The sequence below is a fragment of the Tachyglossus aculeatus genome, chromosome 1 (genome assembly GCF_015852505.1).
Source record: "Tachyglossus aculeatus isolate mTacAcu1 chromosome 1, mTacAcu1.pri, whole genome shotgun sequence".
NCBI classification, from domain to species: domain Eukaryota; kingdom Metazoa; phylum Chordata; class Mammalia; order Monotremata; family Tachyglossidae; genus Tachyglossus; species Tachyglossus aculeatus.
In genome coordinates, this window is record NC_052066.1 from 139712805 (window position 1) to 139766723 (window position 53919).

Consider the following 53919-nt stretch of genomic DNA (forward strand, 5'->3'; position numbering starts at 1 on the left):
TGGCACAGACACACCCCCCCTCGTCAGGCCCAGCCTGAGCGTCCAGTACAGTGCCCCCCCTCCCCTCCCCTCCCCCACTGGGCAGGAGGCCTCCCCTCATTGCCCACTTCCGGTGGGCCCCAGAAGCCCCCGCGAGCTCGGCTCCCTCACCAGCCGTGGGGCCTCCGGGCCGCGCGCGCGCGCCTCAGCTCCCCTCAGGGCCTCGGGCCTCGCGGACGCTGCTCGGCCCCTGATTGGCCCAGCCGCTCCCGGCGACCCCCGGGTTCTACTTCCGGGTGAGGGCGAGGCGCCGTTACCCCGGCAACCGGGCGGGCGGCGCCAGGCCTGCTTGGCCTCACGGGCTCCCAGAAGCCTCCGCGGCCTCGACGGCCCCTTGGGTTGCCCAATGGCCGGTGAGGAGATTAATAATAATAATAATAATAATAATAATAATAATAATAATAATAATAATAATCGGTGAGATAATAATAATGGTATTCGGTGAGATCATAATAATAATAACAATAATGGTATTTGCTCATGATAATAATGTTGGTAATAATAATAATAATGGTATTCGGTGAGGAGATCATCATCATAATAATAATGGTATTCCGTGAGGAGATCATAATAATAATAATAATAGTATTCGGTGAGATCATAATAATAACAATAATGGTATTTGTTCATGATAATAATATTGGTAATGATAATAATAATAGTATTCGGTGAGGAGATCATAATAATAATAATAATAATGGTATTCGGTGAGGAGATCATAATAATAATGATAATGGTATTCGGTGAGGAGATCATAATAATAACAATAATGGTATTTGTTCATGACAATAATGTTGGTAATGATAATAATAATAGTATTCGGTGAGGAGATCATAATAATAATAATAATAATGGTATTCGGTGAGGAGATCATAATAATAATAATAGTATTCGGTGAGGAGATCATAATAATAATAATAACAATAACGGTATTTGTTCATGATAATAATGTTGGTAATAATAATAATAGTATTCGGTGAGGAGATAATAATAATAATAATAATAATGGTATTCGGTGAGATCATAATAATAATAATAACAATAATGGTATTTGTTCATGATAATAATGTTGGTAATAATAATAATAATGATAGTATTCGGTGAGATAATAATAATAATAATAATGGTATTCGGTGAGGAGATCATAATAATAATAATAATGGTATTCGGTGAGGAGATCATCATCATAATAACAACAATGGTATTTGTTCATGATAATAATGTTGGTAATAATAATAATAATAATAGTATTCGGTGAGGAGATCATAATAATAAAAATAATAATGGTATTCGGTGAGGAGATCATAATAATAATAATAATGGTATTCGGTGAGGAGATCATCATCATAATAATAACAATAATGGTATTTGTTCATGATAATAATGTTGGTAATAATAATAATAATAGTATTCGGTGAGGAGATCATCATCATAATAATAATGGTATTCGGTGAGATCATAATAATAATAACAATAATGGTATTTGTTCATGATAATTATGTGGGTAATAATAATAATAGTATTCGGTGAGGAGATCATAATATTAATAATAATGGTATTCGGTGAGGAGATCATAATAATAATAATGATGGTATTCAGTGAGGAGATCATCATCATAATAATAATAACAATAATGGTATTTGTTCATGACAATAATGTTGGTAATAATAATGATAATAATAGTATTCGGTGAGGAGATCATCATCATAATAATAATGGTATTCGGTGAGATCATAATAATAATAACAATAATGGTATTTGTTCATGATAATGATGTGGGTAATAATAATAATAGTATTCGGTGAGGAGATCATAATATTAATAATAATGGTATTCGGTGAGGAGATCATAATTATAATAATGATGGTATTCAGTGAGGAGATCATCATAATAATAATAATAACAATAATGGTATTTGTTCATGACAATAATGTTGGTAATAATAATAATGATAATAATAATAGTATTCGGTGAGGAGATCATCATCATCATCATAATAATAATGGTATTCGGTGAGGAGATCATAATAATAATAATAATGGTATTCGGTGAGGAGACCATAATAATAATAATAACAATAATGGTATTTGTTCATGATAATAATGTTGGTAATAATAATAATAATAATAATGGTATTCGGTGAGGAGATCATAATAATAATAATAATAATAATGGTATTCGGTGAGGAGATCATAATAATAATGGTATTCGGTGAGGAGATCATCATCATAATAATAACAATAGTGGTATTTGTTCATGACAATAATGTTGGTAATAATAATAATAATGATAATATTCGGTGAGGAAATAATAATAATAATAATAATAGTATTCGGTGAGGAGATCATAATAATAATAATAATGTATTCGGTGAGGAGATCATAATAATAATGATAACAATGATGGTATTTGTTCATGATAATAATGTTGGTAATAATAATAATAATAGTAGTATTCGGTGAGGAGATCATAATAATAAGAAGAATAATAATGGTATTCGGTGAGCAGATAATAATAATAATAATAATGGTATTCGGTGAGGAGATCATAATAATAATACCAATAATGGTATTTGTTCATGATAATAATGTTGGTAATAATAATAATAATAGTATTCCGTGAGGATATAATAATAATAATAATAATAATGGTATTCGGTGAGGAGATAATAATAATAATGGTATTCGGTGAGGAGATCATAATAATAATAATAACAATAATGGTATTTGTTCATGATAATAATGTTGATGATAACAATAATAATAATAATACTATTCGGTGAGGAGATCATAATAATAATAATAACAATAATGGTATTTGTTCATGATAATAATGTTGATGATAATAATAATAATAATAATAATAGTATTCGGTGAGGAGATAACAATAATAATAATAATGGTATTCGGTGAGGAGATCATAATAACAATAATAATGGTATTCGGTAAGGAGATCATGATAATAATAATAACAATAATGGTATTTGTTCATGATAATAATGTTAGTAATAATAATGATAATAGTATTCGGTGAGGATATCATAATAATAATAATAATAATAATGGTATTCGGTGAGGAGATAATAATAATAATGATGGTATTTGGTGAAGAGAGCATAATAATAATAATAACAATAATGGTATTTGTTCATGATAATGTTGGTAATAATAATAATAGTAGTATTCGGTGAGGAGATCATAATAATAATAAGAATAATAATGGTATTCAGTGAGGAGATAATAATAATAATTATAATAATGGTATTCGGTGAGGAGATCATAATAATAATAATAATGGTATTTGTTCATGATAATAATGTTGGTAATAATAATAATAATAGTATTCGGCGAGGAGATAATAATAATAATAATGGTATTCGGTGAGGAGATCATCATCATAATAATAATGGTATTCGGTGAGGGGATCATAATAATAATAACAATAATGGTATTTGTTCATGATAATAATGTTGGTAATAATAATAATAATAATAATAGTATTCGGTGAGGAAACAACAATAATAATAATAATAATAATAATGGTATTCGGTGAGGAGATAATAATAATAATGGTATTCGGTGAGGAGATCATAATAATAATAATAACAATAATGGTATTTGTTCATGATAATAATGTTGGTAATAATAATAATAATAGTATTCGGTGAGGATATAATAATAATAATAATAATGGTATTCGGTGAGGAGATAATACTAATAATAATAATGGTATTTGGTGAGGAGATCATAATAATAATAATAACAATAATGGTATTTGTTCATGATAATAATGTTGGTAATAATGATAATAATAATAGTATTCGGCCAGGAGATCATAATAATAATAATAATAATGGTATTCGGTGAGGAGATAATAATAATAATAATAATGATAATAATAATAATAATGGTATTTGTTAATGATAATAATGTTGGTATTTGTTGTCTTTTAGTCTTTTATTTTTTTAAATATGTTTGTTAATTTATTTTATTTTGTTATTTTGTTTTCTTTTGTTCTCTGTCTCCCCCTTCTAGACTGTGAGCCCGCTGTTGGGTAGGGACCGTCTCTATATGTTGCCAACTTGGACTTCCCCAGCGCTTAGTCCAGTGCTCTGCACACAGTAAGCACTCAATAAATATGATTGATTGATTAAGCGCTTACTATGTGCAAAGCACTGCTCTAAGTGCTGGGGAGGTTACAAGGTGATGAGGTTGTCCCACGGGGGGCTCACAGTTTTCACCCCCACTTGACAGATGAGGGAACTGAGGCACAGAGAATAATGATAATAATGTTGGTATTTGTTAATCGCTTCCTACGTGCAAAGCACTGCTCTAAGCGCTGGGGAGGATACAAGGTGATCAGGTTGTCCCACGGGGGGCTCACAGTCTTCATCCCCATTTTACAGATGAGGGAACTGAGGCACAGAGAATAATAATAATAATGTTGGTATTTGTTAATTGCTTCCTATGTGCAAAGCACTGTTCTAAGCACTGGGGAGGATACAAGGTGATCAGGTTGTCCCACGTGGGGCTTACAGTCTTCATCCCCGCTTGACAGATGAGGGAACTGAGGCACAGACAATAATAATAATAATGTTGGTATTAAACGCTTACTATGTGCCAGGCACTGTTTTAAGCGCTGGGTGGATACAAGGTGATCAGGTTGTCCCACGGGGGGCTCACAGTCTTCATCCCCACTTGACAGATGAGGGAACTGAGGCACAGAGAATAATAATACTAATGTTGGTATTTGTTAAGCGCTTACTACGTGCCAGGCACTGTTCTAAGCGCTGGGGGGATACAAGGTGATCAGGTTGTCCCACGGGGGGCTCACAGTCTTCATCCCCATTTTACAGATGAGGGAACTGAGATCCCTCCAGTCAGTCAGTCGAAGAGTGCCTATAATGATGAGGAGGATTGTAGCGTTTATTAAGCGCTTACTATGTGCCAAGCACTGCTCTAAGCGCTGGGGGGATACAAGGTGATCAGGTTGTCCCACGGGGGGCTCACAGTCTTCATCCCCACTTTACAGATGAGGGAACTGAGATCCCTCCAGTCAGTCGAAGAGCACCTATAATGATGATGAGGAGGATCATAGCATTTATTAATCAATCGTATTTATTGAGCGCTCAATAAATAGGATTGAATGAATGAATGAATGAATGAATGACTGGGGAGGTTACAAGGTGATCAGGTTGTCCCACGGGGGACTCACAGTCTTCATCCCCATTTGACAGACGAGGGAACTGAGGCCCAGAGAAGTGAAGTGACTTGCCCAAAGTCACACAGCTGACAATTGGTAGAGGTGGGATTTGAACCCATGACCTCTGACTCTAAAGCCTGGGCTCTTTCCACAGAGCCATGCTGCTTCTCTAATAATGATAATAAAATAATAATGATGATGATGATAATAATAATGATATGTGTTAAGCGCTTACTATAGATGCTGCTTCTCTAATAATAATAATGATAATAATAATAATGGTATTTGTTAAACGCTTACTATAGAGAAGCAGTGTGGCTCAGTGGAAAGAGCCTGGGCTTGGGAGTCAGAGGTCGTGGGTTCAAATCCCAGCTCCGCCGCTTGTTAGCTGTGTGACTTGGGGCAAGTCACTTCACTTCTTTGGGTCTCAGTTGCCTCATCTGTAAAATGGGGATGAAGACTGTGAGCCCGACATGGGACAATCTGATCACCTTGTAACCTCCCCAGTGCTTAGAACGGTGATTGGCACATAGTAAGCGCTTAACAAATACCATCATCATTGTTATTATAATGTGCCAAGCACTGTTCTAAGCGCTGAGGTAGATACAATCTAATCAGGTTGTCCCATGTGGGGCTCACAGTCTTAATTCCCATTTTACAGATGAGGGAACTGAGGCACAGAGAAGTTAAGCGACTTGCCCAAAGTTACACAGCTGACAAGTGGAGGAGTGGGATTTGAACCCATGACCTCTGACTCCCAAGCCCGTGCTCTTTCCACTGAGCCACACTACTTCTCTATAAAATAATGATGGCATTTGTTAAGCGTTTACTATGTGCCAAGCACTGTTCTAAGCGCTGGGGGGGTTGCAAGGTAATCAGGTTGTCCCACGGGGGGCTCACAGTCTTCATCCCCATTTTCCAGATGAGGGAACTGAGGCCCAGAGAAGTGAAGTGACTTGCCCAAAGCCACACAGCTGACAAGCAGGGGAGCTGGAATTAGAACCCAAGACCTCTGACTCCCAAGCCTAGGATGGTATTGGTTAAGCGCTTACTATGTGCCAAGCACTGTTCTAAGCACTGAGATAGTAATAATAATGATGGTATTTGTTAAGCTCTTACTATATGCCAAGCACTGTTCTAAGTGCTGAGGTAATAATATTCATTCATTCATTCAATCATATTTACTGAGCGCTTACTGTGTGCAGAGCACTGTACTAAGCGTTTGGGAAGTACAAGTCGGCAACATATAGAGACGGTCCCTACCCAACAGTGGGTTCACAGGCTAGAAGGGGGAGACAGAGAACAAAACCAAACATATTAACCAAATAAAATAAATAGAATAAATATGTACAAATCAAATAAATAAATAGAGTAATCAATATGTACAAACATATATCCATATATACAGGTGCTGTGGGGAGGGGAAGGAGGTAAGGTGGGGGGGATGGAGAGGGGGAGGAGGGGGCTCAGTCCTCCTCCTACCATTAATGATGGTATTTGTTAATCAATCAATCATTCAATCGTATTTATTGAGCGCTTACTGTGTGCAGAGCACTGTACTAAGCACTTGGGAAGTCCAAGTTGGCAACATATAGAGACGGTCCCTACCCAACAATGGGCTCACAGTCTAGAAGGGGGAGACAGAGAACAAAGCCAAACATATTAACAAAATAAAATAAATAGAATAGATATGTACAAATAAAATAAATAAATAAATAAATAGAGTAATAAATACATACAAACATATATACATATATACAGGTGCTGTGGGGAAGGGAAGGAGGTAAGGCGGGGGGGATGGAGGGAGAGGGAGGGGGCTCAGTCCTCCTACCATTAATGATGGTATTTGTTAAGCACTTACTATGTGCCAAGCACTGTTCTAAGCGCTGGGGGAGAGACAAGGTGATCAGGTTGTCCCACGTGGGGCTCACAGTCTTTACTCCCCATTTTACAGATGAGGTAACTGAGGCGCAGGGAACAATAATGGGCTCTTTCCATTGGGAGGGTCCACTAGAAGGATGAACAGGTTGGGTACCTCTCTCTATCCCAGAGTCTTCGGGGCCGCGTGGAGGGAGAATCTTAACAGCTCAAATCCAACTGTTTCTTCTTCATTAAACAGATTCCGAAGTGTATAAAATATCCTTCATTTTCCCAAATGGGGATAAGTATGGTAAGGAACCTTTTAAGCTGTAATTTTACCCAGAGTGATAATGATAATAATGATGGTACTTGTTATGCACTTACTATAAGCCAAGCACTATTCTAAGCAGATAATAATAATGATGCCATCATTACTTGTTATGCGCTTACTATAAGCCGAGCACTATTCTAAGCAGATAATAATGATAATGATGGTACTTGTTATGCGCTTACTATAAGCCAAGCACTATTCTAAGCAGATAATAATAATGATGATGGTACTTGTTATGCGCTTACTATAAGCTAAGCACTACTCTAAGCAGATAATAATAATAATGATGGTACTTGTTATACACTTACTAAAAGCCAAGCACTACTCTAAGCAGATAACAATAATAATGATGGTGGTACTTATGTGCTTACTATAAGCCAAGCACTATTGTAAGCAGATAATAATAATGGTGATGGTACTTGTTATGCGCTTACTATAAGCCAAGCACTATTCTAAGCAGATAATAATGATAATGATGGTACTTGTTATGCGCTTACTATAAGCCAAGCACTATTCTAAGCAGATAATAATAATGATGATGGTACTTGTTATGCGCTTACTATAAGCTAAGCACTACTCTAAGCAGATAATAATAATTATGATGGTACTTGTTATGCACTTACTAAAAGCCAAGCACTACTCTAAGCAGATAACAATAATAATGATGGTGGTACTTGTTATGCTCTTACTATAAGCCAAGCACTATTCTAAGCAGATAATAATAATGATGATGGTACTTGTTATGCGCTTACTGAAAGCCAAGCACTATTCTAAGCAGATAACAACAATAATGATGGTACTTGTTATGCACTTACTATAAGCCAAGCACTATTCTAAGCAGATAACAATGATAATGATGGTACTTGTTATGTGCTTACTAAAAGCCAAGCACTACTCTAAGCAGATAACAATAATAATGATGGTACTTGTTATGTGCTTACTATAAGCCAAGCACTATTCTAAGCAGATAACAATAATAATGATGGTACTTGTTATGCACTTACTATAAGCCAAGCACTATTCTAACCAGATAATAATAATAATGATGGTACTTGTTATGCACTTACTAAAAGCCAAGCACTACTCTAAGCACGTAATAATAATAATGATGGTACTTGTTATGCGCTTACCATAAGCCAAGCACTATTCTAAGCAGATAATAATGATAACGATGGTACTTGTTATGCGCTTACTATAAGCCAAGCACTATTCTAAGCAGATAATAATAATGATGATGGTACTTGTTACGTGCTTACTAAAAGCCAAGCACTATTCTAAGCAGATAATAGTAATAATAATGATGGTACTTGTTATGCGCTTACTATAAGCCAAGCACTATTCTAAGCAGATAATAATGCTAATGACGGTACTTGTTATGCGCTTACTATAAGCCAAGCACTATTCTAAGCAGATAATAATAATGGTGATGGTACTTGTTATGTGCTTACTATAAGCCAAGCACTATTCTAAGCAGATAATAATAATAATGATGGTACTTGTTATCCGCTTACTAAAAGCCAAGCACCATTCTAAGCAGATAATAATAATAATGATGGTACTTGTTAAGCGCTTACTATAAACCAAACACTATTCTAAGCAGATAATAATAATGATGATGGTAGCCAACTAGTACTAAAAATGCCAACTTGTACTTCCGAAATGCTTAGTACAGTGCTCTGCACACAGTAAGTGCTCAATAAATACGATTGAATGAATGAATGAATGAATTTGTTAAGCGTTTACTACTACTACTAATAATAATGGCATTTGTTAAGCACTTACTATGTGCAGAGCACTGTTCTAAGTGCCAGGGGGGATACAAGGTGATCAAGTTGTCCCACATGAGGCTCACAGTCTTAATCCCCATTTTACAGATGAGGTAACTGAGGCTCAGAGATGTTAAGTGACTTGCCCAAGGTCACACAGCAGACATGTGGCGGAGTTGGAATTCGAACCCATGACCTCTGACTCCAAAGCCCGTGCTCTTTCCACTGAGCCACGCTGCTTCTCTAATGTGCCGGCACTGTTTCTAAGCACGGGAGAAATGACGAGTGAATCAGGTTGGACACTGTCCCTGTCCCACGCGGGGCTCACACTCTTAATCCCCATTTTACAGATGAGGTAACTGAGGTCCAGAGAAATTAAGCGACTTGGCCAGTGTCGCCCAGCGGACGTGGTGGAGGCAGGATTAGAACCCAGGTCTTTCTGAGTCCCGGGCCCATACTCATCCACTCCGCCATGCAGCTTTTTGGGTGTAGAAACCACTTTGGTGTTTTGATTTTGCATTGAAAACGTTAGCGTCCTGATGCATCGGTGCGGTAACACTGGTGGATTAATCTGTCGGTCCATCTCATATTTGTAGAGTGTGAGCCCACTGTTGGGTAGGGACCGTCTCTCTATGTTGCCAACTTGTACTTCCCAAGCGCTTAGTACAGTGCTCTGCACACAGTAAGTGCTCAATAAATACGATTGATTGATTGATTGATTGTAGAGTGGCTAATGGATGCACAGCACCATACAAAGTTCTTGGAAAGTAGAGAGGAAGTTAAAGATGGTCTCTGCCTTCAAGGAGCTCATAATCTCATAATTTCTAGACTGTGAGCCCATTGTTGGGTAGGGACCGTCTCTATATGTTGCCAACTTGTACTTCCCAAGCGCTTAGTACAGTGCTCTGCACACAGCAAGCGCTCAATAAATACGATTAAATGAATGAATGAATAATCTAATTGGGAAGATAGGCAGATTCTATAGATAGACTCTATAGGGAATACTTTTCCTGTCTCTGTTGTGCTATAGTGGATTCTATAGATGATAGACTCTATAAAGAATACTTTTCCTGTCTCTGTTGTGCTATAATGATTGCGTCTGCTTTGCCGGGCTGTGAATTAAATCATATTTATTGAGTGCTTACTGTGAGCAGAGCTTGGGAAAGTACAGTGTAACAATAAATAGACACATTCCCCTTCCACCATGAACTTACAGTCTAGACGGAGGCTGTGAATCAAAGCTTGTGTTCATTCATTCGATCGTATTTATTGAGCGCTTACTGTGGGCAGAGCAATATATTAAACACTTGGGAGAGTACGACACAATATACTGACATGCTGTGGTCCCGAGACCTATGTGTTTACAAATGGGAGAGTCAGAATTAATGAATGTATAATTGGGTTTTTTTTGTTTTGTGTTTTGTATTAAGGCACTGTTTTAATAATGTTGGACACAGTCCATGCCCAGAGCCCGTTGTTGGGTAGGGACCATCTCTATATGTTGTGCGCTCTGCACACAGTAAGTGCTCAATAAATACGATTGAATGAATATGTTGCCAACTTGTCCTTCCCAAGCGCTTAGTCCAGTGCTCTGCACACTGTAAGCGCTCAATAAATACGATTGAATATAATAATAATGGCATTTATTAAGCGCTTACTGTGTGCAAAGCACTGTTCTAAGCGCCGGGGAGGTTACAAGGTGATCAGGTTGTCCCACGGGGGGCTCCCAGTCTTCATCCCCATTTTACAGATGAGGGAACTGAGGCCCAGAGAAGTGAAGTGGGCTCACGGTCTCAATAGGAGGGAAAATGGGCATTGAAATCCCCATTTTGCAAATGAGGGAACTGAGGCTCAGGGAAGTTCAGTGACTTGCCCAAGGTCACACGGCAGACACATGGCAGAGCCAGTACTAGCTGCTTCTCCCGTCTCCATCTCCGGATGCAAATGTATGTTGTGGGCAAGGAACGCCACTGTTTGTTGTTGTATTGTATTTTTCCAAGCACTTAATACAGTTTCACCTGTTTACTTGTTTTGTTTTGTTGTCTGCCTCCCCCTTCTAATAATAATAATAATGATGATGGCATTTATTAAGCACTTACTATGTGCAATGCACCGTTCTAAGCGCTGGGGAGGTTACAAAGTGATCAGGTTGTCCCACGGGGGGCTCCCAGTCTTCAGCCCCATTTTACAGATGAGGGAACTGAGGCCCAGAGAAGTGAAGTGACTTGCCCAAAGTCACACAGCTGACAATTGGCGGAGCCGGGATTTGAACCCATGACCTCTAACTCCAAGGCCCGGGATCTTTCCACAGAGCCACGCTGCTTCTAGACTGTGAACCCGTTGTTGGGTAGGGACCGTCTCTATATGTTGCCGACTTGTACGTCCCAAGCGCTTAGTCCAGTGCTCTGCACACAGTAAGCGCTCAATAAATACGATTGAATGAATGGATGAAGTGACTTGCCCCAAATCACACAGCCGACAATTGGCAGAGCCGGGATTTGAACCCGGGACCTCTGACTCCAAAGCCCGGGCTCTTTCCACTGAGCCACGCCGCTTCTCTAAATGAATGAATCCAGGAGTGTTCAGCCAGAGATATTCAAGTCGATCCTGGAGTGCTCTGGCTAGAGCGAGGGCCAAACAATAGTAATAATAAGAATTGCGATCGTTATTAAGCACTTACTACAATCCAATCAATGGGATTAGGCCTGGGGTAGATACAAGATAATTAGATCAAGCATAGTCCCTGCCATATAGGCATTCAGTCCAAGGTGGAGGGAGATCGGACGTTTAATGCCCATTTTACAGGCGAGGCAACTGAGGGCCCCCCAAAATTAAGCGAGCTGTCCGAGGTGCAGCAAGTGGCAGAGATGGAATTATAATCCAGTTGGGATTATTAGTTCCCATTAGTTATTTTTTAGGAGTAGGGCCCTCATTTCCCTTTCTCCCACTCCTTTCTGCGGGTCACCCAGATTTGCTCCCCTTATTCACCCCCACCCAAACCCCTATCACGCTTAGGTACATAACCAAAATCTGTTTAATTATATTTATGTCTGCCTCCCCCTCTGTGAGCTCATGGTGGGCAGGGAATGTACCTGTTATCCCAAGCACTTAATACAGTGCTCTACACCCAGGTAAGTGCTCAATAAGTACGGCTGACTGACCAGAAATCCGTAATTTGGCAGGCCACAATTTTTTTTTTAACTAGTAACATTGGGGAAGTATAGCTTAGCCATTCACATATATATGGATTTTTTAGTATTAATACAAAAGCTTTAAAATAGTTTAATCACGTCTATTAATAATAATAATGGCATTTGTTAAGCGTTTACTATGTGCAAAGCACTGTCCTAAGCTCTGGGGAGGATACAAGGTGATAATAATGATGGCATTTATTTGTGCAAAGCACCGTTCTAAGCTCTGGGGAGGATACAAAGTGATCAGGTTGTCCCACTTGGGGCTCACAGTCTTCATCCCCATTTTACAGATGAGGTAACTGAGGCCCAATCAATCAATCAATCAATCAATCGTATTTATTGAGCGCTTACTGTGTGCGGAGCACTGTACTAAGCGTTTGGGAAGTCCAAGTTGGCAACATATGGAGACAGTCCCTACCCAACAGTGGGCTCACAGTCTAAAAGGGGGAGACAGAGAACAAAACCAAGCATACTAACAAAATAAAATAAATAGAATAGATATGTACAAGTAAAATAAATAGAGTAATAAATATGTACAAACATATATACATGTGTTGTGGGGAAGGGAAGGAGGTAAGATGGGGGGATGGAGAGGCCCAGAGAAGTGAAGTGACTTGCCCAAAGTCATACAGCTGACGATTGGCGGAGCTGGGATTCGAACCCGTGACCTCTGACTCCCAAGCCCGGGCTCGTTCCACTGAGCCATGCTGCTGCTCTAAAAGTAGACAGATTTTAAGCTCCTTGTGGGCAGGGAATGTGTCTACCAACTTGGTTATATCGTTCTCTCCCAAGTGCTTAGTACAGTGCTCTGCATGCACAGTAAGTGCTCAAATACAGATGGATTGATTAATTACCAGTCGGGGCCTAGCCACTGATTAATTTTGAGAGGACCACGATGTAACTGACTTAGAACAGTCAGCTTAGCGCTTAGAACAGTGCTTTGCACATAGTAGGCGCTTAATAAATGCCATTTAAAAAAAACTGAATTGTTCTCTACAACTCTACGGCGTATTAGGGCAGGCTTTACCTCAATTCCAATCAGGACATACTGGCGTAGTTGTTAAAAAAAAAAAAATATATATATATATATATATATATATATATATGTATATATGTTTGTACATATTTATTACTCTATTTATTTTACTTGTACGTATCTATTCTATTTATTTTATTTTGTTAATATGTTTGGTTTTGTTCTCTGTCTCCCCCTTCTAGACTGTGAGCCCACTGTTGGGTAGGGACTGTCTCTATATGCTGCCAACTTGTACTTCCCAAGTGCTTAGTACAGTGCTCTGCACACAGTAAGCGCTCAATAAATACGATTGATTGATTGATTGATTGATTGATTACAATGTACTGGCTAATAAGGAAAAAAATTGCTCAAAATCATCATAGGGTCACACTCCACAGTCGTTAAAATGTACTGGCTAATAAGGACAAAAATTGCTCAAAGTCATCATAGGGTCACACGCCACAGTCGTTAAAATGTACTGGCCAATAAGGAAAAAAATTGCTCAAAATCATCATAGGGTCACTCCGCAGTCGTTAAAATGCACTGGCTAATAAGGACAAAAATTGCTCAAAATCATCATAGGGTCACACTCCACAATCATTAAAATGTACTGGCCAATAAGGAAAAAAATTGCTCAAAATCATCATAGGGTCACTCCACAGTCGTTAAAATGCACTGGCTAATAAGGACAAAAATTGCTCAAAATCATCATAGGGTCACACTCCACAGTCGTTAAAATGTACTGGCTAATAAGGAAAAAAATTGCTCAAAATCATCATGGGGTCACACTCCACAATCATTAAAATGTACTGGCTAATAAGGAAAAAAATTGCTCAAAATCATCATAGGGTCACACTCCACAGTCGTTAAAATGTAGTGGCTAATAAGGAAAAAAATTGCTCAAAATCATCACAGGGTCACACTCCACAGTCAGGTGGGCCGCCTGTCCAACTTGTACTTCCCAAGCGCTTAGTACAGTACTCTGCACACAGTAAGCGCTCAATAAATACGATTGAATGAAGGAATGAATGAATGTTGGTCTCCCTTCGGGTAGAATTTGGTCTGCAACAAAGATACCGACATGCCTTGATGGTTGCTTCAATCTCGTCTTTCATCTTTCTCCTTGAAGATAATAATGATCAGGTATTTTTAAGGGCTTGCTAAGCAGCAGAAACCATATTTGGAGACAAGCAAACAGTCTTGGACACAGTCCTTGTCCCCACAGCACCTGTATATATATATATATGTTTGTACGTATTTATTACTCTATTTTATTTGTACATATTTATTCTATTTATTTTATTTTGTTAATATGTTTTGTTCTCTTGTCTGTCTCCCCCTTCTAGACTGTGAGCCCGCTGTTGGGTAGGGACCGTCTCTATAGGTTGCCAACTAGTACTTCCCAAGCGCTTAGTCCAGTGCTGTGCACACAGAAAGCGCTCAATAAATACGATTGAATGAATGAATGAATGAATATGGGGCTCGCAGCCTTAATCCCCATTTTCCAGATGAGGGAACTGAGGCACAGAGAAGTGAAGTCACTTGTCACTTCGAGCCCCTTGTGTACATATCTATTCTATTTTATTTTGTTAGTATGTTTGGTTTTGTCTCCCCCTTTTAGACTGTGAGCCCACTGTTGGGTAGGGACTGTCTCTATATGTTGCCAATTTGTCCTTCCCAAGTGCTTAGTACAGTGCTGTGCACACAGTAAGTGCTCAATAAATACGATGATGATGACAGGGACCGTGTTCTACTCCAGGGCTTAGAAGAATGCTTGACAATAAGTGCTTAACAAATGCAATAATAATAATAATAATAATATTTAGGATTCCTTCTAGTAGAATGTAAGCTCCTTGTGGAATAATGTCACTTTAGTCTGTGCTTCCCCCATACCTAGTGGGTGCTTGATAAATAACAATGTTCACTGAAATTTTTGTTCCATTTGGATTTTAGAGCACAGAGAACTTTTCCTGATTCTTTTGTTTTAGAGGGCGACTGTACAAGGACATCGGATGGAGCCCTTGAGAGAAACGGAGAGGGAGTTCATACCACCCAAAATGGAATCGTCTACGTAGGAAACTGGAAAAATGACAAGGTAGAAACAAAATATGAAGTTTTCATTTTATTTAAGCTTGAACGCTGGGCGTCGCAGGAAATAGTCCCTTTATATTTAATCAATCAATCAATCAATCGTATTTATTGAGCGCTTACTGTGTGCAGAGCACTGTACTAAGCGCTTGGGAAGTCCAAGTTGGCAACATATAGAGACGGTCCCTACCCAACAGTGGGCTCACAGTCTAAAAGGGGGAGACAGAGAACAAAACCAAACATACTAACAAAATAAAATAAATAGAACAGATATGTACTACTAAACTAACTAAATAGAGTAATAAATATGTACAAAAATATATACATATTTAAGACAAAAATAGATCTAGTACACATCTCGGAGCATATTGGGGGGGTGGAGAGAGAGGGACATAAACCTTTTGTTCTGATGACTTGACACCTGTTGGGTTGGGACCGTCTCTCTATGTTGCCAACTTGTACTTCCCAAGCGCTTAGTACAGTGCTCTGCACACAGTCAGCACTCAATAAATACGATTGAATGAATGAATGAATATGTCTGTACAGATTTATTACTCTATTTATTTTACTTGAACATAGTTACTCTTCTATTTATTTTATTTTGTTAATATGTGTTGTTTTATGGTCTGTCTCCCCCTTCTAGACTGAGAGCCCGTTGTTGGGTAGGGACCATCTCAATATGTTGCAAACTCGTATTAATAATAAAGATGGCATTTATTAAGCACTTACTATGTGCAAAGCACTGTTCTAAACTTGTACTTCCCAAGCGCTTAGTACAGTGCTCTGCATACAGTAAGTGCTCAATAAATACGATTGAATGAATATGTCTGTACAGATTTATTACTGTATTTATTTTACTTGTACATATTTACTCTTCTATTTATTTTATTTTGTTAATATGTGTTGTTTTGTTGTCTGTCTCCCCCTTCTAGACTGTGAGCCCGTTGTTGGGTAGGGATCATCTCTATATGTTGCCAACTCGTAATAATAATAAAGATGGCGTTTATTAAGTGCTTAGTATGTGCAAAGCACTGTTCTAAACTTGTACTTCCCAAGCGCTTAGTACAGTGCTTTGCATACAGTAAGCACTCAATAAATACGATTGAATGAGTGAATGAATGTCTGTACAGATTTATTACTCTATTTTACTTGTATATATTTACTCTTCTATTTATTTTATTTTGTTAATTTGTGTTGTTTTGTTGTCTGTCTCCCCCTTCTAGACTGTGAGCCCATTGTTGGGTAGGGACCATCTCTCTATGTTGCCAACTCGTAATAATAATAATGATGGCATTTATTAAGCGCTTACTATGTGCAAAGCACTGTTCTAAACTTGTACTTCCCAAGCGCTTAGTACAGTGCTCTGCACACAGTAAGCGCTCAATAAATGTGATTTAATGAATGAATAACCTGCGTATATGCTGTCCTTTGTAATCAAAGGTGGAGTTACCGACAGTGAGGTTTTATCTGAATTCATTCATTCATTCAATAGCATTTATTATTAATAATAATAATAATGATGGCATTTATTAAGCGCTTTCTAAGTGCAAAGCACTGTTCTAAGCGCTGGGGAGGTTACAGGGTGATCAGGTTGTCCCACGCGGGGCTCACAGTCTTCGTCCCCATTTTCCAGATGAGGGAACTGAGGCCCAGAGAAGTGAAGTAACTTGCCCAAAGTCACCCAGTTGACAAGTGGCGGAGCCGGGATTTGAACCCATGACCTCTGACTCCAAAGCCCGGGCTCTTTCCACTGAGCCACGCTGCATTTATTGAGCGCTTACTGTGTGCAGAGCACTGTACTAAGCGCTTGGGAAGTACAAGTCGGGAACATAGAGAGACGGTCCCTACCCAACAGTGGGTATCTGAAGGTAAAGTACGGCTAAAAAGGATTGAGAGAAATTAACAGTACCTTTCATACCCGCTTCAGAACAAAACATGACATTTTAGAACGCAATTTGGATAGCATATGAAGGGTTGCAGTGCTGTATCTTTTAGACTGTGAGCCCACTGTTGGGTAGGGACCGTCTCTATATGTTGCCAACTTGTACTTCCCAAGCGCTTAGTCCAGTGCTCTGCACACAGTAAGTACTCAATAAATATGATTGATTGATTGATTGATTGTAATGCAGAGGTGACTTGGTTATAATGTGAAGCCTTCTGTTTCCATTCGTTGCAAAAAACTTCTCGTTAGACTGCCTGGTTTCATTCTATCAGGGCGGCCCCTGGGTTTTAAATAATGATAATAATGGTATTTGTAAAGCGCTTACTATGTGCAAAGCACTGTTCTAAGCGCTGAGGGTTTAAATGCCCCAAACCCCTCGCCGGGCAATTTGCACTGCCTCAGACCGAGCCAACACAACGGTCCTCAGCAACATTTGAAGGCGACCGGTCCTCAGCAACATTTGAAGGCGACGGAGCCGGATTTCTCACATTAACCCACTGGCTGGGCCGCGGTGCATTTTCAAAACCATTTCTCACGCTTCCACATCGCTCCTCTAACATTAACCGTCTCGCCGTTCCCCGATCTGGTCTCTCTCGCCCCCGACCCCCCACCCACATCCCAACTCTGGCCTGGACCTGGAACGCCCTCCCCTCTTCATACCCGACGGGCGATTACGCTCCTCACCTTCAAAGCCTTATTGAAGGCCCGTCTCCTCCAAGAGGCCTTCCCTGACTAAGCCCTCCTTTCCCCTTCTCCCACTCCCTTCTGCATTGCCTGGACTTGTTCCCTTTATTTATCTATGTATGTATGTATGTATGTATTTATTTAGTTATCTGTTTATTTATTTATTTATCTATTTATCTATCTATTTATTTATTTATTTATCTATTTATTTATCCCTTTATTTATGCTCTGCACACAGTAAGCGCTATTTATTTTTATTTATTTATTTATTTATTTATTTATTTATTTATTTATTTATTTATTTATTTATTTATTTATGCTCTGCACACAGTAAGCGCTCAATAAATACGATTGATTGATTTATCCCCCTTCCCAGCCCCGCATCACTTATATATATAAATTACCTATGCAGTTTACTTACATTAATGTCCGTCTCCCCCTCTAGACTGTAAGCTAGACTGTATGCTTTTAGACTGTGAGCCCAATGTTGGGTAGGGACTGTCTCTATATGTTGCCAATTTGTACTTCCCACATAGTAAGCGCTCAATAAATACGATTGATGATGTATGCTTGTTGTTATGTTGTACTCTCCCAAGTGCTCAGTCCAGTGCTCTGCACACGGTAAGCGTTCAATAAATACGATTGATTGAATGAATTAACGAGCCCGCTTGACTCCTGGGGGGCCGGAGGGAAGCCCCTTCCTCCTCCTTCTCCTCCCTCAGCTTTGTCAGACAGCCGGACCCAATCCCCGGCCCTGCCTGGAGATTTAGGGGGGATTCCCATCTTCCCACCATCCCCCCCGGGAGCTGCAGGATGAGCCGGAGTCTCTCTCACCACCTCACTCTTCTCTCCTCTCCTTCTCCCCATCTTCGCCCCACACCCCCGTGTACCACCCAATAATAATACCTGTGGTGTTCGTTAAGCGCTTACTCCCCCTTCTAGACTGTGAGCCCACTGTTGGGTTGGGACCGTCTCTCTGTGTTGCCGACTTGGACTTCCCAAGCGCTTAGTCCAGTGCTCTGCACACAGTAAGTGCTCAATAAATACGATTGATTGAATGAATGAATGAATGAATGTGCCAGGCACGGTACTAAGCGCTGGGGTGGATACAAGCAAATCAGGTTGGACACGGTCCCGGTCCCACATGGGGCTCACAGTCTTCATCCCCATTTTATAGATGAGGAAATTGACGCCCAGAGAAGTGAAGTGACTTGCCCAGAGTCCTACAGAGAATGAGAATATAGAGAAGCAGCGTGGCTCAGTGGAAAGAGCCCGGGCTTTGGAGTCAGAGGTCATGGGTTCAAATCCCGGCTCCGCCAGTTGTCAGCTGTGTGACAAGTTGGGCAAGTCACTTCACTTCTCTGGGCCTCAGTTCCTTCATCTGTAAAATGGGGATGAAGAATGTGAGCCCCACGTGGGACAACCTGATCACCTTGGATCCCCCCAGAGCTTATTTATTTATTTATTTTACTTGTACATATCTATTCTATTTATTTTATTTTGTTAATGTGTTTTGTTTTGTTCTCTGTCTCCCCCTTCTAGACTGTGAGCCCGCTGTTGGGTAGGGACCGTCTCTATATGTTGCCAACTTGTACTTCCCAAGCGCTTAGTACAGTGCTCTGCACACAGTAAGCGCTCAATAAATACAATTGATTGATTGATTAGAACAGTGCTTTGCACATAGTAAGCGCTTAACAAATACCATCATTATTATTATTATTATACAGCAGACAAGTGGCAGAGTCAGGTTTCGAACCCACAACCTTCTGACCCCCAGGCCTGTGCTCTATCCGCTAGGCTCCCCCGTCATTCTGGAAGGAGTCAAATTTTACTTTCATTTCTGTTGCCCGGTGGCAGTTTTTTGGGGGGATCTTGCTGTCATCCTTATTCTTCCCGGAAGCCCAACCAGAGGTGGGGCAAATTGAAAAATGGGTGGGATGAAATTATTCCAGAATCATCGGCCTGTGAAATCGAGTCAATTTATGGATAGGAGCTTGATAAACTTGAAACCCTTTTTCTCCATTTTCCCTCTGAAATAGATGAATGGATCGGGCAGACTTGAACATCCTTCAGGAGCAGTTTACGAAGGACAGTTCAAGGACAACAAGTTTCACGGAATAGGCACTTACACGTTCCCAAATGGAGCAAAGTACTCTGGAAATTTCAGTGAAAACAAGTGAGTTGATAAGTATCTAGGGTTCTAATAATGATGACAATAATAATAAAAAAATGATATTTGTTAAGCGCTTACTATGTGCCAAGCCCTGTACTACTACTACTACTACTACTACTACTAATAATAATAATGATGGCATTTGTTAAGCGCTTACTATGTGCAAAGCACTGTTCTAAGTGCTGGGGGGGATATAACATGATCAGGTTGTCCCACGTGGGGCTCACAGTCTTAATCCCCATTTTACAGATGAGGTAACTGAGGCTCAGAGAAGTTGAGTGACTTGCCCAAAGTCACACAGCTGACAATTGGCAGAGTCGTGATTCGAACCCATGACCTCTGACTCCAAAGCCCGGGCTCTTTCCACTGAGCCACGCTGCTTCTCTAATTATGGTATTTGTTAAGCCCTTACTAAACACTGGGGCAGATACAGCAGTGTGGCTCAGGAAAGAGCCCGGGCTCTGGAGTCAGAGGTCATGGGTTCAAATCCCGGCTCCGCCTATTGTCAGCTGTGTGACTTTGGGCAAGTCACTTCACTTCTCTGGGCCTCAGTTCCCTCATATGTAAAATGGGTGTTAAGACTGTGAGCCCCCCGTGGGACAACCTCATCACCTTGTAACCTCCCCAGTGCTTAGAACAGTGCTTTGCACATAGTAAGCGCTTAATAAATGCCATCATTATTATCATTATTTTAATAATAAATGTAATATATTATAATATCTAATATAATGATATAATATAATAAAATAATAATAATTATTATTTTACAGGGCAGATACTAAGGCAGACTTCCTTAATCTGGGCAAATCCCAGAATAAACCCCACTTTTCCTCATCTCCCCATGTGGGACAGGGCTGTGTCCTACCTGCTTAACTTGTCTCTACCCCAGTGCTAAGAACAGTGCTTGGCACATAGTAAGCGCCTAACAAGTGCTATTTTTATTAATGTTATTATAAATAAATTACAGCTATGGACGTAAGTGCCGTGGGGCTGAGGGAGGGGTGAATAAAAGGAGCAAATCAGGTTGACACAGAATCAATCAATCGTATTTATTGAGCGCTTACTGTGTGCAGAGCACTGTACTAAGCGCTTGGGAAGTACAAGTTGGCAACATATAGAGACAGTCCCTACCCAACAGTGGGCTCACAGAAGGGAGTGGGACCAAAAAGATGGCATTTATCGAGCACTTGCTACGTGCCAGACACCGTGCCAAGTGCGGGGATAAGCGATCGCTTAACCTCTCCGGGCCTCAGTTTCCTCATCTGTAAAACGGGGCTACGATAGATTGTGACCCCATGGGGGACAGAGACCGTGTCTGATCCGATAACCATGGTATCTTACCGTGATGTGAGCATTTAATGCCATGACTATTATCAGGCCAGGTTTGAGGGAGACAAAACTGGAATCCCAGTAGCGTTAGACGGCGCGGAGCCTGGTGGGGATTTACCTGTTTGCCTGTGTAAGATGAATTTTCCTCGGTCTTCGTCGCGAACAGACTTTGTTTTTTTTTTTTCTGTTATGGCAGAGTGGAAGGCGAAGGCGAGTTTACCGATACCCAGGGTCTGGAGTGGAGCGGCATCTTTCATCGCACAGCCGCACCGGGCCTGAAACTAAAACTGCGGATGTAGCTCTGACTGTCACTCCTAGAAGGCAAGGCTGATGGACTTGGGAAGTTGTCGCCACCAGATTCTGTGTCAGCCTGAAATTTCCTCCGAAGTGCCTTGGTACACCCCACATTATAATGCGATCGAATAAAAAAGGATCCTTTCTTCTTCATTCATTCATTCGTTCGATCGGATTTATTCATGCATTCATTCAGTCGGATTTATTGAGCGCTGACTGTGTGCAGAGCACTGGACTAAGCGCTTGGGAAGTCCAAGTTGGCAACATATAGAGACGGTCCCTACCCAACAGTGGGCTTAAGGTCTAGAAGGAGCGCTTACTGAGCGCTTACTGTGTGCAGAGCACTGTACTAAGCGCTTGGGAAGTACAAGTTGGTAACATCTAGAGACGGTCCCTACCCAGTAGCGGGCTCACAGTCTAGAAGGGGGAGACAGACAACAAAACAACACATAATAACAAAATGAAATAAATAGAAGAATAAATATGTACAAGTAAAATAGAGTAATAAATCTGTACAGACATATTCACTCATTCATTCAATTGTATTTATTGGGCGCTTACTGTGTGCAGAGCACTGTACTAAGCACTTGGGAAGTACAAGTTGGTAACATGTAGAGACGGTCCCTACCCAATAGTGGGCTCACAGTCTAGAAGGGGGAGACAGAAAACAAAACAACACATGTTAACAAAATAAAATAATTAGAAGAGTAAATATGTACAAGTAAAATAGAGTCATAAATCTGTACAGACATATTCATTCATTCATTCAATTGTATTTATTGAGCGCTGACTGTGTGCAGAGCACTGTACTAAGCACTTGGGAAGTCCAAGTTGGCAACAAATAGAGACGGTCCCTACCCAACAGCAGGCTCACAGTCTAGAAGGGGGAGACAGCCAACAAAACAAAACATATTAACAAAATAAAATAATTAGAATAAATATGTACAAATAAAATAGAGTAATAACATATATCCAGGTGCTGTGGGGAGGGGAAGGAGGTAGGGCGGGGGGGATGGGGAACGGGAGGAGTGGGAGAGGAAGGAGGGGGCTCTTTTCAGTTAGTTCTCTCTCATTAACCTTCCTTTCAGGGTTTTAGAGCTAATTAAAACGTTTATTGGTCAATCAATCAATCAATCGTATTTATTGAGCGCTTACTGTGTGCAGAGCACTGGTCCAGAGGAAATTCTGAGAGGCTGAATATTTTACTGGCTAGGGCAGTTCCCCGGGATTATTACAGGAATTCTGGGGCCCATCCTGGCTCTCCAGGAGAATTATAAGCAGGTCGTGGGCAGGGAGAGTGTCTACCAACTGTTAGATTGTGCTCTCCCAAGCGCCTAGGACTGTGCTCTGCACCCAGTAAGCGCTCAATAAATACCACTGATTGATCGATTGGCTTGCTAAAGGCCATTTCCCATTTCAGGGCCTCAAACTCTCCAAGATTAAAAGATGAAGATTAAAAGATGAAGGACCTGGGTTCTAATCCCAGCTCCGCCACTTGTCGGCTATGTGACCTTGGGTAAATCACTTCACTTCTGTGTACCTCAGTTACCTCATCTGGAAAATGGGGATGAAGACTGGGAGCCCCAGGTGGGACAGGGACTGCGTCCAACCCCATTACCTTGTATCTGCCCCAGGATTTAGAACAGTGCCTGGAACATAGTGAGCGCTTAACAAATTCATTCATTCAATCATATTTATTGAGCGCTTATTTATTATTTGAATGCAGAGTTATTTATTTATTGTTTTATTTATTTATTTATTTATTATTTATTAATTTTTTTAGAGAGTTATTTATTTATTGAGTGCAGAGCACTGTACTAAGCGCTTGGGAAGTACAAGTTGGCAACATATAGAGACGGTCCCTAAGAAGCAGCTTGGCTCAGTGGAAAGAGCCCGGGCTTTGGAGTCAGAGGTCATGGGTTCAAATCCCAGCTCCGCCACTTGTCAGCTGTGTGCCTTTGGGCAAGTCACTTAATCAATCAATCAATCGTACTTATTGAGTGCTTACTGTGTGCAGAGCACTGTACTAAGCACTTAGGAAGTACAAGTTGGCAACATGTAGAGACAGTCCCTACCCAACAGTGGGCTCAGTCTAAAAGACTTAACTTCTCTGGGCCTCAGTTACCTCATCTGTAAAATGGGGATGAAGACTGTGAGCCCCCTGTGGGACCACCTGATTGCCTTGTAACCTCCCCAGAGTTTAGAACAGTGCTTGGCACATAGTAACCTCTTAATAAATGCCATAAAAAAAAACGGGCTCACACTAGAAGGGGGAGACAGACAACAAACCAAAACATGTGGACAGGTGTCAAGTCATCAGAACAAAAATACCAAAGTTATTATGATGATGATGATGAGGATGGGAGTCAGAGGTCATGGGTTCAAATCCTGACCGCCGCTTGTCTGCTGTGTGACTTTGGGCAAGTCACTTAACTTCTCTGGGCCTCAGTTCCTTCATCTGTTAAATGGGGATGAAGACTGTGAGCCCCCCGTGGGACAACCTGATCACCTTGTATCCTCCCCAGCGCTTAGAACAGTGCTTTGCACATAGTAAGCGCTTAATAAATGCCATCATTATTATTGTTATGATGATGATGAAAATTCAGACCCTTGACCTTATTTCCTGCAGATTTGGAGGAATCTGGGTCTGAAAGGGGCTTTGAGGTACAACTACAAATGGAGTAACTTTATTCCAACAAGCTTTAAAAGAAGGGTTCACTCCGTTCCCTCTAGACTGTGAGCCCCTCTAGACTGCGAGCTCATTGTGGGCAGGGAATGTGTCTGTTTGTTGTTGTTCTGTACACTCCTAAGCGCTTAGTACAGTGCTTTGCACACAGTCATTGCTCAATAAATATGATTGCTTGAATGAAAGAATGAATGAGTTCTCCTATAACACAAAGACTTTGTTCCTGACTGACCCTGCTTTATGACCCACTGTTGGGTAGGGACCGTCTCTATATGTTGCCAACTTTACTTCCCAAGCGCTTAGTACAGTGCTCTGCACACAGTAAGCGCTCAATAAATACGATTGATTGATTGATTGATTATGAAAGCCTTGCATTGCATCTCGATTTATTTTACTTGTTTGTTTATTTTACTCGATTTATTTTACTTAATAATAATAATAAATAAGATTGGTATTTGTTAAGCGCTTACTACATGCAAAGCACTGTTCTAAGCGCTGATACTTGTACATATCTATTCTATTTTATTTTGTTAATATGTTTTGTTTTGTTCTCTGTCTCCCCCTTCTAGACTGTGAGCCTGCTGTTGGGTAGGGACCATCTCTATATGTTGCCAACTTGGACTTCCCAAGTGCTTAGTACAGTGCTCTGCACACAGTTAAGTACTCAATAAATACGATTGATTGATTGATTGATTATGAAAACCTTGCATTGCATCTCAATTTATTTTACTTATTTGTTTATTTTACTTGATTTATTTTACTAGTGCATAGCTATTCCATATATTTTATTTTGTTAATATGTTTTGTTTTGTTGTCTGTCTCCCCCTTCTAGACTGTGAGCCCGCCGTTGGGTAGGGACCGTCTCTATATGTTGCCAACTTGGACTTCCCAAGCGCTTAGTACAGTGCTCTGCACACGGTAAGCTCTCAATAAATATGATTGATTGATTGATTGATTATGAAAACCTTGCATTGCGTCTCGATTTATTTTACTTGTTTATTTCACTCGATTTATTTTACTTGTACATATCTATTCTATTTATTTTATTTTGTTAATATGTTTGGTTTTGTTGTCTGTCTCCCCCTTCTAGACTGTGAGCCCGCCGTTGGGTAGGGACTGTCTCTATATGTTGCCAACTTGGACTTCCCAAGCGCTTAGTCCAGTGCTCTGCACACAGTAAGCGCTCAATAAATACGATTGATTGATTGATTGGCACCGTTGCACAATTATTTCATCCAACATGGCATCACATCCTGGCCAGGTTAAAAGTCTGTTGTTCTAACAGAGCCTAGAGACGCTGCTAAAATACGTTAACTCTACCCAAGCTGCGACTCTCCGCTGTTTGGCCTGAAAAGACTTAGTCTTTCTGCCTATTTCTGGCTCGGATTCCTCGGGGCCGTAAGCTCACTGTGGGCAGGGAATGTGTCTGTTTATTGTTCTCATGTACTCTCCCAAGCACGCAGTATTCATTCCTTCATTCATTCAATCGTATTTATTGAGCGCTTACTGTGCGCAGAGCACTGGACTAAGCCCTTGGAAAGGACAAGTCGGCAACAGAGACAGTCCCTATCCAACAGTGGGCTCACCGTCTAGAAGTGGGAGACAGAGAACAAAACAAAGCAAGTAGCCAGGCATCATTCATTCATTCAATCGTATTTATTGAGCGCTTACTGTGTGCAGAGCACTGGACTAAGTGCTTCGGAAGTACAAGTTGGCAACATACTATGTGCAAAGCACTGTTCTAAGCGCTGAGTGCCTGTGGGTTCCAGTTCCCGAGATTTCCATTCATTCATTCGTTCATTCATTCAATCGTATTTATTGAGCGCTTACTGTGTGCAGAGCACTGTAATGTAGAACACCCAAGGGGGGCTAGAACATCAAGTTTCTTATACCAAGTTAACCTGCACCCCTGATAGCCAAAGCCTAAATAATAATAATAATAATAATAATAATAATAATGGCATTTATTAAGCACTTACTATGTGCAAAGCACTGTTCTAACCACTGGGGAGGTTACAAGGTGATCAGATTGTCCCACGGGGGGCTCACAGTCTTAATCCCCATTTTACAGTTAACTGAGGCCCAGAGAAGTTAAGTGACTTGCCCAAAGTCACACAGCTAACAATTGGCAGAGCTGGGGTTTGAACCCATGACCTCTGACTCCTAAGCCTGGGCTCTTTCCACTGAGCCAAGCTGTTTCTCATAATAATAATAATAATAGCATTTATTAAGTGCTTACTATGTGCAAAGCACGGTTCTAAGCGCTGGGGAGGTTACAAGGTGATCAGGTTGTCCCACTGGGGGCTCACAGTCTTCATCCCCATTTTCCAGATGAGGGAACTGAGGCACAGAGAAGTTGTGACTTGCCCAAAGTCACCCAGCTGACAACTGGTGGAGCCGGAATTTGAACCCATGACCTCTGACTCCAAAGCCCGGGCTCTTTCCACTGAGCCATGCTGCCTCTCTAAATCCTCAAGAGCTAATTCACATACCCCAAACTGGGCCCCATCTTGTAGCGCCAAGCAGGGGAGTGAATCCAGATCAGGAGGTTCTGTCAATCAGTCAATCGTATTTATTGAGCACTTACCGTGGGCAGAGCACTATGCACCGTGGCTCAGTGGAAAGAGCCTGGGCTTTGGAGTCAGAGGTCATGGGTTCAAATCCCGGCCCCGCCAACTGTTAGCTGTGTGACTCTGGGCGTCACTTTTTTTTTAATGGCATTTATTAAGCGCTTACTATGTGCAAAGCACTGTTCTAAGCGCTGGGGAGGTTACAAGGTGATCAGGTTGTCCCACGGGGGGCTCACAGTCTTCATCCCCATTTTACAGATGAGGGAACTGAGGCCCAGAGAAGTGAAGTGACTTGCCCAAAGTCACACAGCTGACAAGTGGCAGAGCCGGAATTTGAACCCCTGACCTCTGACTCCAAAGCCCGGGCTCTTTCCACTGAGCCACGCTGCTTGCCCAAGGTCACCCAGCAGGTACGCGGTAGAGCTGAGATTAGAACCCAGGTCCTTTGGACTCCCGGCCCTATGCTCTATCCATTAGGCTACACTGCTTCTCCTGAAGTGAAGATTTTTTTTCAGGAAGTGAAAGCCCGCTGTTGGGTAGGGACCGTCTCTCTGTGTTGCCAACTTGTACTTCCCAAGTGCTTAGTACAGTGCCCTGCACACAGTAAGCGCTCAATAAATACGATTGATTGATTGATTGATTGTACTTCCCAAGCGCTTAGTACAGTGCTCTGCACACAGTAATCGCTCCCCCTTCTAGACTGTGAGCCCGCTGTTGGGTAGGTACTGTCTCTATATGTTGCCAACTTGTACTTCCCAAGCGCTTAGTCCAGTGCTCTGCACACAGTAAGTGCTCAATAAATACGATTGAATGAATGAATGAACACTTTTTTTTCAAATGATAAAGAAATTCAAGACGTTACTGTCGTCAAGGTGTAGCTCTAGGATCCTCTGATAGAAAGTCTAGGGCCATCAATCAATCAATCGTATTTATTGAGCGCTTACTGTGTGCAGAGCACTGGACTAAGCACTTGGGAAGTACAAGTTGGCAACATATAGAGACGGTCCCTACCCAACAGTGGGCTCACAGTCTAAAAGGGGGAGGCAGAGAATCAATCAATCAATCAATTAATCAATGAATCAATCAATTGTATTTATTGAGCGATTACTGTGTGCAGAGAACAAAACAAAACATATTAACAAAATAAAATAAATAGAAAGATATGTACAAGTAAAATAAATAGAGTAATAAATACGTACATCATCAGCTAATACTCATGGAGCCAGGATCAGGAGAGTGTATGGCATGAACAGTAAATATTATCTTGTTCACACTGCAGTGGGCCTTGTGTGGGAATAATAATAATAATAATAATGGCATTTGTTAAGCACTTACTATGTGCCAAGCACTGTTCTAAGCACTGGGTGGGGATACAAGGTAATCAGGCTGTCCCACATTTATTCATTCATCCATTCAATTGTATTTATTGAGTGCTTACTGTGTGCAGAGCACTGTACTAAGCCCTTGGGAAGTACATGGGGCTCACAGCCTTAATCCCCATTTTACAGATGAGGTAACTGAGGTCCAGAGAAGTCAAGTGACTTGCCCAAAGTCACACAGCTGACAAGTGGCAGAGCCAGGATTAGAACCCATGACCTCTGACTCCCAAGCCCGGGCTCTTTCTACTGAGCTATGCTGCTTCTCTTAGTGTGACAACTGCAAAAATGGTAGAACAAATGAAAGGGAGACAAGGGGGAAGTTGCTGCTGCTCTGAGCCTTTTCTCTTATTTTCTCATTTTCTCCCAGTGCTTAGAACAGTGCTTGGAACATAGTAAGCACTTAAATACGATCGTTATTATTTTTGTTTGATAGCTCGCTTTCAGGGCCCTCCTCCCCCTCTCCGCCTTACCTCCTCCCCTTCCCGACAGCACCTGTATATATGTATATATGTTTGTATGGATTTATTACTCTATTTATTTTACTTGTACATATCTATTCTATTTTATTTTGTTAATATGTTTGGTTTTGTTCTCTGTCTTCCCCTTCTAGACTGTGAGCCCACTGTTGGGTAGGGACCGTCTCTATGTGTTGCCAACTTGTACTTCCCAAGTGCTTAGTACAGTTGTCTGCACACAGTAAGCGCTCAATAAATACGATTGATTGATTTTAAAACTATTTCCAAATAATTTCCCAAATAACTCACGTTTCATGTAGAACTGAATTTTCCAAATAACTAATGATTCACGTGAACAAGAGCCAGGTTGGCCAAAAACCTGATGCATTCTGGCGATGGATTTTAGAATCCTAACCTTTCCGTGCTTCAAAATGATTTTCCAAGACGCGGAGATTCTCTTCCCAAACTGGGAGACCCTAAAAATCTCTTTCCCTCATCCTTTCCTTCCGCTTTATCAAAAACCCTCCACAGGGTTCATTTTCCTGATGAGTTGATGAGGAATTTGACCTGAAGAGGCTGTAATTAGAGCACGTTAGTTATCGCTGTGTTTAAAGAGTCTGATGAGCAGGTGACAGCCTCATTCCAGAGAAGACAGACCAGCTGATATTCTAATCCTGCTCCTTAAATCCGTACAGTTACTTCCCAAACTCAAATCAGCTGAGGGGGATTTAACCATCGCTACCAGAGAGGGGTAAGTGTCCATTTTCTCTGTGGATTAAATGATTTAAATGCTTTTAAAAGATGAAAACTATTTGTTGTGCTCTGAAATTAGATTCGAAACATTTACATGTTATGTGTTAAAAGGATAACTTCTAAAAAACATAAATTTCTCATAGATCATCACCAGTGAGTAAAAGGTTCAATTCCTCCCTTGCCTGAGGAGTGCAATACACAGTCTGTCCTTGTAGATGTCCAGTTAAATACTTTAGATATTGGGCACATATATACATTTTGGTACATATTTACATATTATATATATGCACATATCATTTCATTGCTAAGAGGCAGCGATATCCTACCCAAAATAGGTGTACACACATCTTTCATGAAGGTCTTTTAGACTGTGAGCCCACTGTTGGGTAGGGACTGTCTCTATATGTTGCCAATTTGTACTTCCCAAGCGCTTAGTACAGTGCTCTGCACATAGTAAGCGCTCAATAAATACGATTGATGATGATGATGATGCTGATTAAATTTCCAACCTAATAAAAAGTCCTCACTAAATCTGGTATATAGAGGTGTCGGCATTTAATATATGTATATATGTTTGTACATATTTATTACTCTATTTTACTTATACATATGTATTCTATTTATTTTGTTAGTATGTTTGGTTTTGTTCTCTGTCTCCCCCTTCTAGACTGTGAGCCCACTGTTGGGTAGGGACCGTCTCTATATGTTGCCAACTAGTACTTCCCAAGCGCTTAGTACAGTGCTCTGCACACAGTAAGTGCTCAATAAATTTGATTGACTGATTGATTGATTAAAAACCATATTAGATTTGCAACTAAGCAAATTAAAGGCATGCTTGAGGTTTGGAGATACCTCTTCCCTCATTTAAAATGGAAAAATACATTGTGAATTTTATGTAACAAATTTATGAATGATAACCAAATAAGTACTAAGCATATCTTGGGGGGGAAAAAAATCCTAAAAATTTCATGGTTCTATTTTTAAATGCAAATGATTATACATTTCGGTCCTCCATTTACACGATTTGGGGGTATCTACTTGAGTGTGTTACAAAACGAACATTGACCTAATATCCCTCCATCTCCAACCCAGCTTTTCAAATGCAGATTTGCAAATCCTGTTAGAAACAAGATAAAGAATATTGCCAAAGGTATGGCTAGACGACTGAATATTGCTCTTTAGTCACCCGGGCATCGGAAGTGATTTTTACTTTCATTTTCAGTCTCCTAGAAAAATACCATTTCTCTCTGTAGATTTCCTTTGGTGTGGCAGCAGAGCATTTAAGTTGCAGAAGGCAGTTTAACGTTTTTCAGACACATTAAAATGGAAAACACGGTGATTTGCAAAGACTGAGACTCGGGAAAAATAAACTCCCTTTTCAAAATGGTCCTGAGAGGGAAACAAATGGCATTTTGGGTTTGAGGTCTAATAATTAATCCACTTGTCTGCTGTGTGACCTTGGGCGAGTCCCTTCACTTCTCTGTGCCTCAGTTACCTCATCTGTAAAATGGGGATTGAGATTGTGAGCCCCATGTGAGACAGGGATTGTGTCCAACTTGATTTGCTTGTATTCACCCCTGTGCTGAGTACAGTGCCTGGCATATAGTAAGTGCTTAACAAGTGCCATCGTTAATACGGGTTCAAATCCCGGCTCTGCCACTTGTCAGCAGTGTGACTTTGGGCAAGTCACTTCACTTCTCTGGGCCTCAGTTACCTCATCTGTCAAATGGGGATTAAGCTGTGAGCCCCCATGGGACAACCTGATCACCTTGTAACCACCCTAGTGCTTAGAACAGTGCTTTGCACATAGTAAGCGCTTAATAAATTCCATCACGATTATTATTATTCCTAATTAACCATGACCTGGTGTGGGGGAGGAAACAGATGAGAAAACTGCAGCTTTTATTCACCCTACCACGAATAATAATAATAACGGTATTAAGCACTTACTACGTGCAAAGCACTGTTCTAAGCACTGGGGAGGTTACAAGGTGATCAGGTTGTCCCACAGGGGGCTCACAGTTTTAATCCCCATTTTACAGATGAGGCAACTGAGGCACAGAGAAGTGAAGAAGTGACTTGTCCAAAGTCACACAGCTGACAGTTGGAGGAGGCAGGATTTGAACCCATGACCTCTGACTCCAAAGCCCGGGCTCTTTCCACTGAGCCACGCTGCTTCTCCAATGGATTATGAGACGATCATGAGGCTATAGCTTGACTTTTCTGGGCTACCATCTATTCGCCTGTAAAATAGGGCAACATCATTTTCCCCTGATGGGAGCCTGGCAGAAGTTGTTGATGTCAAATTCCTTCAATTTTTAAATCAATCAATCATATTTATTGAGCGCTTACTGTGTGCAGAGCACTGTACTAAGCGCTTGGGAAGTCCAAGTTGGCAACATATAGAGACGGTCCCTACCCAACAGTGGGCTCACAGTCTAGAAGTGTCTGGTCCCATGGGTGAGGCATGCTTGTGTCTATAGTAGGTGCTCAATAAATACAACTGAATGAATGAAAGGAAGTGGGGTGTGCTGGGCTCAGGAGAGGATCGGAAAAGGGGGATGTGGGGTGGGAGAGACCGCTCGAACTCTCCTCCTCAACCTGTCTCACTCATTGCCAACTTGTACTTCCCAAGCGCTTAGTACAGTGCTCTGCACACAGTAAGCACTCAATAAATCCGATTGATTGATTGATTGCCAGGAAACGAGGAGGCAGGAGTGGAATCAATCAATCGTATTTATTCCTTCGATGAGTCGATCGTCTCTTTGGAGCGCTAACTGCATATGATATCTGTAATATCTTTTATTGATTGTATCCGCAATACACTGTCAGCTGTGTGACTCTGGGCAAGTCACTTCACTTCTCTGGGCTTCGGTTCCCTCATCTGGAAAATGGGGATGAAGACTGTGAACCCTCCTTGGGACAACCTGGTGACCTTGTAACCTCCCCAGCGCTTAGAACAGTGCTTTGCACATAGTAAGCGCTTCACAAAAACCATCATTATTATTATTCCCGCCGCCCGCGGAGTCCCCTACTGCCGAAGGCCCGTGGCCCTTCTGGGCGGTGGATTTCGCTTCGACTGGACCGCTCCTGCAGGAGAGACTAGAGTTCATTCATTCATTCATTCAATCGTATTTATTGAGCGCTTACTGTGTGCAGAGCACTGGACTAAGCGCTTGGGAAGTCCAAGTTGGCAACATATAGAGACGGTCCCTACCCAACAGTGGGCTCACAGTTTGGGAGAGGGTTTAGTGGCAGGGACAGGAGGAAAGCCACACTGAAACTGCCGCCCGGGAGGAGTTTCCAGGGCTGGGGGCCTGTGGTGAGCTTCAACAAGACTAGGGGTTGGAGGACAGCTTGAACACTTTGCTCTCCTAATGTGAACCTTCTCACTGTACCTCCATCTCGTCTATTTATTTCCCCGCCGACCCCTCGCCCGCGTCTGTGAGCCCACTGTTGGGTAGGGACCGTCTCTATATGTTGCCAACTTGGACTTCCCAAGCGCTTAGTACAGTGCTCTGCACACAGTAAGCGCTCAATGAATCCGATGGAATGAATGAATGAACTCTAGTCTCTCCTGCAGGAGCAGTCCAGTCGAAGCGAAATCCACCGCCTCACCCACGTCTGTGAGCCCACTGTTGGGTAGGGACCGTCTCTATATGTTGCCAACTTGGACTTCCCAAGCGCTTAGTACAGTGCTCTGCACACAGTAAGCGCTCAATGAATCCGATGGAATGAATGAATGAACTCTAGTCTCTCCTGCAGGAGCAGTCCAGTCGAAGCGAAATCCACCGCCTCACCCACGTCTGTGAGCCCACTGTTGGGTTGGGACCATCTGTATATGTTGCCAACTTGGACTTCCCAAGCGCTTAGTACAGTGTTCTGCACACAGTAAGCACTCAATAAATACGATTGATTGATTGATTGATTGCCCCTGGCCTGGAACAAGTCTGACAGACAATTATTCTCCTTCCCTTCAAAGCCTTATTGAAGGCACACCTCCTCCAAGAAGCCTTCCCTAAGTCCTCTTCTTTTCCTTTTCTTCCTCTCCCTTCACTCTGACCTGCTCCCTTTATTCATCCCCCCCACCCCATAGCATTTATGCCCATATCTGTAATTTCTTTATATTAATGTCTGTCTCCCCTCTAGACTGTAAGCTTGTTGTAATAATAATAATAATGATGGCATTTGTTAAGCGCTTACTACGTGCAAAGCACTGTTCTAAGCGCTGGGGAGGTTACAAGGTGATCAGGTTGTCCCACGGGGGGCTCACAGTTGTAATCCCCATTTTACAGATGAGGTAACTGAGGCACAGAGAAGTGAAGTGACTTGCCCAAAGTCACACAGCTGCCAAGTGGCGGAGCCGGAGTTTGAACCCATGACCTCTGACTCCAAAGCCCGGGCTCTTTCCACTGAGCCTCGCTGCTTCTATAGGTGGGGATGTGTCCGTTTATTATGCCGTGCTCTCCCAAGTGCTTAGTACAGTGCTCCGCTCACAGTAAGCGCTCAATTAAATACGATTAACGAATGAGTGGAAATGGGCTGTTTCCCCTCTAGACTGCAAGCTCGTTGTAGGTGGGAATGTGTCCGTTTATTATGCTGCGCTCTCCCAAGTGCTTAGTACAGTGCTCTGCTCACAGTAAGCGCTCAATTAAATACGATTAACGAATAAGTGGAAATGGGCAGAGAGGAGGAAGAGTCTGGTGTGTGGATAATAATAATGATGGCATTTGTTTAGCACTTACATGCAAAGCACTGTTCTAAGAGTTCGGGAGGATACAAGGCGATCAGGTTGTCCCACGTGGGGCTCACAATCTTCATCCCCATTTTACAGATGAGGTAACTGAGGCACAGAGAAGTGAAGTGACTTGCCCCAAGTCATGCAGCTAATTGGCGGAGCCGGGATTTGAGCCCATGACCTCTGACTCCAAAGCCCGGGCTCTTTCCACTGAGCCACGCTGCTTCTCTGGATTCATTCATTCAATCATATTTATTGAGCGCTTACTGTGTGCAGAGCACTGGACTAAGCGCTTGGGAAGTACAAGTCGGCAACATATAGAGACGGTCCCTACCCAACAGCGGGCTCACAGTCTAGGAGGGGGGGACAGACAACAAAACAAAACGTGGACGGGTGTCAAGTCATCAGAATAAAGAGAAGTAAAGCTAGATTCATTCATTCATTCATTCAATTGTATTTATTGAGCGCTTACTGTGTGCAGAGCACTGGACTAAGCACTTGGGAAGTCCAAGTTGGCAACATATAGAGACGGTCCCTACCCAACAGCGGGCTCACAGTCTAGAAGGGGGGGGACACACAAGGAAACAAAACATGTGGACAGGTATCAAGTCATCAGAATAAAGAGAAGTAAAGCTAGATTCATTCATCCATCCAATCGTATTTATTGAGCGCTTACTGTGTGCAGAGCACTGTACTAAGCGCTTGGGAAGTACAAGTCGGCAACATATAGAGACGGTCCCTACCCAACAGCGGGCTCACAGTCTAGGAGGGGGGGACAGACAACAAAACAAAACATGTGGATGGGTGTCAAGTCATCAGAATAAAGAGAAGTAAAGCTAGATTCATTCATTCATTCATCCAATCGTATTGAACGCTTACTGTGTGCAGAGCACTGTACTAAGCGCTTGGGAAGTCCAAGTGGGCAACATAGAGAGACGGTCCCTACCCAACAGCGGGCTCACAGTCTAGAAGGGGGGAGACAGACAACAAAACAAAACATGTGGACAGGTGTCAAGTCATCAGAATAAAGAGAAGTAAAGCTACATGCATTCATTCATTCAGTCGTATTTATTGAGCACTTACTGTGTGCAGAGAAAACAGTAGCCTCTCCCCTCACTGTCACAGATCAACCTCCTCTGCCTGGGGGTGTCTAGGCCGGATGGGTCCCATCCGAGAGCTGCCTGCAGCTTTCGGAGTCGAGACAAATTCCTAGGATCCCTCTGAGTGTGTCTACGCCTAAGGAAACAGCATCGTGTAGTGAATAGAGCCCAGCCCTGAGAGTCAGAAGGTCATGGGTTCTAATCCCGGCTCCGCCAATTGTCTGCTGTGTGACCTTGGACGAGTCACTTCACTTCTCTAGGCCTCAGTTCCCTCATCTGCAAAATGGAGATTAATAATAACAATAATAATAATGTTGGTATTTGTTAAGCGCTTACTATGTGCAAAGCACTGTTCTAAGTGCTGGGGTAGGTACAAGGTAATCAGATTGTCCCACGAGGGGCTCACAGTCTTCATCCCCATTTTACAAATGAGGGAACTGAGGCCCAGAGAAGTGAAGTGACTTGCCCAACGTCACACAGCTGACAAGTGGCAGAGCCGGGATTTGAACCCACAACCTCTGACTCCAAAGCCCGGGCTCTTTTCACTGAGCCACGCTGCTTCCTGTGGCTCACAGAGTAAGACTGTGAGCCCCACGTGGGACAATCTGATCACCTTGTATCTACCCCAGCGCTTAGAACAGTGCTTGGCACATAGTAAGCGCTAAACACATGCCATTATTATTATTATTATTATATTTTGGGTACTGCTGTAAATGAATGTCGAGTGCTTAGTCAAAGGTGGCATAAAGATCCACTAGTTTGTAAACTTCTTGAGGGTGGGAACACGCCCACCTCTGTTGCATTGTACTTTCCTAAGTGCTTAGTACAGTGCTCTGCACACAGTAAGCGCTCAATAAATACCACTGGTTTGAGTAACTGATAGAAATCAATTGGCATTTAAATAATAATAATGATGGTATTTGTTAAGCGCTTACTATGTGCAAAGCCCCGTTCTAAGCGCTGGGGGGATAGAAGGTGATCAGGTTCCCACGTGGGGCTCACAGTCTTCATCCCCATTTTACAGATGAGGGAACTGAGGCCCAGAGAAGTGAAGTGACTTGCCCAAAGTCCCACAGCTGACAATTGGCAGAGCCTGGATTTGAACCCGTGACCTCTGACTCCAAAGCCCGGGCTCTTTCCACTGAGCCACGCTGCTTCTCCAAAGTACGGATGAGCCATCTAACTCCACTAGTGCTGAAGGCTTTTGTCTAATAATCGACAATTAAGGAGTGTGGCTTAGCGGAGAGAACAAGGTCCTGGAATCAGAAGGACCCGGGTTCTAATCCCGCTCTGCCACATGCCCGCTGTGTGACCTTGGCCAAGTCACTTCACTTCTCTGGGCCTCAGTTACCTCATCCATAAAATAGGGACAAGAGTGTGAGCCCCATGTGGGTCAGGGACTGGGTCCAACCTGCTTAACCTGTAGTGTTGTTCTCTCCCAAGTGCTTAGTACGTTGCTCGGCACAGGAGGAGCGCTCAGTAAATACCACTGATTGATCGCCATCATCATCATCATCAATCGTATTTATTGAGCGCTTACTGTGTGCAGAGCACTGTACTAAGCGCTTGGGAAGTACAAATTGGCAACGTATAGAGACAGTCCCTACCCAACAGTGGGCTCACAGTCTAAAAGGGGAGACAGAGAACAAAACCAAACATACTAACAAAATAAAATAAATAGAATAGATAAGTACAAGTAAAATAAATAAATAAATAGAGTAATAAATATGTACATACATATATACATATATACAGGTGCTGTGCAGTGGAGAAGTGGAAATCCGCACTTTAGAAAATTTTCAGGCAAGTTCAGACCCAAACCTCACAGACCTGGGGAGACAAGCTAAGATTTGGGGTGGGGGGGGATAGTTTAAATCAACAGTGCTCTCTGCTCTACCCCCCCTCCCTGCCCCAAAGCACTTGTGCATCTATGTACATATTTATTATTCTATTTATTTTATTAATAATGTGTATATATCTCTAATTCTGTTTATATTGATGCTATTCATTCATTCATTTAATCGTATTTATTGAGCACTTACTGTGTGCAGAGCACTGTATTAAGCGCCTGGGAAGTACAGGTCGGCAACACCTAGAGGCGGTCCCTACCCAACGACGGGCTCACAGTCTAGAAGGGGGAGACGGACGACGAAACAAAACGTGTGGGCAGGTGCCAAGTTGTCAGAACAAATAGAAATAAAGGTAGATGCACATCATTAAGTGATTTGCACATAGTAAGCGCTTAATAAATACCATTATTATTATTATTATTATTATTATTATTATTATTAAAATAAAGAGCATTCCAAGCCAGATGGAGGATGTCAGACAACGTGCTTAATAAATACCATTATTGTTATTATTATTATTAAAATAAAGAGCATTCCAAGCCAGATGGAGGATGTCAGTCAGACAATCGTATTTATTGAGCACTTACTGTGTGCAAAGCACTATACTAAGCGCTTGGGAGAGGACAGTGTAACCATAAACAGACACATTCCCTGTCCACAGTGAGCTTGCAATCTGGAAGCAAAGCAGCGTGGCTCAGTGGAAAGAGCCCGGGCTTTGGAGCCAGAGGCCATGGGCCACATCATTATTTATTGAGCGCTTACTGTGTGCAGAGCACTGTCCTAAGCGCTTGGGAAGTACAAATCAGCTATTGATGCCTCTCTCTTTGTTTCACTTTGTTTAGTTGTCTGTCTCCTCCTTTCCAGACCGTGAGCCCATTGTTGGGTAGGGATTGTCTCTCTTTTTGGCCGAATTGTACTCTCCAAGTGCTTAGTACAGTGCTCTGCACACAGTAAGCACTCAATAAATACGATTCATTAATTCATTCAACCCACCCCAGGGCTTAGAACAGTGCTTGGCACATAGTAAGCCCTTAACGAGTACCATAATTATTATTGTCGTAATTATCGTTACCCTTTCCTTCTGTTGCCAAATGGGTATTCCTCCTTAGACTCTGAGCCCCTTGTGGGTTCATTCATTCATTCAATCGTATTTATTGGGCGCTTACTGTGTGCAGAGCACTGTACTAAGCGCTTGGGAAGTACAAGTTGGCAACATTGAGAAGCAGTGGGGCTCATTCATTCATTCAATCATATTTATTGAGCGCTTACTGTGTGCAGAGCACTGTACTAAGCGCTTGGGAAGTACAAGTTGGCAACATTGAGAAGCAGTGGGGCTCATTCATTCATTCAATCATATTTATTGAGCGCTTACTGTGCTCAGAGCACTGTACTAAGCGCTTGGGAAGTCCAGGTTGGCAACATATAGAGACGGTCCCTACCCAACAGTGGGCTCACAGTCTAGAGGGGGGAGACAGATTGTGTCCGACCTGATTAACTGGGATCCACCCCGGCGCTTAGAACAGTGCTTGACACCTAGAAGGAGCTTAACCGATACTATGATCATTATTATCATTATTATTACTTGTAATAATAGTCTCATGCGACAACTGGTGTCACAGCTGAGTGCAGTGCCACTTTCTCCAGTGGTAATTTTGCTAAAAAAAGTGACGAAACTCTGGAATTCAGTTTTCACATTCATTATCAAGTGCCGGACTACAACAGGTGGGATGAGAATGTTGCCAATTTGTACTTCCCAAGCGCTTAGTACAGTGCTCTGCACACAGTAAGCGCTCAATAAATACGATTGATGATGATGATGAGAAACAGAACCTTTAAATGGTGTGGGAATATTAAGAGGCTTTCACTCGCCCCATCTTCAAAGCCCTATCACATCTCCTCCAAAAACCTTATCCCCTTCACCCTTCTCGCCCAATCTTTTAAAAGATATCACAGCGCCCATAACGCCTGAATAGGGATCACATATATATTCTATCACGTCCCCTATAAAATCGAAGCATCTGTCTCTCCCCTGGATTTTAAGTTCTTTGAGGGCAGGGACTAGATTTTTTTTTAATATGGTATTTATTAAGCGCTTACTATGTACCAGGAATGGCACCTGTATATATGTATATATGGTTGTACATATTTATTACTCTATTTATTTATCTTACTTGTACATTTCTATCCTATTTTATTTTGTTGGTATGTTTGGTTCTGTTCTCTGTCTCCCCCTTTTAGACTGTGAGCCCACTGTTGGGTAGGGACTGTCTCTATGTGTTGCCAATTTGTACTTCCCAAGCGCTTAGTACAGTGCTCTGCACATAGTAAGCGCTCAATAAATACGATTGATTGATTGATTGATTCTAAGCACTAGGATAGATACAAGCTAATCAGGGTTGGACACAGTCCACGTCCCACGTGGGGCTCACCGTCAACCCCCATTTAACAGGCGAGGCAACTGAGGCCCAGAGAAGTGAAGTGACTTGCCCAAGGTCACAAAGCGGGCAAGCAGAGGAGCTGGAATTAGAACCCCGGTCCTTCTGACTCCCAGCTCTATTCACTAGGCCACACTGCCGCCTCTCACTCTTAGACTTTTTCAAGTGCTTATTGGAACAAGGCTCCGCACGGAGGTGCTCAGTACATGCTGTTGATGTCTCCCCTCCTTGATTCGTTCATTCATTCCATTGTATTGAGTGCTTACTGTGTGCAGAGCACTGTACTAAGCGCTTCCCTCCATTCCATTTTGGGGAAGAGAGACTGGTGGACCCGCCTTTTGGGGATAACCTAGCTCACACCTCTTCTCAGTGACAATTATTAAACACCCACTTTGAGCTACCCTCAATGTTTGGTGAACATATAATAGAAATAAAAGATGCATTGCTACCCTTTAATCTTAGAGAAGATAGAAGATATACCCTTTAATCTTAGAGAAGCGGCATGGCTTAGTGCAAAGAGCTCGGGCTTTGGAGTCAGAGGTCATGGGTTCAAATCCCGGCTCCGCCAATTGTCAGCTGTGTGACTTTGGGCAAGTCACTTCACTTCTCTGGGCCTCAGTTACCTCATCTGTAAAATGGGGATTAAGACTGTGAGCCCCCCGAAGGGACAACCTGATCACCTTGTAACCTCCCCAGCGCTTAGTACAGTGCTTTGCACATAGTAAGCACTTAATAAATGCCATTATTATTATTATAGTCCAGTGCAAGAAGAAAGAAGGTACAAATTGCCAACTGCCTATGGAAGCAGCGTGGCCTAGTGGATAGAGCACAGGTCTGGAGTCAGAGGACCTGGGTTCTAATCCCGACTCTGCCGCTTGTCCGCTGTGTGACCTTGAGCAAGTCACTTCACTTCTCTGAGCCTCAGTTACCTCATCTGTAAAATGGGGATTAAGACTGTGAGCCCCACGTGGGACAGCTTGATCACCTTGTATCCCCCCCAGTGCTTAGAACAGTGCTCTGCACGTAGTAAGCGCTTAATAAATGCCATTATTATTATTATTATTCACTTCTCTGGGCCTCAGTTGCCTCATCTATAATATGGGGTTTGAGACCGCGAACCCCACGTGGGACAGGGCCCGTGTCCAACCCGATTTGCTTTTATCCACCCTAGTACTCAGTACAGTGTCTGGCATATAAGAAGATTTCAACATTCTCCCGCTGTTGGGTACGGACCGTCTCTCTATGTTGCCAACTTGTACTTCCCAAGCGCTTAGTCCAGTGCTCTGCACACAGTAAGCGCTCAATAAATACAATTGAATGAATGAATATATACACGTTTATATAGAACAGTGCTTTGCACATGGTAAGCGCTTAATAAATACCATCCTTATATACAGATATAAATATATACGTACAGATATAGATGATATAGTAATTGTGGTATTTGTTAAGCGGTTACTGTGTGCAGAGCACTGTACTAAGCGCTTGGGACATGATGCTGAAGGTAGTACAGACCTAAGGGAGCTGTAAGGGCTCCGGCCAAGTATCAGGTTCAGGAGTCCCTCCGGAGAAACAGTTTAGGGTCACATAAAATTGGCATATTTCTGGAAAATGGCAGAGGTGATGCCTTCACGTTACGCTGAACGCCTAGTAGGAGGAACAGCGTGGCCTAACAGAAAGATCATGGGCTTGGGGGGGCAGGACCTGGATTCTAATCCTGGCTTGGCCACTTGTCTGCTCTGTAACCTTGGGCAAGTCACTTAATGTTTTTGTTTCCCAGTTACCTCATCTGTAAAATGGGGATTAAGACTGTGAGCCCTACTTAATAATAATAATAGTGGTATTGTTAAATGTTTTCTATGCCAGGCACTGTACTAAGCGCTGGGGTAGCTACAAGGTATGTAGCGCTTAGTAGTCTTCTAGACTGTCAACCCACTGTTGGGTAGGGACCGTCTCTCTATGTTGCCCACTTGGACTTCCCAAGCGCTTAGTACAGTGCTCTGCATACAGTAAACGCTCAGTTAATACGATTGAATGAATGAATAGTACATTGCTCTGCACACAGCAAGCGCTCAATAAATACGATTGAATGAATTAATACGATTGAATGAATGAATAGTCCAGTGCTCTGCACACAGCAAGCGCTCAATAAATACGATTGAATGAATGAACGAACTTGGGACGCACCCCACCCGATTACCTTGTATCTACCCCAGCGCTGAGTATAGTGCCTGGCACGTAGCATGCGCTTGAAAAATACCTTTAAAAAAAGGAGACTATCAACTTAACAGAGGATTTTTCTGGCAAAATCCAGTTTGTCCTACGTGCTTGAAAAATGCCATTTAAAAAAAGGAGACTATCCATTTAACAGAGGATTTTTCTGGCCAAGTCCAGTTGGGTCTATTTGTCCTAATTCTCCTTGCTCTCTCATTTTGCTTTTAGCACCACTGAGCATCCCATCTTTCTAGAAGCTCCGTGGCCTTGATTTCATCACCTGAGTACAGTCCTGCTTTTCCTCTCCTCCTCCGTCTCCTGGTCTGGCCTTGCTTGCTGCCGTCACCTATTAAGCTTGTGGGCGTCCTATACAGCTCAACCCCACTGTCAATCAATCAATCATATTTATTGAGCGCTTACTATGTGCAGAGCACTGTACTAAGCGCTTGGGAAGTACAAATTGGCAACATATAGAGACAGTCCTTCACCCTCTCTTCCTCTCCCCGGCAGTCAACCTTCTCTCAAGCTCTCAGCTACCCTCTCCAGGCCGATGGCTCCCTCATCTCCAACCCTAGCCTTGCCCTCTCGCTCTATTTTCCTTTCCAGAGAAATAGGCATTTTCTATTCTGATTCAGAGACGCCTCAGTGAACGAGCAATCAAATTTCCCCCCGGGGGAGATGGCAGTAACCTAATTTCCCTTACCTAACCCAAAATAATTTTTCCTGGCCGCTGATCTACTTCACCGGGTACAGCAGTGCGAAAGGGTACGTTCTTCAGGAGGCCGCGAGCGGCTCGGTCTTTGCAGGAGTGATTTTTTTTTTCACCCCCGCAGCGGAGACAATATTTATCTCACAATTGGGTTGCCGGTTTCAGCTCTGATGCTGAAATTCATTCATTCATTCATTCAATCGTATTTATTGAGCGCTTACTGTACCGTGAGAAGAGCGGCAGACCACATGATCTGTCCCTGGTTCCTTCAGCGTGGCTCAGTGGAAAGAGCCCTGGCTTTGGAGTCAGAGGTCATGGGTTCGAATCCCACCTCCGCCACATGTCTGCTGTGTGATCTTGGGCAAGTCACTTCACTTCTCTGAGCCTCAGTTCCCTCATCTGTAAAATGGGGATTGAGACTGTGAGCCCCATGTGGGACAACTTGTTCACCTTGTATTCCCCCAAAGCACATAACAAATGCCATCATCATTATTATTATTATTCTGGGTGTGCCTTCTCTGCAGAATGGAGGAAATAGTCCGGCATTGCTAGGGATTTGAGGTCCTCAAATCAATCAATCAGTCGTCTTTATTGAGCGCTTACTGTGTGCAGAGCACTGTACTAAGCGCTTGGGAAGTACAAGTTGGCAACATAGAGAGACAGTCCCTACCCAACAGTGGGCTCACAGTCTAAAAGGGGGAGACAGAGAACAAAACCAAACATACTAACAAAATAAAATAAATAGAATAGATAGGTACAAGTAAAATAAATAAATAAATAGAGTAATAAATATGTACAAACATATATACATATATACAGGTGCTGTGGGGAAGGGAAGGAGGTAAGATGGAGAGGGGGGCGAGGGGGAGAGGAAGGAAGGGGCTCAGTCTGGGAAGGCCTCCTGGAGGAGGTGAGCTCTCAGTAGGGCCTTGAAGGGAAATGGAAGGGTTTAAGAATTTCAAGAGATTAATAATAGCTGGGATATCTAAGTGCTTGCCATAATAGTGATGGTATTTGTTAAGCGCTTACTATGTGCCAAGCACTGTTCTAAGCGCTGGAGGGGGGATACAAGGTAATCAGGTTGGCCCACACGAGGCTCACAGTCTTAATCCTCATTTTACAGGTAACTGAGGCACAGAGAAGTGAAGTGATTTGCCCAAAGTCACCCAGCTGACAAGTGGCGGAGCCGGAATTAGAACCCACAACCTCGGACTCCCAAACCCGGGCTCTTTCCACTGAGCCACACTGCTTCTCTATGTGCCAATCGCAGTATTAAGCACCGGGGTTGATTCCACTGATCGGACATAGTTTCCATCCCCCCGACCCCGGGCTCACGGTCAGAAGGAGGAGAGAGCAACGTGGCTTACTGGAAAGAGCCTGGGCTTGGGAGGCCAAGGACATGGGTTCTAATCCCGGCTCCATCACTTGTCTCACCTTGGGCAAGTCCCTTAACTTCTCTGTGCCTCAGCTACCTCATCTGTAAAATGGGGATTAAGACTGTGAGCCCCACGTGGGACACCCTGATTACCTTGTAACCTCCCCAGCGCTTAGAACAGTGCTTTGCACATAGTAAGCGCTTAATAAATGCCATTATCATCATCATCTGTAAAATGGGGATTAAGACTGTAAGCCCCACGTGGGACAACCTGATTACCTTGTAACTACCCCAGCTCTTAGAACAGTGGTTGGCACCTAGTAAGTGCTTAACAAATACCATTATTATTAGTATTATTTTATCCCCTTTTTACAGATGAGCAAACGGAGGCACAGAGAAGTTGGGACATAAAACAGGCAATTCCAGTCAGAGCTGGAATTAGAACTCAGCTTCTCTGACGTCCAAGCCTGGTCCATGCTGCTTCTATTAGATTAAATGTTAGGGGCAGTGGGGAGAAAAACTCTTAATCTGGTTTGTGTTACTTTTGATTGGTTTCATCTTATCCTGTTAATTGACTAAATTGGAATTTTCTTCCTTGATTTGGGTACGGTGGAGCTGTCTGTTTTTACCAAGTGTGCTATCCAAATCAGCAGGTTCTTAGCATTCATTCAATCGTATTTATTGAGCGCTTACTGTGTGCAGAGCACTGTACTAAGCGCTTGGTTAGTATCTTTAATGTAAGTCATCAGACTGAGAGACAACATGGCCCAGGGGAAAGAGCACTGGTCTGGGAATCAATCGATCAATCAAACAAAATAAAATAAATAGAATAGATATGTACAAGTAAAATAAATAAATAAATAGAGTAATAAATATGTACAAACATATATACAGGTTCTGTGGGGAAGGGAAGGAGGTAAGACAGGGTGGGGTGGGGAATCGGGAATCAGGAATTCTAGTCCCAACTGTGGCCTCATCTGTAAAATGGGGAGATTCATTCAATCGTATTTATTGAGTGCTTACTGTGTGCAGAGCACTGTACTAAGCACTTGGGAAGTACAAGTCGGCAACATATAGAGACGGTCCCTACCCAACAGTGGGCTCACAGTCTAGAAGGGGGAGACAGAGAACAAAACATATTAATAAAATAAATGGAATATGTACAAATAAAATAAACAGAGTAATAAATACGTACAAACATATATACACATATACAGGTGATGATTCTGAACACCTCTGCTATCTTGCGGGAGGGGAGGGGAAACAGATCCTTCCTTGACTGAGCACGTCTGGACGGCAGAGCAAATCAAACAGTGGTATTTATTGAGCACCTACTGTGTGCAGAGCACTGTACTAGATGCTTGGAGGAGTACAGTACAACAGAGTTCATCATCAATCGTATTTATTGAGCGCTTACTGTGTGCAGAGCACTGTACTAAGCGCTTGGGAAGTACAAATTGGCAACATATAGAGACAGTCCCTACCCAACAGTGGGCTCACAGTCTAAAAGGGGGAGACAGAGAACAAAACCAAACATACTAACAAAATTAAATAAATAGAATAGATATGTACAAGTAAAATAAATAAATAAATATTTATTTAAATAAATAAATAGAGTTGATATGTACACTCTCTGCCCACAACAAGCTTACAGTTTAGAGAGTGGAGGGGCTGAGTTGAAGCAGAGTATGGAGGAAGGGGGTCAGAGGGCTGCTCGCATTGGGGAGGAGACTGTTGAGGGACTGGAAAAGCCAAGAAGGGGTCTCTGAATAATAATAATAATAATGGCATTTATTAAGCACTTACTATGTGCAAAGCACTGTTCTAAGCACTGGGGAAATTACAAGGTGATCAGGTTGTCCCCAAGGGGGCTCACAGTCTTCATCCCCATTTTACAGACGAGGGAAATGAGGCTCAGAGAAGTTAAGTGACTTGCCCAAAGTCACACAGCTGACAATCGGCAGAGCAGGGATTTGAACCCATGACCGCTGACTCCAAAGCCCGGGCTCTTTCCACCAAGCCACGCGGCTTCTCATTTCTTGAATGACCAAGGAAGCCAAAAAAATAGTGAGAAGAGTGAACAAGAGTAGAAAAGAGGGAGGGGAGTGTTAGAGAGTAGGCGTCAGTAAGTCTCCTCCTTGTACCCCTCGTTCGGTCAAAGATGTTCAGCAAGAATGAACTTCTGTACCTCGTCTGTAAAATGGGGATGAAAAACCGTGAGCCGCATGTGGGACTGTGTCCAACCTGATTAATTCGTATCTACCCCAGCGCTTAGTACAGTGCCTGGCACATGGTAACAAAAGACCATTAAAAATGGCAGAGCGGAGAGACCCAACCTTATGGAGAAGCTGGTGGGACTGGAAAGAGCCGATAATAACCACAGTGGTTAGTAGAGAAGTGGCTACAGACCTGGATGAATCTTGTTGCTGAATTGTACTTCCCAAGCGCTTAGTACAGAGCTCTGCACACAGTAAGCGCTCTATAAATACGATTGAATGAATGAGTGGAAGAGGGTTTAATTGGGGGTAGGTTTCTTGGAGGAGATAATCATCTGTCTGTTTAATGATGTGTATATATCTATAATTCTATTTATATTTATGCTACTGATCAATCAATTGTATTGAGCGCTTACTGTGTGGAGAGCACTGTACTAAGCGCTTGGGAAGTACAAGTTGGCAACATATAGAGACAGTCCCTACCCAACAGTGGGCTCACAGTCTAAAATGCCTGTTTACTTGTTTTGATGTCTGTCTCCCCCACTTAAGACTGTGAGCCCGTTATGGCAGGGATTGTCTCCATTTGTTGCTGAATTGTACTTTCTAAGCGCTTAGTACAGTGCTCTGCACACAGTGAGCGCTCAATAAATATGATTGAATGAATGAATGGAAGAGGATTTAATCGGGGGAAGGTTTCTTGGAGGAGGTAATCATCTATCTGTTTAATGATGTGTATATATCTATAATTCTATTTATATTTATTTATGCTACTGATCATTCAATTGTATTTATTGAGCACTTACTGTGTGCAGAGCACTGTACTAAGCGCTTGGGAAGTACAAGTCGGCAACATATAGAGACAGTCCCTACCCAACAGTGGGCTCACAGTCTAAAATGCCTGTTTACTTGTTTTGATGTCTGTCTCCCCCCACTTAAGACTGTGAGCCCGTTATGGCAGGGATTGTCTCCATTTGTTGCTGAATTGTACTTTCTAAGCGCTTAGTACAGTGCTCTGCACACAGTGAGCGCTCAATAAATATGATTGAATGAATGGAAGAGGGTTTAATCGGGAGAAGGTTTCTTGGAGGAGATAATCATCTATCTGTTTAATGATGTGTGTGCATGTCTATAATTCTATTTATATTTATGCTATAATGCCTGTTTACTTGTTTTGATGTCTGTCTCTCCCCTTAAAGACTGTGAACCTGTTGTTGGGTAGGGATTGTCTCTGTTGCTGAATTGTACTTTCCAAGCGCTTAGTACAGTGCTCTGCACACAGTGAGCGCTCAATAAATATGATTGAATGAGTCTTCCCGTGGAGATGCTTAAAACTGCCCACCCAATAATAATTAGCAGCCTTGAATTTGAGACCCCTCTTGCAAAATGCTTTCACCCAAATTCATTCATTCAGTCGTATTTATTAAGCACTTACTGTGTGCAGAGCACTGTACTAAGCGCTTGGGAAGTACAAGCCGGCAACATCTAGAGACGGTCCCTACCCAACAATGGGCTCACAGTCTAGAAGGGGGAGACAGGCAACAAAACATGGAGACAGGTGTTAAAATCGTCAGAACAAATAGAATTAAAGCTACATGCACATCATTGACAAAATAAATGGAATAGTAAATATGTACAAGTAAAATAGAGTAATAAATCTGTACAAATATAGACAAGTACTGTGGGGAGGGGAAGGAGATAGGCCGGGGGGGATGGGGAGGAGGAGAGGAAAAAAGGGGGCTCAGTGTGGGAAGGCCTCCTGGAGGAGGTGAGCTCTCAGTAGGGCTTTGAAGGGAGGAAGAGAGCTAGTTTGGTGGATTTGTGGAGGGAGGGCATTCCAGGCCAGGGGGAGGACGTGGGCTGGGGGTCGACGGATGGACAGGTGGGAACGAGGCCCAGTGAGGAGGCTAGTGATGGCAGAGGAGTGGAGGGTGCGGGCTGGGCTGGAGAAGGACAGAAGGGAGGTGAGGTAGGAGGGGGTGAGGGGATGGACAGCCTTGAAGCTGAAAGTGAGGAGTTTTTGCCTGATTTGTGTGTATATATATACACATATGTGTGTGTGTATGTGTGTGTGTGTATATATATATATATATATTTACATATATGTGTGTGTATATGTGTATATATATATATATATATATCAGCTCCAATATAATGCACTCTCCCAAGCACTTGCTCTCCCCAGTAAATGCTCGATTGATATGATTGAGAGCTCACCTTCTCCAGGAGGCCTTCCCAGACTGAGCCCCCTCCTTCCTCTCCCCCTCTCCATCCCCCCAGCCTTACCTCCTTCCCTTCCCCACAGCACCTGTATATATGTACATACGTTTGTACATATTTATTACTCTATTTATTTTACTTGTACATATCTATTCTATTTTATTTTGTTAATATGTTTGGTTTTGTTCTCTGTCTCCCCCTTCTCGACTGTGAGCCCACTGTTGGGTAGGGACCGTCCCTATATGTTGCCAACCTGTACTTCCCAAGCACTTAGTACAGTGCTCTGCACACAGTAAGCTCTCAATAAATACCATTGATTGATTGATCGATCGATTGGACATAAAGGGAGGAAGGAAGTGAGAAATGCCACTTAATAATATTAATGATGATGATATTTATTAAGTACTTACTACGTGACAAGCACTAAACTCCATGATGGGGCTCACATCTTTTCCCTCTGGCTGACCTGGGAATAGTAATCATTAATCATTAATGATGTGTGCCTGCTGTTGGGTAGGGACCATCTCTATATGTCTCCAACTTGTACTTCCCAAGCGCTTAGTACAGTGCTCTGCACACAGTAAGTGCTCAATAAATACGAATGAATGAATGTGTGTATATCTATAATTCCAGTTTATTTATGCTATGATGCCCGTTTACTTGTTTTGATGTCTGTCTCCCCCCTTTAAGACTGTGAGCAAGCTATGGCAGGGATTGTCTCTATTTGTTGCTGAATTGTACTTTCCAAGCGCTTAGTACAGTGCTCTGCACACAGTGAGCGCTCAATAAATATGATTGAATGAGTCTTCCAGTGGAAATGCTTAAAACTGCCCACCCAGTAATAATTAGCAGCCTTGAATTGGAGACCCCTTTTGCAAAGTGCTTTCCCCCAAATAACGGTAGGCTAGGAAAGGATAGGTATTAGTTTTCCCATTTCTCAGAGACAAACTAAAGGTCACAATCAGTTTCATTTTACTACATTTTTAAAAAAATGGGCCTGCTCTGAGCAAAATGGTAAAAGAAACACTAAGTGAAATGATCAAGTATGCAAAAAGCCCAGCCTCTCATCCAAGAACTTGTTGTGGGGAGAAGGGGTAAATTGTATTATATATATATATATATATATATATATATATATATATACACACTCAAGCTGGTTGTGGGCAGGGAACCTGTCTACCAAATCTGTTGTATTTTACTCTTCTAAGAAGCAGCGTGGCTCAGTAGAAAGAGCGCGGGCTTTGGAGTCAGCGGTCATGGGTTCGAATGCCGGCTCCACAACGTGTCTGCTGTGTGACCTTGGGCAAGTCACTTAACTTCTCTGAGCCTCAGTTCCCTCGTCTGTAAAATAGGGATTAAGACTGTGAGCCCAAGTGGGACAACCTGATCACCTTGTATCCCCCCCAGTGCTTAGAACAGTGCTTTGCACATAGTAAGCGCTTAACAAATGCCATCAGTTTTTTTCCCAAGTGCTTAGTACACAGAGAGTACTCAGTAAATACCACTGATTGTTATATTCACACCAGTATACCCAAATGTGCTTGAAATAGCAGGATAAAATAGCAAGTGGTATTAGATTGTATAGTTTCAATTGGAGAAATGAGGAAATAATATTCACCCCAACCCCACAGCACTTATGTACATTATATACTATAAATTGCTTATTCATATTGATGTCTGTCTCCCCCTCTAAACTCTAATCTCGCTATGGGCAGGGAAATTGTCTGCTATTTAAGAGCACAGCTTCGGGTGTCAGAGGTCGTGGGTTCTAATCCTGGCTCTGCCACCTGTCAGCTTTGGGCAAGTCACTTAACTTCTCTGTGCCTCAGTGACCTCGTCTGTAAAACGGGGATGAAGTCTGTGAGCCCCACGTGGGACAACCTAATTACCTTATCTACCCCAGTGCTTGGCATTAACAAATACCATCATTATTATTATTATCATTATTACTCTCCCAAGTGCTTAGGACAAGGCTCTGCATTTAGGAAGTGCTGAATAAATATTGATTGATTTATTGAAGTAAGATCTAGAGGCACAGTTCTAACCCCTGAAGAAAGCTGAAGTGTTTGGTCCTGTTGCAAATTACTGATTCTGATTACTATTTGCTGATGCAAATTTGCATTGAGGAGTAAGCAGATGAGGCCGAATTTTTTTTTGGGTGTATGTGTATGTATAGATTGCTTGTTGAGCTGCATCATGTAACACTTAGTCCTAGTTTCATACAGGGTGACTCACCTGTGTCCTCACTGAACCCACTCATTAGCTGTGTCAGGAGGAATGGAATGAAAGCATCTTTTGGGAGCAGAAGATTTAAAAATTAAGTCAGTGAATCATTCTCAAAGCTACCTCACTTCCCTATTGCAACCCTAGGAAGTAATGGTGCGGTGAAATTTGGTTTAAGGTTTAGTGCTGGGGGGAGAGAAGATGCCCAGAACTTCGGAATGAACCGCCTTATAGTAGAAGCACAAATATTCTCGATAGAATTAAAATCTTCATTCATTCATTCAATCGTATTTATTGAACGCTTACTGTGTGCAGAGCACTGGACTACGCGCTTGGGAAGTCCAAGTTGGCAACATATAGAGACGGTCCCTACCCAACAGTGGGCTCACAGTCTAGAATCTTCTGTAAATAGGCAGTGTTTTAATAATAATAATGATAGCATTTATTAAGCGCTTACTATGTGCAAAGCACTGTTCTAAGCACATCAATCAATGGCACTTATTGAGAGCTTATCGTATGCAGAGCGCTGTAATAATAATAATAATGGTATTTGTTAAGCGCTTACTATGTGCAAAGCACTGTTCCAAGCGCATCAATCAATGGCACTTATTGAGAGCTTATCGTGTGCAGAGCGCTGTAATAATAATAATAATAATGGTATTTGTTAAGCGCTTACTATGTGCAAAGCACTGTTCTAAGCTCTGGGGAGGTTACAAGGTGATCAGGTTGTCCCACGGGGGGCTCACAGTCTTAATCCCCATTTTCCAGATGAGGGAACTGAGGCCCAGGGAAGTGAAGTGACTTGCCCAAAGTCACACAGCTGATAAGTGGCAGAGCCGGGATTCGAACCCATGCCCTCCGACTCCAAAGCCCGGGCTCTTTCCACTGAGCCACGCTGCTTCTCTAATTAAGCACATGCTGTATTAAGCACATGGGATCCTCTGGCTCGAGAAAAACTCTACCAAGGGATCGTCATCATCAGTGGTATGTATTGAGCACTTACAGTGCACAGAGCGCTGTAATGAGCGCGAGTTAGCAGACACGTTTCCTGCCTACGATGATCTTACAGTCTAGAGACAAAGAGATGACTCGTGTTTGTGTAAAAAGCTAGAATATTTAGCTAAAAGGCTGGGTGGTGAATTTTTTTTTCCCTCCAAAGCCATTATCCCACAGATTGTGCTGGTTGTTTCCTTCCAGAAACGTGGCAGAGTTTTCCTAGGTAAGTAGAATGACAAGAGTTCGCCTCCTCTTCCTAATTTCTCATCTTACTAAATTAGGAATGGGCACCTAGGCCCCGTTCAATAAGGAAAATGGAAATGGAAATTAACTCAAGTCTGTCTTCAATTATTTTGTATTCCCAGAAGCGCCAAACTTTCATTTGATGTCACAGCAGTAATTAGAAAGTAATGCAAAGTTCTAAGGTTTTGTGTGTTCGTGTGTGGGTGTTCTGGGTCAGATTGTAGAGTAAAAATTTTGCTCCCGAGTAGACATTTAGAGTTTAGTTGACTTTATAAGAAGTCTAGCTCAAATTTCGAGATTCTTTTTTAAACATTCGTTCTTGTAATAGTTCCTGAGTATTTTAAATAGACTCCTATCGTGGGGTTGGAATTCCTTGGAAGCCCATCACCGCTAAACAGGAATTCTTAGATTCCAGTGATTCTGCTGAAGAGAGAGAAGTCAGAATAATAATAATAATGGTATTTAAGCACTTACTATGTGCAAAACACTGTTCTAAACGCTGGGGGGATACAAGGTGATCAGATTGTCCCACGGGGGGCTCCCAGTCTTCATCCCCATTTTCCAGATGAGGGAACTGAGGCCCAGAGAAGTGAAGTGACTTGCCCAAAGTCACACAGCTGACAATTGGTGGAGCTGGGATTTGAACCCATGACCTCTGACTCCAAAGCCCGGGCTCTTTCCACTGAGCCACGCTGCTTCTCTAATGTTGAGAAGGAGCCCATCTGCCCTACTGGGAGGGGGTAAGACCGCATGATTCTGCTTAATAATAATAATAATGACATTTGTTAAGCGCTTACTATGTGCAAAGCACTGTTCTAAGCGCTGGGGGGATACAAGGTGATCAGATATTGTCCCATGTGGGGCTCCCAGTCTTAATCCCCATTTTGCAGATGAGGGAACTGAGGCCCAGAGAAGTGAAGTGACTTGCCCAAGGTCACACAGCTGACAATTGGTGGAGCTGGGATTAGAACCCATGACCTCTGACTCCAAAGCCCGGGCTCTTTCCACTGAGCCACGCTGCTTCTCTGGGGGATGGGTTTAGAAGTCAGAAGGACCTGGGTTCTAATCTCAGCTCCATCACTTGTCTGCTGTGGGATTTTGGGCCCGTCACCTAACTTTTCTGTGCCCCCTTTTGGGGTGTCTGGAGCACAGGGTGTATCAGAGGGCCTCCCCTCATCTTCTTGCAACAGTTAGTGTTGGTTTTAACTGGCAGTGCTTCACCCAAGGGTGGACCCTGAAACTCTAAGGAACTTGTTGGATCCACGGGAAGGGAGGAAGGGAACAGGCAACTTGGAAAAAACAAAAAACCAGGTCAGGATTCTCCCCTCTTCTCCCATTCTGACCCCTGTCAAGAGGCGCCTGTTTTTCATTCATTCAATCGTATTTATTGAGCGCTTCCTGTGTGCACTTCCCAAGCGCTTAGTACAGTGCTCTGCACACAGGAAGCACTCAATAAATACGATTGATTGATTGCAGAGCACTGTACCAAGCGCTTGGGAAGTACAAGTCGGCAACATATAGAGATGGTCCCTGCCCAACAATGGGCTCACAGTCTATGTTTTCCTCTCCTGCCTCTGCCGCTCACCCAACTGTGTGTTCATCATAGCTGCTTTGCTTTTTTCTTCTAGACTGTAAGCTTGTTGTGGGCAGGGAATGTGGCTGTTATTGTTATATTGTACACTCCCAAGCGCTTAGTACAGTGCTCTGCACACAGTAAGTGCTCCTCCAGGAGGCCTTCCCAGACTGAGCCCCCTCCTTCCTCTCCCCCTCCTCCCCCTCTCCATCCCCCCCGCCTTACCTCCTTCCCTTTCCCACAGCACCTGTATATATGGATATATGTTTG

General features: G+C 42.4%; 1 protein-coding gene across 3 annotated transcripts; it reads left to right on the forward strand.

Annotated features, from left to right (window-relative positions):
- The first annotated feature begins 305 nt into the window (after positions 1-305).
- Positions 306-22074, forward strand: MORN2 (MORN repeat containing 2). 3 transcript variants are annotated; one of them, XM_038748768.1, is made up of 5 exons: positions 306-392; positions 7361-7411; positions 15396-15502; positions 20161-20297; positions 21820-22074. In XM_038748768.1, the coding sequence occupies exons 1-5, from the start codon at positions 386-388 to the stop codon at positions 21920-21922; spliced, it is 405 nt and encodes a 134-aa protein (XP_038604696.1). In that variant the 5' UTR covers positions 306-385; the 3' UTR covers positions 21923-22074. The 3 variants fall into 3 exon arrangements, with proteins under 3 accessions (XP_038604696.1, XP_038604704.1, XP_038604712.1); XM_038748776.1 differs by lacking the exon at positions 7361-7411; XM_038748784.1 differs by lacking the exon at positions 306-392 and having other exon boundaries at positions 15361-15502.
- The last annotated feature ends 31845 nt before the right edge of the window (positions 22075-53919 follow it).

Bases quoted from the DNA above. Each gene is read 5' to 3' on its own strand.
- MORN2 (XM_038748768.1), top strand. The intron at 7,412-15,395 runs GTAAGGAACCTT...CTTTTGTTTTAG, and splicing joins CCCAAATGGGGATAAGTATG to AGGGCGACTGTACAAGGACA. The intron at 20,298-21,819 runs GTGAGTTGATAA...CTGTTATGGCAG, and splicing joins GGAAATTTCAGTGAAAACAA to AGTGGAAGGCGAAGGCGAGT.